General features: G+C 38.2%; 1 protein-coding gene across 2 annotated transcripts; it reads right to left on the bottom strand.

The window, feature by feature from the left end:
• Positions 1-2,641: 2,641 nt before the first annotated feature.
• Positions 2,642-40,173, bottom strand: kcnq1.1 (potassium voltage-gated channel, KQT-like subfamily, member 1.1). Of its 2 annotated transcripts, XM_026267944.1 has the most exons (18): positions 39,628-40,173; positions 33,847-33,937; positions 27,716-27,842; positions 27,551-27,629; positions 27,362-27,458; positions 25,943-26,083; positions 25,695-25,805; positions 25,513-25,608; positions 25,304-25,405; positions 21,451-21,589; positions 21,305-21,331; positions 19,982-20,035; positions 19,765-19,891; positions 8,750-8,825; positions 7,364-7,458; positions 7,134-7,180; positions 6,904-6,965; positions 2,642-4,581 (listed from the first exon to the last, which is right to left on the bottom strand). In XM_026267944.1, the coding sequence occupies exons 1-18, from the start codon at positions 39,921-39,923 to the stop codon at positions 4,366-4,368; spliced, it is 1,983 nt and encodes a 660-aa protein (XP_026123729.1). In that variant the 5' UTR covers positions 39,924-40,173; the 3' UTR covers positions 2,642-4,365. The 2 variants fall into 2 exon arrangements, with proteins under 2 accessions (XP_026123729.1, XP_026123730.1); XM_026267945.1 differs by lacking the exon at positions 21,305-21,331.
• Between the last annotated feature and the right edge of the window lie 14,776 nt (positions 40,174-54,949).

Here is a 54,949-nt window from a genome sequence, read left to right as displayed (position 1 = left end):
AATTATATTTTTGATAACCTGGTCGTATTCACGTGTGTTCCTGTGAAAGTCATGTTTACTGTTCAACTTCATAATTGTGGATCATGGGATGTGGGTAAACGGCAGGGGTGGGGTGGGGGGGGGGGTTGCCCTTCACTTTTGAGGCGTCAACATTTTGCCTGTGACAAAAAGAGTAAAGTTTGGCCTCTAAACAGGAGGGACTCAGCTGTTCCGCCCTTAGTGTTTGTGGGGAGGGATATGCGGGCAGCTGCGTGCTATAGGGAGGATTTAAATGCCATTTTCTTTCCATAATGAAGGAGGCAGGTGCCCTTGGAACCCCGCTTTGTCCACATAAGACCTTCATTTTCAGCACCCTCTCAGCTATCCCGCTAATGAAACACTTACCAAGACTTGAACAAAATGGGCTTCTTCTATTTACACGCCAACCACCTGCCTCCCCTCCCCTCCCCCTTACCTACACACTATCTGTGAATACCATTTACTACAGATACCACCACACGCCAGATCTTTATAATGTGATTGAGATAGGAGAAAAGCTAAAGGGAAACGAAAGAGAACAAAAAACAATAGGCAAAATAATGACCAAAACGAAAAATAATGGGTGAGCAAAAAAGGTAAACTGTAACCAAAATATTAAAGCTATAATTTTTTATTAGTCTGTCCAGTACTATATATATTTATGTATTTTTATTTATTTATGAACTGATTCGTTTAATTTGACCATAGGTTATTTAAAGTAGGCTATCGTGCTTCTTAACTGCATAGCTCATTGATCTCAAATGAGGAAAAAAAGCAACAACCGACGTAAAAATAAATAAATAAATAATTATACCAACATTATGAACAGCTATGTTTGTAGGATAATTAGAGTAATATTTGTAAAACTTTGATAAACTTGGAAAGGAAGGATAAAGCGCTGCCTGCACAATAGGGAAAAGGTTTAGCTTATTATTTCGATTTTACACGAAATCGAGAAATATTGGGATTTAGAAAAATCAAATAAATCTTCTGGAATATGCTCATCAACGAATTGTACACATTAACCGATTCCCCCCCCCCCCATCCCCCTTAATTTGCGTCGTTCACATTTGGTATAGCATTGGCGAAGAGTGCCAGTGTTTCTCCAGATATAGCCTTTCTCTAAAGAAGTTTCCCATTTCCATGACCATCTGGCACCAAAAAAGGCGAAATAGAACAAAGGCCGCTAAAGGCGTAAGGCGAAGCGAGTGCCATCGCATTCACCTGCAAATGAGGCTTTGTGCTCTCATAGAAGCACTCGGTGCTCACAAATCCTGTTTGCTTTTGTTTCTAGTCCGTATCTAGTCGTGTGCGAGAAAACAGAGATAGCCTACTCCAGTCCGTCATGCAGCCACTACACGCGAAGCACAATTTCAGGAAGATAGTTTGGGTAACAGTTTAAATAATCAATTTGAACGTAAACATAATCAAGTAGAATAGACTAAAATTATTACGATTTTTTTATTATTACTATTCTGAATAGTAATAATAAAAAAAATCGTAATAATTTTATTACGCAATTTGTTATACTCTATATGCAAAACTACCATGCTATAGGCCTCGAATTACTACTGATGTAATAGCTATAGTCTATAGGAACAGGTGTAATGTGAGTTTTGTAGGCCTATAAAGGTTTATGCAATAATAAGCATTATGATAAAGAAATGCAATTATTCTATTTATCTGAACTAGTTTATCTTTGGCGTGTTAAAATATTATGTTTGTGAAAGCTGCACGTAAGCGTAATACATATAGCAGACACGCAAATATTATTACACCACCGTGCTTCATAATTATTAATGAAAAACGAGGATTTTAATAAATGTTATTGTGTTACTTGTAATGTGAGAAATCCCCCAGGGTTTATCTGAACCTCATTATTTGAGCTTTTACACTAAAATCATTATGTCCAGATTGACAGGGTTTCCAATATGTTCCGTTATAGCTCAGCTGACCAGATGGATCACCTCCTCAGGCTCAAGGGACCTCGACTTTTATCAGCAAACCCCACAGAGACACATTCACCCAGCCCATGCAGTCTGTACGTCATTAAATGAAGTTAAGAGCTCAAATCGAATCCTTTTATTCTGACTAAACCATTATTTAAATCGTTCTCGTTTATTTGACTAAAAACCAATACGAAATATTGCGCAATGATTTAAAGAAAAAACTTCTGGATTCAAAATACTAGCTACAATAAGCTATATGTGCTAAACAAAAAAAAAACAAAAAAGATCCAATAATTGAAATAAGTTAAATAGTTATTGTAAATATAAATAATTTTTTACCAATTCTTATATAAAAAAAAAAATCAATTTATGTAAAGAAAACAAACAATATATATATATATATATATATATATATATATATATATATATATATATATATATATATATATATATATATATATATATATATATAACAATTCATCTGCAGTATGCAGCAAAAACCATCAAACCATTCATCTCTGTGCTGTAGCCCTTTCTATTTCAGAGCTGGTTTTCTTTCACTAATAAAACCCATAAAACTAGCGGAGGCACTGGCAAGCTGTGTCTTCAAGGCTGGATACACCTCTATGGGTTCACTAGCTTGAATTAATGGCATTTGGTCCCAAAGTTTGCTCAGCGGTCCCAGAGACAGTGACAGCAGTACGTCCTTTTAAACGAATAACAAAGGCTTATCATTTATCTGGCGGCATATGGGCCAGACCCCCTCTGTAGCATGCCTGCTCTCTGTGGTGTCTGCCAATACTGTTGTCCTGTTGATTCCTTTGTTGACATAGTTGTCTTGCCATGAGGAGGTAAAGTGTAGCAGGGACCGTTTGGGACTATTTATTCATTTATTTGGAAATTTATAAGCCAGATATGAACTGGTTTGGTTTTATTGACTTGAGATTAAGTTGGCACAAATGGTTATAGAGGAAGCTGACATCCTGGTTTGCTACTTCAGCTTTCCCAAAATGTAATCCTAAGCCTTCAAGAAAGGCGTGATAAAGACAAAATTGTCATGGTTTTCAGGAATGCGTATGTGACGGAATGTCTGATTTGTTGCACATATTACAGGTGACAATGGTCCATACGAGGAGCTGTGCCGAACAAAGGCAGAGTGGACAGCCGTGTTCCTGCCCAGGATAAGGTCAGAGGGTGTGCATGTAGTCATCCCCATAGCAACAAAACCCCTCACCCCTGAGAGCCAATGTATTGTTATAAGATCAGAGGTCACGGAGCTCCCCATATGGTCGTGTGCTGCATAAGTCACTGATCTGTCGGGATGCTCTAAAGGAATTTTGAAAGTGTCACTGAAAGACTTTTAGAAAAAAAAAAAAAAAAGACAACTGTTACCGAATGCCATAAATGCCTCCACACCAGTATAAATAGCACAATTCTGGTCAGATGGCGAAGGGAAAGAGCGGGAAGCCAGACTGCCCACACACTTGTGGCGTTTGACCTCACAGAAACATGGCAGAAATTAAAACACTGAAAACATGGGAAAAATAAAAAATCAAGATGTTTATTCAGGATAGAACTTTTGTCAATGTTGCAGTTTTGACAAAGTACTTCATAAAAATTAGTTTGGATTTTACTGGGGAATTGAATCAGTAGTGTTTCTAGGAAACAGTATTTCTTTTTTCTTTTTTTTGTACAAAAACTAGTACATTCATATTGGTGAAGGAATATACATAAAACATGATTGAGAGGACAGAGCTAAGTTTTTATGCTGCTGAAGTTAAGCAGTATTTACAAATTTGTGTGCCTCTAAAAGCTTATTAGTGATTCATAATCGAGAGCAAAGAGCACACATTTTGTTCCTGTCAACAGAAATCATTTAAAAACATTCAGAAAATCATAACCCTCCAAAAAAAGGTCACAATGTTCACATGTGTACTCCTAAAAATAAAGGTTTTTTATTGGCATCTATATCTATCCATGAAAACTTTACATGGCACAAAAACTTCTATATAGTTAAAATATTCTTCACGCTATGAAAAGGTTCCTTTGGGAACCCATTAGTTCTTGGCATCACTGCAAAAACCCATTTTAGAACCCTTATTTTTAAGAGTGTGGAGCAGAAGTAGTCAAACACTCACAAAAAGTATGGAAAACCGTTTATATATAAGAAGATAATAAGAAAATAACTGAATAAACAAAAACTCAAAATCATACTTAATGGTATTCAAAAAATATGTACACATCTTGTTGCTTCAAAAGAAATTCAACTGTCTAAAGATGAACAGGATTAGTCAAGATCAGCCTATGCTGAAGCCGAACAAAACTGATCTCTTATATGAATTCCGTCTGAAACAGACCCAGTATCAGGCGCTATGTGGTTTAGTGCTGCTTTAGCATCTCAGCTGTCCTCATGAATAACAGTTGGTGTGGACAGTTGCTCAGAGCTGGTCAGGCTGTCCTGTCTGCTCGGCATTGAGAGGGTGAAGGTGGCTGATTGGCGGTGGAAGCTGCTGCGCAGTTCCTTCCCTCTGGCCAGATCTTCCCGTCTCTCCCTTGCCAACATGAGGTTAAGAGATTCTGCGATGCTGTTCAGTGTCCTGTCCATGTGTGTGATCTGCGGGGAAAGGAGAGTGTGACCTCAACACAACTTTCAAAACTTTTTTTTTTAAATAACTGTCAGCCTGTAAATGGCATGAACAAGAGTCAAACTGTCAATACAAGCTGTAAAACACCAGCGCCTGATATAAGATCCCATCTGAATGAATAGACTAGAAAAGGCAATAAATCTATTATTTATATGTTTAAAATGGGATTACCGTTTGATCAGTTAGGTGATGATGAATAGTCGAAACATGAGTAGATTAGGTCACAGTAATTTGTTAAAAGTGAATTGAGTGGAAACTATTTATAACCAGGTCTACAGTTAAAAAAAAGAACAAAAGGAACACTGATATTTTCAAGTAGAAAGACTGAAAATAGTATTTTGTACAGTGGTATTCTTAGTTTTATTTGAAATTTCAAAAAGAATGTTTTCTAGAATGTCTATGTGCATGAAAAACATCATACATCAACACCAGTGGGGATTCTTGTTAAATATTTAAAGGGATTCATGTTTGAAAGGAAGAAAACTGTCAGGGAAATACTTGTTATTCTTTATTTTACAGTTGGGGAGCCAAATGTCATGAGGTTCTTTCCCTTGGGTAGAGGCTAAGTGATGTGTGGAGCCAGTGCTGTCTACACTCCATTAGAAATTACCAGACGAGTGTCTCCGTGCTGAACCACAGTTTACACAATGATAGTGGCACCACGGTCACATACAAACACATCCCAACATACAGAGTGCAGCAGGAGATTAGAGCATGTAAACATATACAGCCGTTCCCCTTATAGACATGAATTTTTGGACACTGCTAATCAAGCAGAGAAAAAGAAGATCTTGAGTCGAAGCTTAAAAGCAAAATTCTTCAAAAAATACAAATTCTGTCAATTATTCACACTCGCATACAAGTTAAAAGTAAAAAAAAAAGTATTATACTATAAAAAACCACTTGTAATATTTCTACCATATAAACCATAAAACTATTCTCTGTGAAATATTATTAACTTGAAATTTGATGGAAAATTTATTTTTTTTGATGGGAAAATCATATCCTTATCATCCTGAAAGAATTCCAAATCAAACTTGTCATGGTCTCCACAATAATATTAAACAGTACAGCCGCCCCTCTATAGAAATTGCGTTCCGGGGGCCTATAGACCGGACCGAAAGGGCACTTTAGCGTCGGCGATTGAAGGGGCAGGGGACCAAACACTGCCTGCTTCCTGTTTACCTCAGAATTATGGGAAGAAGAATGACACTGTAAGGGGCAGGGTATCCTGTTCACATACTCTTCAACTAATGACACATTTTCAAACAGGTCTTTAAAGAAAAAATGTTAAAGACTGTGTGTCCTGCTGGGAAATACTTAATTTGGCTACTCAATGCATCAGTCACTAGTATTGTCACAGAAATGTGCCATTGTGCCAAACATTTGCAAGCCAATGAGATCAAATCTATCCTAAAGTCACCAACTTGATTATTATTATTATTTTCATATATAAACCATTAAAAGGAAACACAACTGGAAAAAAGATGCCAAGATATGTCAGCTATGAAACCCGTAAAAAAGATCTAATTTCTCTTACAATGCTTTTCTAAACATTCTCAGTAAAGAATTTAAAACATGTCGAACAGGCTTTTTACAGGCATTTCATAAAATGAGTCAATTTGCTTCTTACTCAGACATCTACAAGAGACAATGTGGGAGAAAGAGAGTGAGTATGTGAGAGAGAGAGATCATGTGAACAAGTCTGCACGCTGTTTCGAGTTCGTGTCTGGGATGAGAGCTGTTTGTAAAAGGATTTATGGCTGGAGTGGCAAATGAACAGGAGCAGAGTGAGTGTTTGTACAGCTCCTGAATCCCCGTCATCCTGAGAGGCCAACAGACCTCTCACGTTTACACACACACACAACCCAGAAAGCTGTTCTTTTTAGAGTCTTAACTCCTTTATCAGCACACATCACTCACAGAAGATGTTTGAGAAGTATTCAAAAAGGGATGTTTGATTGAAGGCAGAGAAAGAGAGAGGTTCCTTCTGTCTCTTGGTTAAGGCTTGATGAATGAAGCTTACAGATCCTTATCAGTAGAGTCCTTGCTGAACCAATTGTGCTGTGTGCATTAATAAACTAAAGAACTGGAACATGTTATTGTTATACTAATGAGTAACCTCTTGGAAATGATTGGTTTCGGAGTTTATAGCGCAGTAAAATTCAAAAGCACATGGTATTAACTAAAAAGATGTTTCAGAAACTTGAATCCTCAATAGTAATAAAGTTTTCCCTGTGCTTTTAAAACACAAAAATGCTATGACTGTCCAGTAATATTCAAGCGCTTACCTTCTCTTCCATCCTGTTGAGTCTGGAGCCAATAGTGTTTATGCCTTTGTCTTTCATGCGCTCTAAAAGAGACAAAAATGGTGCTATAAAAAATGCTGCATAAACTTGAATGTGCACTAAGACTACAAGACAACAATAAACACCAACATTAAGAACAACAAGGGGGTCAAAACTGTAGAAAAACAATGTGTGGGGTTGAGCAATGAGAGAGGGTAATGAGTGAGCTTTACCTGAACTTGTCTGGAAGAAAGACAGCTTCCCTAAGGACTGATCCAGTCTGTCAGGGCCAAGTGTGCAGCATGGGAAATGTTGATGTACAGAAATGGCAGATGAAATGTGAGACAAGGATGGATGTACTCTTAACTTCTCAGCTTTATTTACCCAAAGGTCATGAAACAGTCATTAATTTCGCTATTATAAATGCCATCCATGTTTAGAAATGTTAAAGTCCTCATCCCACCTTCTCTGTAGCTCCTTGATGCGCACCATGAGGTTGAGATGACCCTGTGAATACTGCTCAATGACATCCCTCACATCATATGGTTTACGTGCTTGCTGCAAAAACAGCCAAAATGATAGAATATTTCAATTATAATCAAATAGTCATGTTTACGAAAAATACAGTACTATTCCAGGGTTTTGTTAACGTTACTGGAAAAAGACTACACGCATACATACACACAGACATTTGTTTCAGTATTATTTAATGAAAAGTTGAATAGTATGCTCAGTATTCACTTCAAACAGAAATCTTTATAGATGCCTTTAGTGTCAGTTTTATTTTTTTCCAGCAACTGAATGCATCCTTGCTGAATAAAAGAACAAAAATGGTATTATATAAAAGGAAAGATGTGCATAGGACCTATGTTTATATTTAACTTAAATATTTATATTTAAAATACATTTAAATTATTATTATAGTACATTAAGATTTTATGTTTTTAAGATTTTTTGAATTATTGCATCATTCTTACACTTTGAACTCATATTGAGAGAATGCAACTTCCTTATACGTTTCTACATTTTAAACATAAATTCTTGATATGGTCTTGCCTAAGGCCCTAATGGTTGGCCATGAGTGAAACTTCAGGTTAATAAAGTCTGAAGAATCAAATCATCATCAGGGTGAACTCTTTACTTCATACAACCAGCCTACAAAATCAAACCAGCCCAAAGGGGAAATATTTCCTTTTGATTGTCAACTTTGAGGAAACCGATTCTTATCTGCTGACACCAAGCTGATCAAACACTTAATCATTGCTCTCAGGGCATAATCGAGCACAGGTGATGATGCTTATAGCTATTTCAACTTATTTGAGTTCCTGACTAACACAGGGAAAATGTGTGAAGCTCCACGTTTGCTACAGAACTTAAACTCAGTTTGATTAATGTCAGTGAAATAACCAAACGTTCACACATCTCCGGAACAAATTACACACTTCAGGAGAAGCTAAATCCATTCAAAGGAGGGTAAACACCGTCATGACATCAGGCAGCAAATGTAGCCAGCAGCATTTGACAAACACTCCAAAGTGCGTGATCTGTGTCGCAAGAGTGTGTGAGAGGAGGGGAGAAGGACTTGGAGAAAATAAGGGGATTGAGAGATGACTGCTATTACCAAATGAGTCTCAACTCAAGATCTTTCCTTCTTTACGTTTCAAAAGGCAACTTATTCACTGCTTACATTGAAATTCATTAAGGAATGTTACTTGCTGGAAACGTGAATTTAAAAGTCACTGATGTTTCTTTATTATCATATATGCATAATAGCATCACATTCACGAAACATCATGCTAATTTGATTACATTTTCGTTGTTTTTGCAAGCAGAAAAATTAAAATCTTACCTGGAAATTCTTTCTGGCTACAAAGTAGAACATTCTCTGGATCACACGAATGGCAGCTCGGTGGGAATCCCGCAACCTGTGTGGTTATGTGTCATGATTAGTATGGAGAAAAGATACTTAAAGCCCATTTTAAAGGGACAGTTCACTCAAATTGAAAACTGTGTTATTGTATGACTTTCTTTTTCAACTGTGCAGTACGAATCCCCGCACATGTCATGCAGGAAAAAATAATAGGCTAAATTGTGTGCACGATTTACTAATTAATTCCCTCAATGTACTAAAACGTGCACACGATTACTATTGCGTTCCCTCAATTTACTATTTTGTTCACTCGATCGAGTGATAGATCACTTAAAAATTACAATTATTTCATTAATTACTTCTGTAAGTTCCATTACTCCTGTCATTCCAAACCTGTTAAACTTTGGTGCATCTATTCTCCTGAAAACATATTGAAGACTGACACCGAAGAGAAGAAATTGTTGAATTGTTGAAAGCTTGAACTAGTGACGTCATATTTTGACAATGTCCTTTCTATCTTTCTGGGCCTTAAACACGGCAGTTCCAATGTTGTCATTGCAGTATCAGAAAGTTCTCAGATTTCATCAAAGATATCTTAATATGTGTTCTGATCATGAACGAAGGTCTTATGGGTTTGGAACTAGGGTGAGTAATTAATGACAGAATTTTAACTTCCCTTTAAGTCTTAAGATTATTGAAGAATTTTACAGTTTTAGGAAATGAAAACTGCATTTTTTTTTTGTGGTCATAATTGTGGCATCTGACATTATGGTTGTTTATGTCACCACTAACTAACTAAGCACAATCAATGACCTTTCACATTTTCAAAACCATTTGCAAAACAATCCTATCAGCCGCCTCCAGCAGGCCCTTCAGGTGCAGCCCAAAGCCACTCCAGATGCTGTTTATGTGGTCAGGACCTTTGCAAGTGGTCATTGAGCACAAGGGTCACGACCAGGACACAGTGTCTAAGAGAAAATACAAGGCTCTCTTTGCTTTTCAAAGGTTTCAAAATCCACAGCACTGAGATTTGATGGGGGGAAGGGCGCTGACTCCCAGGAGACCCAAGGTTATCTAGGGGAACAGGACATTTGCTCAAAGAAAGCCTAAGTATGAGAGCTACACTTTCTATTACACGTCGGCTATATGCGATATGTGCCTGTATCATGTTAGCATGCTAAGGCTCGTGTCTGTTGCATGTCACTCTGACAAAAGATTGAGTGCACTCACACAAGTTTCTTTAAACTGCATTAGCAGAAGACTGGCTGCAGGCTATCAAGCCTCATTGACTTAATGGACATGGCTGGCTGACAGTTTCTGGTTTCTCCCTTGCTGCGGGCTACAGGGAAATGAGGGATATGCCGTGCTGCAGGCAACTGCCAATTTACTGCTCTTTGGCAGTGCTACTCTAGACTTCAAGCAGCATCCCTCTGGGTTATTTTGCCAGTGGTTAAATAGCAAGCCTTCATAGCTTTGAGCATTATCATACAAATGGTAATGCAACCCCTGTTAATAGAGGAGGAAAAGAGGTAATGGAAAACTTCAGAATGTAAAAACTGATACGATTTTGCATATTTAGTATAACTTAGTTTATGATCTATTTCCATGAATATATATTCTTGGAAACAGATATACATTATAATTATGATAAAATAAACAAGACTAGTATAACAAAATTGAAGCTTGGAATTCCTCTTCAGGAACTTGAGCTGTGTCGGAGAACACTTTGGGAACACCTTCACCGTGAATCATGTGTGTAATAAGACCAATGGATGTGCGAGACATCTTAGGCGGGTGATGTCAGAGACCAGAAAGTTTTAAAGCATGTGCAGCAAAACCGGCATTTAGCCTCATGTCTTTCAGCAAGTGCTCTGTGTGTGTCTGTACATATTAGTTTGTGAGTCTTATTAAGGGTTGTTATGTCCCTCCAAACATGTCAAAAACACCTCAAAAGGCTAAGCACAAACTGGGCGAGGGCAGGCAGCATTTCAAGCTGTTTGTGCGCTGTCTGCCTCGGAGCGGAGCATGCAGAGTCACAGTTGGATCTGGGGGAAGGAATGGAGATGAGCGAGTCCCTATCTTCTTCCTCACCCGCCAGATCCAGTACCCATTCTCAGGGATCCGAAGCACGCTCCGACGCTACCCCCCCCCCCCCCCCCCGCCAGGGAGAAGGCTCGATGCTTTACCTCTCTTCCTCCAAGGAGGTAGACGTGGTAGGCGTTGATGAGGATTCACCCCCCTCAGTTACCCCAGTATGAGGAGCTGCTGGAGATTGTAAGATGAACATCGATTGGCCCACGGAGAGATAGATTGAACTGCAGAATAGCAAGTTGGATAAGCACTTTCTGCAAACTAAGCCACCACCTCCACGCTGTAGCCTGCCTTTTTCCCCCAATTTGCACACCGAGGCGTGTAAATCATGGGCAAAGCCCTTCTTGTCCCACCTCTTCATTACCACTTCTGATCATTACGGCAATGTAACGGAGATGAGTGAGCGCGGCTATAAGACTGTCTCAAGGTACGTCATCGTCTTTGAAGGATCCTTCATTGCCCTCAAAGCCACTGCGTACCACCTCCGCGCTGTTGGGCCAGGGGTACTCAGCAGTGGGTGAGGCTGGTGCATGTCTGCACACCATGACAGTGTTACAGGCATACCAAAGTGACCTGCTGAAGGAACTAGTTGAGCATGAGCATGTAAAATCTGAGGATATCAAGGAACTCAGAAGTCCCCCTGATTTCTCTCCGTGCTACTAAAGAGACCGCCCGTGGCATTGGGCGATCTATGGCAGCTATGGTGGCTGCGGGGAGACTTTTGTGGCTGACTCTTTCAGATATGAGGGACAAAGATAGGGTCTGCCTTATGAATGCCCTGCTTGTGTCCTCGGGCCTGTTCGGCAACACCGTTAATTCCATTGTCAACAGGTACAAGGAGGCTCGCAAACAGGTGGCGGCATTCCATCAGTTCCTCCCTCTTCGTTCTCTAGTTCCGGAGGCTGCCGGGCGGGGGCAGCTACCGCCATGTACCAACTCCTCATACAGGGAGACACAAAAACAGATCGTCGCCTCACATGCTCCCCCCGTCTCAGGAACGTGGGTCTAAGCGGAGTTCTGGGTCGGGAAATCCTGCAGGCCCACTTCCCCGCAGAGTGGTCCCATTCCACCCTGAACGTCTACGTGGCGGCCATTGTAGCCTACCATGCCCCTCTTGGTGGCCAGTCAGTGTGCAGACACCCCCTAGTTACACGTTTCTTTCACTGTGCGCTGAGGCTGAGACCTCCGGTACGTTCTTGTGTCCCAACGTGGGACCTGGCTATGGTGTTAGAGGCTCTCTGTAGGCCTCCTGTCAAGCCTATAGAGGAGATCTCAGATCACCATCTCATTATAAAAACTGCTTTCCTGGTGGCGATATCTTCTCTTAAAGGGTTGGTTCACACAAAAATGAAAATTATGTCATTAACAACTCACCCTTATGTCCTTCCAAACCAGTAAGACCTCAATTTATCTTCGGAACACAGTTTAAGATATTTTAGATTTAGTCTGAGAGCTCTCAGTCCCTCCATTGAAACTGTGTGTACGGTATACTGTCCATGTCCAGAAAGGTAATAAAAACATCATCAAAGTAGTTTCTAATGTGCTGATTTGCAGCTGAAGAAAAATGAATGAATAGAAAGCTGAAAAGAACAGCATTTTCTTAAAGGGTTTACATGATGTGAAGTGCTGAATGACTCTTGAGCAGTAAATATCTATGGTATAATGATCAGTGTGACATGAATCTCAGAGATAGATATGGAAGGATGATCATGTTTTGGTGGAACATTATTTGAAACTACAGAAGCTAAATTGATAAGCTCAGGTTGGAATCTGCCAGCGATCTGCACAGAGTTCAGGAATCATACCTCCCTGGGTGTTTGTCATTCCAATGGAACATGCAAAGATGACAGAGAGAGAGAGAGAGAGAGAGAGAGAGAGAGGGGTGGAGGACACAAGAGATAGAACATGGGAACCACCCCATCTGTCCCTAAAGCAGTGCCACTTCCTCTCTCCAGTCATGGTTACCAGCATAGCAACGCTGGTCTCATGACCCCAGCAGGGTCACCATCTGCCTCTAGTGCTGGCACAAAGCCTGGCTAATGGTGAACACTGGTGGAGACGTACGCAAAGGGAGAAAGACTCCCACTGGGACAGAAAAAGGAAAGAAAGAAAAAGATGGAGTGACAGACAAACAGACAGATAGGGAGAGAAAGAGAAAGGGAGACAATCATATGAGGTCTTATTTCTGCCAAAGGCAGACTGCAAATCTCTCTTCCCTTCCTAATATATATATTTTTTTTCTTTTTTGAGCCTGCTTAACAAAAGCAGCCAGATGTGAAAGAAACTGCAAATCCACTGGAGGGCCATAGATGAAACTGAAACATGCAAAGAAGTTTGTCTAGAAAGCATTAACCCTGCATTATGTACCTTAATGTACTGACATTGTGATTATTACAAAATAATAATCCCACAACAAGCAAGACAAAATCAAAGGGATAGTTACCTAAACAAATGAAAATTCTGTCATCTCTTGTTAATGTCGCTTCAAACCTGTAAACATTATTTTTAAGCCTTTATGTATAATGCATTTTAAAGGTAGTCATGATATATATATATATATATATATATATATATATATATATATATATATATATATATATATATATATATATATATATATATATATATATATATATATATCTATCTATCTAGCAACATTTGGTCTGAGGAGGTGATCTCAGCTTGGCCAATTGTTTTAGGAAATGACATACACCCTTCTGTGCATCTAACCCTCATTAGTGGAGGGTGGATGAGAGAACACCTTATCCAAGGTCAGCAACCGCTCCTTAGGGCAACATGTGCAACATCTTTTGCATTGATTATTAGTGCTAAAGTGATTTAATTTTGGGGACGGAGAGGAGGAATTCAGAGGGGAAGGAGGAGGATCTTACTGTGTATAAACTGCAAGAAATAACTGAATCTGCAAAGGTGATAGAAATTCAGTGGCATTTTATTTGATTGTTTGTAAGGTAGGAAAATGAGCCTGTTATTTGACCTCCTCTGCTAATCTGAGTGTAAGTAAATGCAGATAAACAGAAAACATCACAATCACCGGGCTTCTCTCTGTTCTTATCACTGGAAAGCATCCATGTACACACACACAAACACTCTCTTTCACACCAACATGACCTCCGTGGTACTGCAAAAGACAAACCCAGTCAGACAGATTTATGACTAAATGAGAGCATGCAAAATTACAGAAGGATAATGGTAAAATTATGTCCAGCACATAAATTATGTACATAGAAAGAGATTTATGGAGATAAATTGTCACTAACTACTGGATCCATAAGCTGTTGTATAATGTTTTCATAATTATTAAACATTTTCAGAGTTGTACATTTTACTAGATTTACATTTTTGGCAAAAGCTTTTTTCCACTTATTAAAGAAATTATTTTATTCAGCAAGGATGTATTAAATTGATTCAAAAGTGAGAGTAAAGATTTTACATTGTTACAAAATAAATGCTGTTCTTTTCATCTTCTGGTAATGATTTAGTTTAGGGACCGATTCTCACTTAGCATGCCTATTATTGAAATATTGGCTGTTTATTAGGACTTATAAAGCATATATTCTGCATGACCATATGCTGCATCCCTAAACTATACCTAAACTCTACAACTACCCTATAGCCTATTTATATGCAGAAAATTAGGAGTTTATTAAGGCAAAATTTGTAGTTAATGGTTTGTTAATAGTTAGAATTGGACCTTAAAATAAAGTGTGACCCAACTTTCTATTCATTAAAGAATCTTGAAATAAATGTATCATCATTTTAACAAAAATATTACTCAGAACAACCACTTTCATATTGATAATAATAAGAAATGTATCTTGAACAGCAAATCAGCATATTAGAATGATTTCTGATGGATCATGTGACACTGAAGAACGGACGAAAGTCTGCAGAAGATCCAGCTTTACCATCACTTATTATAAATTATACATTTTTAAAAATATTAAAATAGAAAACAGTTATTTTAAATGTTAATAATAGTTCATATTACTGTTTAACTGTATTTCTGATCAAATAAATGCAGCCCTGGTCAGCATAAGAGACTTGTTTTCAAACTTTGGTATGTGTGAGTAGCCTATATATACTCCTTTTATTTGATTTGATTTTAAAAAGCAGCCAATCTGTAGGAAGAAATTTTGCCCCAGCAATTGTAAGTTTAGATATAATTTACAACTCAATCATCCCAAGTAGCGACCCACATACTCAAACCCTCCCTAATGTTTTGTTACGTCATATGATGAATCATAAACACATGTCAATTCCTACAATACCCCCCCACCCATTGAAGCCATGTGCACTCTTGTGACTCGTCTCAGCGAGTCAAAGCATGAAGACCTTTGTGTGGCGGTGTGCACCACAGGCTGTAGGATCGTGGCACTGTGACACTAAAATGCTCATGGGGGCCCTGTGTGTCTAAGAATAGCTCTGTGGATGAGGAGGGGAAGAGTGCTCCGATTAGCTGCCGTCTGAGAATCACAAGGTTTAAGAGGGCACGCCTGCGCGGTACAGGGCATTATCCCAAATATCAGCTCTGTCTTCCCCCTCAAGCTCAAATACCTCAATGACATTTTAATAAGTGGTCAGCTGAGATAAGGCCACTGAGGCAGTAATGACTGATAATAGCTGACCAGAGGCTGGATGTTGTACGCCGGGGTAAAAGCCCGTGGCGGAGTCTGGGCCGCTGGTAAGAAGCCATCACACACACACATATGTGCGCACAAAGGCGTGCGGGAGCAAGATGCTCGCACACACACTCAGCAGGGGTTCCTCTGGCTTCAGCCAAGCAAAGATCTCTTTCATCCCGAGCATCAAAGCGGCAGGCGAATATGGAGAGTATTAAATGTCCTTATGAGGAGTGACACACAGCGAAGCAGCATTCACTTTGACATTGAGTCCTCCGCTACTATACACCATGACTAAATGGCTTATGTCCTAAACTTGTGGCCTCATATGATCCTAAACATTACAGCAGCAAAGAAAATGACAGCGTTCATTTCAACGCATGTCCTTATACATCACCAGGGGCCTCCGAGCCTTTTGTCATATCGTGTTGCCAGCTAACAAAGTCACTAACTTTGCCGGGCCGTCTGAAAGAAACCCGATATGGCACATTGATATTATTTTCACAAAGTGAAACGGAAATATTAGTGCTCAGAGTTGTTAAATGTATTGTTATGGAGGCAAATGTATTGTGTGAATTTTACAATGTTGATGCAAAACCAGAAATTTTGTCATCATTTACTGTCATTTTTCGTCATTCCAAACCTGTATAACTTTTATTCTTTTGCAGAACATAATAGTATTTTAAATCATATTGGTCACACTTTATTTTAGGGTCCAATTCTCACTATTAACTAACCATTAACTATGACTATTGCCTCAATTAACTCCTTATTTGCTGCTTATCAATAGTTTATAATGTAATTGTTAAGTTTAGGGTATTATGTAGGATTATGGATGTCATGCATTATATGTACTTTATAAGCACTAATAAACAGCCAATATGTAAATAATAGACATGCTAATAAGCAATTAGTTATTGGTGTGAATTGGACCCTATACTAAAGTGTTACCATATATATATATATATATATATATATATATATATATATATATATATATATATATATATATATATATATATATATTTATATATTTATATATTTATATAAATATAAAATTAAGAATTGTTTTTGAAATATATTCTTGCATTTGTTCATTTAGAAGACACCTTTATCCAAAGTAGCGCAAAGAATTATTCATTAGGCAATTACTGATGCAAGCAATACAAGTTTCAAACACTGTCCAAAACAGTACAAGTTTAGGATATAAGAAATAGTGAAGAGAAAGCATTTAAAAATAATAATTATTTTATTTTATTTTATTTATTTATTGAAGTCAGCAGGATGCAGTAAGGTGCAATGAGTTTAAGCCATTTCTTTAATATTGTCTTGGATTCGTCTTGCAGGAGACAGGTCAGGTTTAGAACACTAGGAGAATGAGTAAATGATGACAGAATTTTTGCATCAGCTATCCATAATGTCCCAAAAAAAAAAGCTGTCAACTGCTGCTAACAGGAATTTTTCAGATTAGTTGTCAAGTTCACCATGTGCAGTGTTCTGTTACAAACTTCTACAGAGAGCCTTGCTGGGCTTTTGGTCTGACAGCAAATGAGAGAATCATCTGGGATGTGTTCTTTCTTGCTGTGCAACTCTCCCTCTCTCTCTGTCTGCCTTTCACTGCTTGGCTGACTCTCGCTCCATGTCCCTCGTTAGCTCTAACACACTGTAACGAAACACAATTACTGTTAAGGGGGGAAGAAAAGGGGCCATGACGGGCAAGATAAAGAAACTTGTGCTGGCAAGCCGCGCTGAAGAGGCATTAGTGAGCCAATGTTTCTGTCCCATTCAGCACGCCTCACACTCCAAATCACACAGGCATACTCTCATCACACACACTAGACTCGGTTCTAACAGGCAAACCCCGAGTCTGTGTGTGGGAAATATTTCATATATTTAACTGCTGAATCAAAAATACCATCATGAACATGGTGATACTCAAAAATAAATAGCTTAGTAGTATGTTCAGCTCTAAGGAAAATTTGTATATAATGCAGTCACATATAGCATTTCTGTAAAATGACCAGCATGAAGATTATTGCTCTGGAAGACAAGAGTGTTTCCAACAAAAGTCACTGTTGCACTATTTAGCTCAGAAGCCCATTACGACTAGGACCGCTTGTCAATCAGGCTATTGTTGGCGTGTGTAGAGCCGCAGACAATGGCTCTTTGTCTCTGCACCAGTGTAGACGGCCAGGCTTGGCCTCCGCCACTAGAAGTCCTTCTCTGTTTACTGAGAATAAATCAATCTTTTCAGCTCAGGTCTCCTTTGGTAAACCTCACACCACAGCCCTACAAGACTGCAACAGCAGATACGTGCGAGTACAAATGGGCACTTTCAGACACACCTGCGTTTGCTTTGATTTCATCTTTATACCGGTGTCGCTCTGGACAGGAGTTTATTTTCTTTGATCCAGGCAGCTGCGAAAGACACCTTTGTATTTGAAAAAAAAAAAAAAAAACCCATCTATGACTACTTTCTACATTCAGAACACTTTAAGAGTCTTCAAATCACAAATTCATTAGTTACCACACCTTACTGTGCCACAACCAATCCTAAATGTAATATTTAGTAGTAAGAGTGTGTATCAGTGTGTGTTTAAAGAGCGCGGCGGTCTCAGAGAGATGTTTCTGTGGCATTGTTCTTTCCCCACCCCCAACGCAGCCCAACTGTTTCAGCTGCAGGCACGAGGAGGCTTTTGTGCCTCTCCCACCTCTAGAGTTAACAGCCTGGGTCAAAGGTAGGAGCAGGACAAATGTCCTTAGGGAGAGGAGAGGAGAGAAGCAGACAGGAGCGAAGAGGAGAAGAGATTGAGTAAGAGGAGAAAAGATGAGCAGAGAGGAGAAGAGACATCATGGTTCTGGTCTGTTTGAATCCCCACCCTGCTCTGCTGGACATAAACAAATAAACATGTACTCACACCCACATTGAGCAGGAGAAGAAAGAGAGAGAGGGAGGGAGAGAACAGCCAGCTGTTGCCATTGCATCTCAGTGTGAAGGCGAATGAAAGCTCATTAAACTTCAAAGATCAAATGAAAGCGTGTAGTGACAAGGCTCCTTTGTAGAGGAGATGCAATATGTCTCTTAAGAATGTGGATTTAGAAAGGAATCCTACTTATGATACCGACCTAATTAAAATTCAAATCTCTTTTAAGTTGCTTTGGTGGAATCCACCTACATTTTTCCAGATGATTACATTAATCTCAGCGTATAAGCAACATGTAATTGTATCAATTCTGAGTCTGAGTTTAATATTCTAGCTACTTCAGCTACCGCTTCAGCTCCATCAAGGTCAATGTAAATATGCAAGAATGTGCAAAGATTGAAAACCAATCTTGGACTACAATAGCACCCTGATTTTTTCCCTCAGTTTCTTCCCACGCCACCCTGTATGATATAATACACATTTAAACCAGCAATAGTATGATTTTGCCACTGTACACTCAGAGAAACTCATGCTTTGAAGTGCCATAGAAGGCTATGGGCTACAAAACTCCACTGCCCTCTTGTGGTTTCTCAAAATAAATGGAAAAAACCCTGAACATCTTTGTATTTTCTATAATCAGGTAATAGAGGCCCTAAGGTTAGACACTCTAGAGTGGAGGATCCCATCGCAAATGGAAAGGGGCTCTCTGGATAATCTAATGGGCTGTATACCCCCAACAGAGACATGGTTCATTAGATTATTCAGAGACGGGATTGCTGCATTGCCCGTGTAAGTAAATGGTTTGCATTATACACAGGCCCTGCGCTGTTCCACACGCTGAACAGCTAATGGGCCAAAGAGATTCTGATAATGACCTCCTCTCAGGCAAAACACAGCCTGCAACATAACCACACTTCATGGGAATGCTTTGGGGCCCAGAAACATACACCGTGCACTTCTCCCAGCCACGTTTTCACTTGAGGTGGGTGGGCTTGGAAAGCTGAGATGTGTTCCAGCAGAGATGGCGCAGATGTGTTAAAAGATTTGAGCTGAGAATCCAGTGACTGCAGAGATTAGCAGGATGATTAGACCCCATTTGCATTTACAGAGGCAATATTGTGAGTGTGGACTGCAGGGGTGTGCTAACTCTGACACCATCAAGCTAACGCTTTTTTAATTGCCTATCCTCTAGATATTGCATGACATGCCATCCAGGAGAGTTCTGAAATGTTGTAAGTAGCGAAACTTTCTGAAACTTGAATAATTGACTCTCTGCTGTCTACGGTTTGGCAAATGGACTCGGTTTAAATTATGCTAAAAATGGTACGTTTTTACTCACTGAGACACATGGGTGACTGGAACGAGCGATATCTCTCGTTCCAGCTCGGATTCCATATCATCTGCAATGCTGCTGCTCCTCTGGAGCGTGGGCCGAGGCTGCACTTCCAAAATCCCAGGCTTTCTCCCTAAAGACACACAAAACACACACATCATTTCAGACTGAGATGTCTTTGCATTTCTCCATTTCAACAAGCCAATAAAGTTTTGATACCCACCTGGTGGTGTAGAGAACTGGAAAGAGGATAGAGAGTTCCAGGATGGCACCCGCTCTGTGAGGAGAGAGATCAAGCTCAATGCTTTTAAAAATGGTATGAACATGGATATGAAGCTTTACCTACAAAAAATGGCATGTGGGGAAAATATTTATTTGATCCCCTGCTGATTTTGTAAGTTTGCCCACTTACAAAGAAATGAAGGATCTGTCATTGTTATGGTAGGGTTATTTTAAACGGACAGAGACAGAATACCACCAATTTGAATTAAATTTGATCCCCAAGCAAAACATGACTTAGAACTTGGTACAGAAACCCTTGTTGGCAAGCACAGAGTTAAGACATTTTTTTGTAGTTGGTCAAAAGGTTTGCACACATCTCAGGAGGGATTTTGGTCCACTTCTCTTTACAGATCATCTCTAAACCCTCAAGGTGTCTTGGCTGTCGTTTGGTGACTCTATGTTTCAGCTCCCTACACAAATTTTATATAGGACTGAGGTCTGGAGACTGGCTAGGCCCCTCCTGACCTTAATGTGCTTCTTCTTGAGCAACTCCTTTGTTGCCTTGGAGGTATGTTTTGGGTCATTGTCATGCTGGACCCATCCATAACCCATCTTCAGTGTTCAGGCTGAGGGAAGGAGGTTATCGTCCAAGATTTTACTGTGCATGGCCCAATCCATTTGCACCTCAATGCACTTAAGCTGTCCCGTACCCTTAGCACCTACAGTTGGCTTCTTCACACCAAGCTTCTTGCTGATGTATTGTAGCCCATTCAAGCCTTGTGCAGATTTACAACCTTGTCTCTGACATCCTTTGACAGCTCTTTGGTATTGTCCATGATGGTGGAAATGGTTGGAATGGAAGATACAGATTGTGTGGACAGATGTCTTATACAACTAATGAGCTGACATCAGGAATAACTTCTTAAAGTGGCAGGACTAATCTGTGTTTCACATGGGCACATAACCAATCTGTGGGAGCCAGAATTCTTGCTGGTTGGTAGGGGATCAAATACTTATTTCACTCACTGAAATGCAAATAAATCTCTAACAATTATATATTTTTTTTTTCTGGATTTTTTGGCTGGTATTTTTGGTATTCTGTCTCTATCCATTAAAATAAACCTACCATAAAAATGACAGACCCTTAGTTTCTTTGTAATTGGGCAAACTTAAAAAAAAAAAAAAAAAAAAAAAATAGAAGGAGATCAAATACATATTTTCCTCACTGTATTTGTCTGTGGAAAAAAAAAGAAATAAAAACAGCCATAGAAGGAATGGTAGTTATCAAGTGAATACAGACACATAGACACTAACTGGAGCTCACCACATCTTCTGTGTGTGTTAGCCCCTTCTGTGAGAATGGAGAGGGGAAATCAAGGATATCAGAAGGAGAGATGCTTCAAGAGCATGAAAGGTAAAAAACAAAAGAGCGAGAGAAATGGATAGCAGTATCTTAATTGCTGGCAATACCTGACTGTTGTATACTGCACACTGTATCTGGTCCACCATCCTTCCCATCATCTAAAGAGTCATACGTTATGGAAGGTATGGTGGGAGAACTCAGTCCATCATCCCTGTCATTGCTCTTCATTTTCTTCCTCATCTTCACCTGGCCAAAGAAAAAAATGTCAAAGATTTTTTTTTTTTTTTTAATCTAAGAACTTTAGAGGTACTACTTATTCTTTGCTGGTACTCAGGTTTAAAACCAGACATAGACTATTTTATAATTATTTCATCACATATCTGGCTCTCACAAGCATAGTTAAACACACACAGTTGAAGTTGAAGTATTAAAATGGTTAAAAAAACAAACAAAAAAACCCAATAAATTATAGCTAATATTTCTTAACAAAAATACTAAAATAAACTAAAATGAAAACAAAAATAAAAATAAAAAATAAAGCCAATTCCAAAGATTAATAAATTTGACCCTGGACCACAAAACCAGTCATAAGGCTATTATATATATATATATATATATATATATATATATATATATATATATATATATATATAACACACTGCAACACACTGCAACATAAGAAAACACATGCAAATTGAAAAAAACATCAGCAAATGAGGCACCTATGTGCTAAGCAAATATGACCAGCACCTGTGTGTGTGTGTGTGTGTGTGTGTGTGTGTGTGTGTGTGTGTGTGTGTGTGTGTGTGTGTGTGTGTGTATATATATATATACAGGTGCTGGTCATATAATTAGAATGTCATCAAAAAGATGATTTATTTCATTAATTCCATTCAAAAAGTTAAACTTGTATATTATATTTATTCATTACACACAGACTGATATATTTCAAATGTTTATTTCTTTTAATTTTGATGATTATAACTGAAAACTAAGAAAAATCCAGAATTCAGTATCTTAGAAAATTAGAATATTACTTAAGACCAATACAAAGAAAGGATTTTTAGAAATCTTGGCCAACTGACAAGTATGAACATGAAAAGTATGAGCATGTACAGCACTCCATACTTAGTTGGGGCTCCTTTTGCCTGAATTACTGCACCAATTACTGCACCAATGTTGCCAATAGTGGCCTTCAGCTCTTCTGCATTCTTGGGTCTGGCATATCGCATCTTCCTCTTCACAAAATATCAGGCGAGTTTGCTGGCCAATTAAGGACAGGGATACCATGGTCCTTAAACCAGGGACTGGTAGCTTTGGCACTGTGTGCAAGTGCCAAGTCCTGTTGGATAATTAAATCTGCATCTCCAAGTTGGTCAGCAGCAGGAAGCATGAAGTGCTCTAAAACTTCCTGGTATATGGCTGTGTTGACCTTCGACCTCAGAAAACACAGTGGACCAACACCAGCAGATGACATGGCACCCCCAACCATCACTGACTGTGGAAACTTTAAACTGGACCTCAAGCAATGTGGATTGTGTGCCTCTCCTCTCTTCCTCCAGACTCTGGGACCCTGATTTCCAAAGAAAATGCTAAATTTAATTTCATCAGAGAACATAACTTTGGACAACTCAGCAACAGTCCAGTCCTTTTTGAAGTGAGACACTTCTGACGTTGTCTGTTGATCAAGAGTGGCTTGACACAAGGAATGCGACAGCTGAAACCCATGTTTTGCATATGTCTGTGTGTAGTGGTTCTTGAAGCACTGACTCCAGCTGCAGTCCACTCTTTGTGAATCTCCCCCACATTTTTGAATGGGTTTTGTTTCACAGTCCTCTCCTGGGTGCGGTTATCCCTATTGCTTGTACACTTTTTTTCTACCACATCTTTTCCTTCCCTTTTCCTTTCCCCCTCTCTATTAATGTGCTTGGACACAGAGCTCTGTGAACAGCCAGCCTCTTTTCCAATGACCTTTTGTGTCTTGCCCTCCTTGTGCAAGGTGTCAATGGTCGTCTTTTGGACAACTGTCAAGTCAGCAGTCTTCCCCGTGATTGTGTAGCCTACAGAACTAGACTGAGAGACCGTTTAAAGGCCTTTGCAGGTGTTTTGAGTTAACTAGCTGATCAGAGTGTGGCACCAGGTGTCTTCAGTATTGAACCTTTTCACAATGTTCTAATTTTCTGAGATACTGAATTTGAGATATTCCTTAGTTGCCAGTTATAATAATCAAAATTAAAAGAACTTAACATTTTAAATATATTAGTCTGTGCGTAATGAATGAATATAATATACAAGTTTCACTTTTTGAGTGGAATAAGTGAAACAAATAAACTTTTTGATGATATTCTAATTAACCAGCATCTGTATATTTCTGAATAAATAAGTTTTCCAGTGATATATGGTCTGTGGATAGGACAATATGTGGCTGAGATTTGAAAATCTGAAATCTGAGGGTGCAATAAATAAATAAATAAATCAAAATATGAATAAAATCATCTTTAAAGTTGCACTTAATGCATATTACTAATCAAAAATTTAGGTTTTATATATTTACAGTAGGAAATTTACAAATATCTTCATGGAACGATGTTTACTTAATATCCTAATGCAGTGGTTTTCAACCTGTGGTCCGCGGCCCACTATTGCAGGTGGGCCGCCAATTATTTTCTGTTCATTTCCAGTCCATTCTAGGGCTGTGCGATTAAAAGAAAACGTCCTAAAATCACGATTTGAGCGTGCGCGATTTCTAAATCGCTTTATACCACAATTTTCCCTGACCTCCCGTATCCGATCCCATCAGAATGCATTGTGCCTAGCGCGAGAACAGAGACTGGGCATATGCCTAACTCCAGGTTCACACACTGTCTGTGATGCGCCTTTTTTTTCTGAGCCAGTGTTGACGGATCAGAGCGCTCTCACTGCGGTAAAAGGATAGAAATAAAAACGTGCGATAATTCATGTCTAACACATGAGCATAGAGTGAATTTGTTAGTGAACAGGATGCAGTTTAAGTGAGAGGAGACACGTTTTAAGTGTGCACACTCTCTCCTCGCAAAGCAGTGTGTATCTGAGCAAGCACGACTGGTTTTGTGACAGAGCAAAGGAAATCTGCTGCGAACAGATAGATTCGCACTTGTGCATTATTTTAATGTGCTTTCGCGTTATATTTATGCGCTCTCACTGCTGACCGCATACACTGCAAACACCTGAGGCACCGCTACAATTAATGAGCTCTATGAAGAATGCATGGCAAAAAATAAAAAAAAGTCCCTGTATACAGGATTTTTTTTTTTGCCACATGTCTATACATTTTTTTACATCTTCACTATAGTGATAATTTTGACTTATGTCTGTTCTAGAGATGACTTTTTGATAAAGCTCTGATTGGTTTTCTTTTGGAAATATGTTTCAAATTAATCCTGAATGCATTTATGACTGTAAAAGCATATCGATGTGTGTCACAATTGCAAAATTGATAAAAAAAATCGCGATAGTTTTTTTGTTGTTGTTTGTTTGTCCATATCGCACAGCCCTAGTTTATTCAATAAATACAGTTTAAAATCTAGCTTCGGAGTACTAAGTTATTAACCCAACAATAGCGGGGTCAGTTAATTTTTTTGAAGTGGGCCGCGCAAACATATGTGTTTGGTTGTGTGGGCCGCGAGTTGAAAAAGGTTGGGAACCACTGTCCTAATGATTTCTGGCATAAAATAAAATTTTTTAGTTTTGACCCATACAAAGTATTGTTGGCTATTGCAACAAATATACCTGTGCTACTTATGACTGGTTTTGTGCTCCAGGGTCACTGTATTTTTTATTTATATAAATTATACTATAATACTAATTAGAAAAACAAGAGTAACTACTGCTCTTCTCACACAACATGCAAAGTTTTGTGTTTGTAAATTGCTGTAGTCTGCTCGATCTGTGCATGCATGCTGAAGCAGGTAGGTAGCCTACCTTTAATTTAGGGCTGGACACTGAGCTTCTCATGTTCCTTTTCACAAATAACTTATAGGTGGCAGAATCACGGTTCTCTAAGGCAAAACACCTCCAGGATGCCTTCAGCATGAGAATAGAAGAAACAGATCGACTCTGGAAAGTCTGGCCATCCTCATGACTGACAAATAATAAGCAATATTACACCTATATGCAACAGTAAGGCACACCTGTATCAGACATGCAGCTGCGGGAATTTGCCTGTTGAAATGTTTTTGTCTCTGTTTCTGCTGCACCTTCAGAGCAAAACCGGAGCCTAGGATTCCCTGTGGAGAAATACGATCATTCTTCTTGTACACTGGCCTGCTGTGCGAGGAACAATTGTTCTGGCTATTAATTCTCTGTAACTTACAGCAGGGAGGGCAAAAAAGGAGATGGCAAAGACAGAGAAACATGATGCAATGGTCTTCCCTATCCAAGTCTGGGGGACCTTGTCTCCGTAGCCAATAGTGGTTACTGTCACCTGAGCATATGTACAGAAAAGACATTGACATGCAACGCCCATTACTCAACATGATCCAGTTCATTGATGTATGCCTGATGTATTATCCATGTAATAGCCATTGTGTCTGTGAAAGGTATGGGTGGGGATCTACCTACCACACCCCACCACAGAGCATCTGCATAACTGCTAAACTGTGTGAAACCACTATCATCCACTGCATCCTTCTCTGCCAGATACACGAAGTAGGAAGAGAAGATGAGCCCAAGGAATCCGATATAAAGAGTTGTGATCAGTTCCTAGAAAGAGGAAACACTGTTACCCTCTACAATGTTAAAACTAACAATTCTTCAATTATATTTTGCAGCTTTAGTGATGGGTGGAGATTCAACTTGATTCCAAATTATTTGGGTGTGTAACACTTTCATTATAAAATGCCATCTTTGCTAATGCTGTAAATTTGAGTATAGAGGGTAATGTTTCCTGCATATTCATTCTGAATTATTTATTAAAAGTATCAGCTAAGAGAGTCATTTGTTTCCAGATTCTGCCTTCACTTATATTTTTATTCACTAAAAAATACAGTAAATAATTACCTAAAATAGCAAATTTGTTACAATACAATACACTCATTGCGTAGTAGCCCATATGTTTGTTTTTAGGCAGATCCTGCAAGGACAACTCAATAGAAAGATGTTCATTGGCATTGTTTAGTGGTACACTGTCTTTAATGTATCACATTCATATCATTCAGACTGCAAACTTACACTGACAGTAAAATATGATTCATTAAAGAGTCCCACTGCTGTTGAGAAGTGGTGCAGGAAACACTAATACTGAATTTGGTACTTTATGAAAATATTAATTTAAATCATTAACAACAACATCAACAGAATGCTGTTACATCTACAAGGGACAAATTCTTTAAAAACTATATTTTCAAGCAGCTACTGATAATTGATACAGAGTAAACAGGATTTTATGAATCAGTATTAGGACCGTTCAAATGAAGATCATTAAAATGAATATTTAACCCAGATAATCTCCAGCTGGTTTTCATTTTAAGAGCATAACATTTAACTAATTCCTAAAACACTGGCATATTAATGGACAACTCCTCAGGGTAATGTATCCTTTTTATGGACTAGGAATGCACATTTCCATGAGAATGAACACTGTGAATTGAATATAGTTCTTTTATATTATTATTATTATTATTATTTTTTTTTTATTTTTTTTTTATTATTTTATGTATAACACTGATCATAATAAATGTTAAAGAATACTCATAAAACACTTCTGTGAGGGGATAACTGTACATTTATGATCTTTTTTTCTTCTGACCATACTGCATGTCCCTATATTCCTCTCTTTGAAAAACCATTGACAATTGGATTTTATTTTTATATTTTTCCTTTGCTGTTGAAGAAAATGAGCTTTGGTCTACAGAGTACCTCTACAGAAGTTAATGACATAAAACATTCTTAAACTGACATCTATGGTTCTGTGAAGAACCTTTCACACCATTCCAAACCCAGGAATGTGAAAAACGAAACAAAACAAAATAATTGCTTCACCTGCCGATGAATGAAGACTACTGATCCAAGCAGCCGCCAGGTTCCTCCCTGTCGGTCCACATGCAGCATTCGCAGGATTTGAAGAAAGCGGACTCCTCTTTAAACAACAATGCAAAAGAGTCTGACTCTCATTAATCCTGTGTCACATGGGACAAGACCCTGGACTTGCTATTATAATATTAACCTTACCTGACAGTAGAGGTGGCAAAAACCTGACCTTTAGAGCCAAATGCCAATACAACAATGGAGGCCACTACCACAATCAGGTCTAGAGCAATAAAAACAAATGGACGGGTTGATAACAACAACTAGAAAACTCAACAGGCCATCTTGAAAATGAATTTACATACTCACCAATAACAGAAATGGGCTTTCGGGCAAAGCGAAGCCTGCCCAGAATTCCCACATATTTACTCCGACATCCAGCTGACCACAGACGTACCACATACTCCACACCAAAGAACACTACCAGTACTAATTCCTGCAGAATGAAAGAGACAGACACACTATGCTTACACAAAAGAGCACTGAATGCATATATTAATGATATTATGCACTCATGACGATGATAAATGATTGTAACTGAGACCTAATGTGAGATTTACTATAGAACATAACTATGTAAGTATAAAGAGCTAAGTGATTCGACAATGACAATGTAAAATGCTGTGCTGCAATATAACTCTGTAAGTACAGGGAGGTAATTTATCTGAGCAATGAGATTTCTGCTTTGAGAATGGGTTTAACAAAACAGCTTTATTATGAGGAAAATGTGAATGGCTGTCATTGTAGAGCTCTTTGGCGATCTAGATATTCCTCATGAGGAATAGTATTTTTTAAATATTTATGAGGTATGTCCAGAACAAAATCCTCCACTGTGTGCTGTGAACCTATTGCAACTCAATGCTGAAATCCTATGACCGAGATATAACATCAGCTCAACAGACAAAGAATCCATTGAATTAATCGCATTTGTTGTTTGTACGGGATAAAAGATAATAGCTGAATAGATAATTTGGTCACGCATCATTTGGAACTTAGTTTGCAATTCATAAAGCATATAGTACTAATATACATGGGATGCGTTTAACAGAGGCATATTAAGACTGACACAGGGCTGTGTGAAAACACAGGACGGCTGGTTCATGGTCATGGCCAACAACAGCAGTTGCTCTTGTCTCCTTCTTAAAGAAGAGAAAACAAAGGAAGGCTGAGAGTCTGCTGAGCGCAGGCCCTTTGAGAGCTGCGAGGAACCAGACACGTATGAGTTATGAGGCTGGCCGTGAAGCCCTCTGTCACATAAGCAGTCTGGAGAGCTGGATCCGGGTCTGAGAAGAGGCTAAGAAGGAGCTTGGTCAGCTGCCTAGGGATGGCTGCTGGCACAAAGCCGAGGGTTCGCTTGCCTAGCCTGTCTAAAGCTCCTCCAAAAATGAAATGAAATTGCAGGCACAGCCCTAGCCTGTGGGAACAGACAGAACATGAAGTGTGAAACAACGCACAGTAGCAGAAAAGTGAGTTGAAGCAGCTGAGGTCACAGCAGAGGAGAGCGACTGCAAGCAACTCGACTGAAAGTAGGCCAACTCACTGTTTATCAAGTCAAATGCAAGTTATACTTTTTTAGGAGCATAATAATCATTTCCCACTCCTCAATATTTATTTATTCTATTTATTTATAGAACAAACTGAAAACTGCCAATAGCTAAAATTATAGCGCTTATGTTTTAAAGTTCTAATTTTTGAAATGTTTCAGTCTTTTCTTACTCTCTAATTAGATGTCCGATTAGTAGTTCCCACTCCATGCCGCTGTTACTTGCTATCTAATTAAATCTAGGCCTGTGATCACACTGACCAGCTGGCATTCGAAAGGTCTGGGTGGATGGCCAGTGGGCGACAGAGGCCATGGGATCAGGTGGGGGGTGGGGGTGGGGTGGTTGGTGTAGGGTGAGAGGAAACAGGACCCCAGTTGCAAGGGCCTCTCTCAGTTACCATGACAATGAGTATCCCATCCAAAACGCAGCTGTAATGCGGTCGCCAGGGTGAGCAGAGGAAGGGTTCACTGTAATAACAGCAAGGGCAGCTGACCCTTGTCCTCAATCTTATAAGATTACATTAAATATTAAAAATGGACTTAATATGAGCTCGTGACTTGGCATTGAGTGACTTCTGCTCTGGTCTTTCATGCTCTAGCCAAAGTAAACACTTGAAGTCTGATCATAAATAATACCTGGGTGGCATTGAGTAACCCTTCACACTCTTGAAAAGAAAGACACAAAGTAAATAAACTACTGGTATGTGGCACTTTGTAGACTTTTGGAATTAATGAACTTTTATTGGGAGAGTTCAACCAAAAAAATTTAATTGTGCTATCATTTACTAACCCTCTTGCCATTTCAGATCTGTATGACTTTATTTCTTCCACAGAAAAAACGTGTGACAGAAGAACTTTTATGTTCCTCAAAAGAACTCAAAGTCAGACAGGTCTGGAACAGTATGAGTGTGAGTAAATGATGACACAATTTTCAATTGTGGGTGAAATATTTCACTTTAACTCCTCTGACTGGAAAGTCACACGTTAAAATGTTGTTTGAGAAGATCCACAGATTTATCTGTATTCTTCTTTACATCCTGTCGCACACAACAGAAAGGCATCTGCTACTGTGTTTGGGGAGGGTAACTGACTGGAGGCCGTGACTTATCAGTGTACATGAGATAAAGGTGATTTGTCCTAACACCTCAAACAACACCGGCATTAGAAATGAATATTTACAAACTCCAGGGGGTAGGAAGTCCTTTCACTTCGTAAGAGTGAATATCACTTTAGGCAAATAATCACACCTCATGCCTATTCTCTGTGGAACATCTTTTGGAAAGCTGAAATGCACTGGATAATGTTTATATTCTATGAGTTGAATGAATCACAAAAAGCATAAAAGCTCCTTTGACCCAGGGTTAAAACATTACCGCAAATTGCTCAAATACAGCAATAAATGCTTATTGCACATTCATGGTGATTTTAAATAGGAAACATTTCATCATTATAGGCTTTTGTTCATTTACAGTTTTATTAGCCTTTCATGGGGGGCCTCGGTTAACACAAGGCCCTCACTGACAAAGACAGACATCTGTGTTCTGTCCAATTAAGGAAGGGTTCTATCTGTAGCTGATAATTGCCTGGAAAAGGGGTTAGCAGCACCTCGTGGCAGGACTACTGTGCTCACAACACCTCGAGACAGAGCTTGATGATGTGTTATCACACTTAGCATATGGAGGAAGTCTGATGACAGCTATGACGCTTCATATGGGAAGCATGTGAGATCACAACCCTAGGGTGTGGGATTTCGCAAGGCGCGTGGTGTCAGGACAGTGTAGTGTTCTGCGTGACTTCCAGCACCTGTGTGTGGCGTAACGTCCTGTGTGAATATTGCCACCTACCGCAGTTACACAGGTAATGATCAACCTCCAGAAGAATGAGACACACAATAGTGTTTTTTTCGTCAGTTAGTAAGTGTCAGTGGCATGTGTGTGGTTGTAAGTATAGTGCTAATGTGCAGTAGCTCTCCCTGCTCACGGGGAAACAATGTCAGGATAATGTGGATTAACAGGGCCTATCAAGACTATTAGTGGCTGACACTGGAAAAAAGAATTGAACAATTGATTAATGGTTAATGATTCATCTGTGCTTAGTAAGATTTGCCTGATAAGCGTTAGCTTCATTTACATAAGCACTTACTCAAAGTAAAAAAAAGAGAGATCTGAAACATGATATCTGCTAAACTGGTAGGGTAAATCATGTGTTCTATTAATTTGTTAAAAAATATATATGAAAAATGAAATACAGTGAGCTCATAGATGAGTTTTTCTTTTCCTTTTTTCTTTTTTCATTTCTAAATTAACATTATCATTGTGGGACACTGTCCTCATATCATAATGAAGAAATGTAGAAGAAGAGGATCCTAATTACAAGAACGGTATACCTGTAAAAAATGTTATCAAACATTTTTCGTTTTCAACAAAACTGCTCCACTGCCTATTAATATACAAAATAAACTTTTGGTCACCATATGGTTCAACCTACAAGCATAAAAAGATACACAAAACAGGAAACTATATATATATATATATATATATATATATATATATATATATATATATATATATATATATATATATATATATATATATACAAATTAGCAAGACTTTTCTTAATTTTACCATCAGTTTACCCCCCCCCCAAAAAAAAAATACATATTAATATTAATTTATAAAGTAAAAAATATGCTTTATCAATGAAGTCAGTGTATATATACAAATTTCTAAATTTTTTTTTACAAATCAACATGTCCACTCATGTGTTTCACAATATGAATACAAAGACTTCATTTCAAAGAGTATTTATTTTATTTTACTTTTTGAATCATGAATACTCTTATATGTCTGTGACCCATAAACGTTTTCATGTTGTAAAGAACTTTTGATCATGGCTCAGCGAGAAGTTTGAACGTCATGAAAAGACAAGGGCCAAGTCTGCTTTTGTCCGCCTCAACAGCTGTGAGACGCAATGTAGAGGGCCGTGCCTCATTAAAATAGGGTGTGAACTGGGTGGGGGGTAGGGATGACATGGTGTTTGGGTCTAAATGAAGGTTTCAGCCCTTAAAAAAGGCTTCTACTTCCTGTGAGAACACCCTTCTCCCTCAAGTTACTGTAGTATCCACCCATGTTAAAAGTATACTATTTGATTTTTGATAGTTACCCTTCACACACAATAGACAACAGCTGTTGTAAGCTTGGTTGAGCTCAGAGCTGCTGAAGCCAGATAGCTAATCCAAAAGTGCCTTTTCTGCATCAAGCCCTAGATTGTGGATTTAACTTGTGATGCGAGGCATCAGCTAATGAACACAGCGCATAGATTTAATCCCATTAGCCGGTGGTCGGATTGACCTCTGACATGCAGTCACTAGTTATAATCTCTGTCCCTCCCTTTCTCCTTTTTCTGCCAGCCTTAGACAATTGATTGTCTTTTGTCTCTGTTCTTGGACCTGTAAACAGGCAGTGTAAGCTTGCAAACAGGCATATTGCATGCTGGGGAATATTGACTTATCTAGACATATGGCATTGAGGCTCCGGACCTTTGACACAAACGCTAGCTATTGTTTTTGAATCTGGTATTGATTATGTTCATATTTAACATAGCCTCTGTCAGGAGGAAATGCTTCGACGAGCACAATAATTACTTAACAGACTGTGATCTGAATATTGATCAAAACAAAGCCTCAGATGTGCTAACAAGGCCTGAAGCAATTATTGCTTAGCAGAAACACTGCCATGGATTATTGAACAAAGTAAACAGAATGATTTAAGAGTGCCAGCTCAAGCTGCCATTCTAGACAACAGAACACCTTCATCTTCTGTGAACTGAGCAGCTCCACGGATACTACTTTGTGGTGTCAGTTTCAGTGCTGAGAGTATTACTGGGCCTTAAATACATCAAGGCAGTGGTTCTCCAAATGAAGTTTAAGATAAATGCCCACGTTCTCAAATTGTATTCACTTTTGCACATTTAAATATGCCAAGTACCCAATTTCATATTCCCTTTCTCCTTCTAATTGTGTTGACTGGCCAGTTTTGAAGGCAGAATAAAAAATTATGAGTAAATAAATAACAACTTTTCCTCACAGCATATGACTTCAGAAGACCTGGAATATAGGGCACAGATAGTTTATTATATTTTTTTTACTTTTGGAGCTTGGCAATTGTAATCTTCCCATCTATCATTCTTGTGTTCCACAGATTAAAAAATACCAAACAAACAAACAAAAAAAAATAAGTAAATGATGACAGTTTACATTTTTAGGAGCATTTTGCTTTTAATTTTGCTCTTATGATTATTAGATGGGGGCAAAACTCGCTTTGGTTTCAAGAGGGGGGTGGCAAACAATGTAAATCTACCGCATCAAATGACATGAAAAGTGATGAACTGCTGCCCTCTGCTGGACAACGCCGCTGGAAGCAGACATTCTGGAGAACAAGCTAAACATTGAGCTGCTGCATGCAAATATTAACATAATCAATACCATATTCAAAAGCAATAGCTGCTTTTGGGTCCAAGGCCCAGATCCCAATGCCATATGTCCAGATTAGTTAATGAACCCTATACCCTAGTGTTCCTGTGGCTGAAGTGGTAGAGCATGGCGCTAGCAGCGCAAGGTTGTGGGTTTGATTCCGAGGGAACTCATGTTAGGTAAAAAATGTTAGCCTGAATGTACTGTAAGTCACTTTGGATAAAAGTGTCTGCTAAATGCATTAATTTAATTTTAATTTATGCATTATGCCTTTTTTCTATGTATGCTGCCAAATTTACAGTTCAAGAAACTGGGACATCAGTTATCCAAGGTCACCAGATATTATATATTTTATTAGGCAGCAAAATGATTTAGATTCATTGAACAATATTTAACACACTGTAAGTGTAAAGCATTGAGACTCACCACCCAAAATAGTGTTTTATTAGCCAGTGTCTGATACTCATCAATGGTGGACAGCACACTGAGGATCAGGCAAGAAAGCACAATAAGAAATCTGTAGAGAGCAAGGAAGATATGTCATTTAAAAATGTATAATAATAATAACAATAATGAAACATTTCAGATTTTTCAAAGGACACAAATGAAATGTGTTGAAAATGAAAAATGGAATGTTCCCATAAACAAGAAAATACAGTATATTGTTTAAAACATTTGAAAAATAACTGACATTTTGAATGTTCAGAGAAATGATCAAAACATTCTTAGAACATATTTTTGTCAGCTGGAATCAGCCTGAACATATCCGGAAAAATTTATCTTTTCTCATATTCAGTGACAACATTTTTGAGAGAGAGAAAAAAATAAAGGGTACAGATCGATTTCTAAGCCCCTGTAACAGTACTGTAGGTTTAACACATCAGGGCAAGGTCATTGTGTGCTCTCAGTCTAAACCAAACAAAGGCTTTGTTGTAACTCCTGAGACAAAAGAAAAAGTTCTTCTTTAGTGGAGAAAAGAGAGTTTGCTCACAGAGAACTACTGTATGTGATTATTCTGACAGAATAAATCATACAAATAACATGATTTCTCATGTGCTTTAAACTTATTGACCAGTCAGTCTAACAGCATATGAAGGAGTTTTTTGTATATAAAGATGTTATTGATTAATTGGGAACAAATGTTATATTTTAATTAAAAATGTATGTTGTATAATCTAATTTAAATCTAATTGTATAATCAAATCTAATAAGAAGCAACAGCACAATATTCAGTACATTCTTTGTTAATTTGTAAATACTATTTCTCAGTGTTTGTTTTTTGGAGTGATGCTTAACACATTAGAACAGCTCTATCAGCTCAATAATTAATCAGTCTGACTGCATTAATAATAAAAACAAAACACCAAAATGTATGAAACCCAGCTGCCACAGACAAACAGTGCCCAGCTGTTGCCTGTCATCACAAATTCAGAGGGAAGGGCCAGAAATGTAAGTAAACATACAATCATAACCTTGGGGTAAGATGGCTGCCTGACAAATATCTATCTGATTATGTAATCGTTATTGCTGAATGACCTTGAACCTGCCGCAAACAGACTGTGAGAGAAGTTAAATGTCAATAAACATGCCATAGGCTACCGTGCAATGAAACAAATAACTGATCTACCAGTCCAAATGCGATCAGTCAGGGATGATAAAAACTATTATGTTGCTAACAGCAATTAAAGGTAAAATCAACAGAAAATAATCAGAGCAATGAGAAATAGTATTTTGTCGAGTGGAGCTAAACAGAATCACTGAAGCAGAATCACAGCCACTGAAATTTGTAGTTTTTAACAGAGTGAAAAGGAAAGTCTGGGGAAATGCAACGCACAGAATCAATTGATGAACCAAAACTGGGTACATAATTGTCTGAAAACTAGTATTCATCAAATCTATCAGATTCAAATTCCAATTCAATTAGAACTGAATTTTAAATGAGGTAGAAATTTGATTCTTCAAAAAAGAAATTCATTTAATAATTTTTTACCAGAAAATTTAAACTTGCCAATACAAACTTAGAGTTTAGGCTTAATAATGCTTTCTTTGAAAGTTCTGAAATATTTTTAAAAACCTTGAAGTTTGACTGTTTGAAATATCCAGATTCACAGACAGAGAGACAGGCAAGCAAACATATGGTACATAGACAGACGGATTCCCACACAGACAGACAGACAGACAGACAGACAGACAGACAGACAGACAGACAGACAGACAGACAGACAGATAGATAGATAGATAGATAGATAGATAGATAGATAGATAGATAGATAGATAGATAGATAGATAGATAGATAGATACAAACTTAGATTTTTTTATTTATAACACCTTGTTTGAAGTTTTGATGGACGTGCAGACAGACAGACAGATAGACGAACTGGCGGTCGGACAGACAGATGGACAGAAGGACTGATGGACAGAAAGACAGATGTACAGATGGTTTGGACTGGCAGACAGACAGACATACAGAGGGACGTACTGGCAGACAGACAGATGGACGGACGGATGGACAGAAGGACTGATGGACAGACAGACAGTTTGGACTGGCAGACAGACAAACAGACAGACACACAGACAGACGGACGGACGGATGGACAGAAGAACTGATGGACAGACAGACGGACGTACAGACGAGTTGGACTGGCAGACAGACAGACGGACGGACGGATGGACAGAAGGACTGATGGACAGAAAGACGGATGTACAGATGGTTTGGACTGGCAGACAGACAGACAGACAGAGGGACATACTGGCAGACAGACAGACAGACGGACGGACGGATGGACAGAAGGACTGATGGACAGACAGACGGTTTGGACTGGCAGACAGACAGACAGGCAGATAGATAGACAGACGGATGTACTGGCAGACAGACAAAGAGACAGACACACAGACAGATGGATGGACCGACATACTGGCAGACAGACAGACGGACGGACACACAGACAGACGGACGGACACACAGATAGACGGACGGACGGATGGACAGAAGGACTGATGGACAGACAGACGGACGTACAGACGGTTTGGACTGGCAGACAGACAGACAGACAGAGGGACGTGCTGGCAGACAGACGGACATACTGGCAGACAGACAGACAGACAGACAGACAGACAGATGTACGGACGGACGGATGGACAGACGGACGGACGTACTAGCAGACAGACAGACAGACAGACAGACAGGTGGATGGAAGGACTGATGGACAGACAGATGGACGTAAGGACTGATGGACAGACAGATGGACGGAAGGACAGATGGCCAGACAGACAGACGGACAGACGTACTGGCAGACAGAGAGACAGACAGACAGACAGACAGACAGACAGACAGACGGACGAGATAAGACCACAGGAAACAGATGATTCTTCTGCACAATCTGACTTTGCTGCAGCCTGGAATTGAACTACTGGTTTCGTCTGGTTAGAGGAGAACGGGCCCCCCAACTGAGCCTGGTTTCTCCCAAGGTTTTTTTTCTCCATTCTGTCACCGATGGAGTTTTGGTTCCTTGCCGCTCTCGCCTCTGGCTTGCTTAGTTGGGGTCACTTCATTTACAGTGATATCGTTGACTTGATTGCAAATAAATGCACAGACACTATTTAAACTGAACAGAGATGACATCACTGAATTCAGTGATGAACTGCCTTTAACTGTCATTTTGCATCATTGACACACTGTTTTCCTAACGAAAGTTGTTCAGTTGCTTTGACGCAATGTATTTTGTTTAAAGGGCTATATAAATAAAGGTGACTTGACTTGACTTGACGTACTGGCAGACAGACGGACGGAAGGACAGACAGACAGACAGACAGACAGATGGACAGACTGGCAGACAGACAAGACAGACAGAAAGGTGGACGGAAGGACTGATGAACAGATAGATGGACGGAAGGACAGAAAGACAGACACACGGATGGACGTTCTGGCAGACAGACAGACAGACGGACAGACGTACTGGCAGACAAACAGACAGATGGACATACTGGCAGAAGACAGACAGAAAGAGAGACAGACAGACAGACAGACAGGCAGGCAGCAGACTGACAGATGAACGTACTGGCAGACAGACAGAGAGACAGACAGAGACTGGCAGATAGATGGATGGATGGATGGATGGATGGATGGATGGATGGATGGATGGATGGATGGATGGATGGATGGATGGATGGATGGATGGATGGATGGATGGATGGATAGATAGATAGATAGATAGATAGATAGATAGATAGATAGATAGATAGATAGATAGATAGAAAATGTCATTCTTGAAATATCACTGACATGCACATTGTATTTTGTATTTATTTAAACTGAATTCTGTATAGTGTGATTAACTCAGTTGTTTCTACCTTTCTTCTACATTTCTCTGTTGTGCTTAGTCAAGACTGCATGACATCGAGGGACATTTCAACTACATATACTGCTGGGCAGATGACAATAACAATGTACGGCACACAATTACCAGTTTTTCCAATAGCATGTGCACATGTACACAAACAGGGGTCATGCTTTGATAAGTGCCTTTCTTTCCCCCATGGCTTTGCAGGCTTTTAAGCTGTGAAAAGCTTGTGCTCATTCTTGGTTAACATAGCCAGCCTCCTACACTCACACAACCAAAGAACGCTTCCGTATTCAGGTGAGACTCTTCAATTTCCTGCTGCAGCTAACAGTGTGGTCAAGTGGTCGACTAATGCTCAAGGCCCTGGGCTAGTAATGCAACAGGTTGGGATGAATTACACACTGAGGAGCCCAGAGAGCCCAGATGTGCCCTTAAGCGATTCAATTAACCTAAATTTGTTCTATAGGGACCATCACAATATTAGTACACCATAAATCACTTTGAATAAAATGCATGTGCTACATGACAAGCCACCAGTTAATTACAGACTAACCTCCAGCCCTCGGCCTCATGTTCATCATTCTTACGAATGCATTAAAGCAAGTATCAGTCAAACGATCCACGATTAGTGAAGCTGTTAACACATGTTCTGCAGGACGATGCTGCATTTGACACCCTCACAGATTCCCATGTTCTCCTGGCATCTCTGCCAAACACAACTGAGTCACAGGGTTACCAAACCCACAGGGCCCCTGCTGAACAGAGTCACCTCTGCAGCCAAGTTTAGCCGCCCGCTATCACCTCCTCTCCTTCTAGAGATATCATGAAAGGTACAATGAGGCCAGTCAATTTGAGAAGTACAAAACAACTACATTCTGCTTTAAAGCATCCTGTTAGGTTATTCCTTATACTCTTAAGATGATCTTATATCAAGGACTAGACAATGTTAGTGATTGTAATCATTTTTGTTTACTTGCTATTCCAAACTTCTTGCAATTTACAAAATATCAAATAATGCAGCTCCAATGTTCAGTGATCTGATTTCTTTCTTTCTTTTTTTTAACACTTTCTGCTTTTACCATTTTAGTGAGTGTAGTGTAGAAACGCAAGGCTTAGCAAGATGATTGGGATAAGGACATAATATTCTCCTTCTGTGCACAGGCCACTGCACCTCAATTCTTTCTGCATTTTCTGACTTTTTTAAAATCAAACCAATAAGCATTGTAGGTTAGTTGGATTGATGCATGTTTTGAGTTTAAATAAAATGGTTTATTTCCATTTTATGTCCATTTCTTTCAAGTGTATCACGGAATACAACAGTTGTTTAATATTTAAAACCTTCACTGAAAAAAAAATATAATAAAAAAAGAAAGAAATCAATAATAGTCTTAATGACATAAATTGCATTAAATTAAATAAACATTGTTTTGGAAGATAACTTAATTTCTGTATGCTGGAAGGCTGCACTAAAGGGAATATTATTTTATGCAGAATTAAAAGTGACCTTGAACAATCATCTTGCATAACACTGTAGCGTACTCCTATGAAACATTAATAAAAGCAGTGCCTCTTGCAACAATAAGCAATTATAGATATGCCTGTGTGCGTGTGTGTGTGTGTGTGTATATATACATATATATATATATATATATATATATATATATATATATATATATATATATATATATATACATAAATACATATACATATATACATATATATATATATATACATATATACATATACATATATATACATATATACATATATACATACACACACACATATATATATAAATTTCTGAATAGGAAAACAATGTTGTAGAGTATTTCTCATTCTCTAATGCAATCACAGTTAAATACTCACACTGTAAAATGATACACAAAGCATTTCCAACCCGATGGTCTCTCCAAAAAATTATATACACGTCCTTGAAAGTAGGATCTAGAGAGAATGGGACGGGTGGCGCTGTACACGGACATGCGGGGATGGAGGTGAGATGCCGGGCGTTGAGTGATCACTGCCGGCTCCGCGGGCGCCGAGGGACTCCTGCCGAACCACACGCTGTCATTTCGCATGTGCAGACCTTCGCTCATCCCCAGTTCTGTAGGTCCAATAGTCCACGAAGACTCCGTCGCTGTACTGTGAGGTGGAGAGGTCATGCTGCTACTGAGAAGAGACTTTTACGGATGATCTCTCACCCAGTTCAAAACTACACCAACTTTTGGTGTGCCGACAACTTGGCTTATGTTGGTTTTATCCTATGCTTCGTCTGCGCTCAAAAAAGTAAAAAGCACTATTTGCATTGCTTCATTGGTGTTTCGTGATGAACAGCAGCATCTGAGAATGAAGTGCAGCTGGCAGGACAGGAGGCAGGAAGCATAACGGCATCAGTAGCGGCTCTCCACTGTGTCTGCATGAAACTACAGCCATAAATACTCATAACTCAACAGTGAGTGACGTACCAGGAAACACATAGCCACATGCCAACAAAGACAAATCATGGATTTTTCTTTCAAATAAGTAAAATATCAATATTACATTTATATAAATTGAATTCTATGAAATAAATTTTTAATATTGATAAATATATAAACATATACATTTTTAGTATTAAACAGTATTTTTTTTAAAATAAATAAATAGCAAACATAATATTCCAAAGTACAGATGAGGTCAAAAGTTTACACCCCCCTTCAGAATCTGCAAAATGATAGTTATTTTACCAAAATAAGAGGGATAATTCAAAATGCATGTTATTGTTTATTTTTTACCGACCTGAATAAGATATTTCACAAACAATATGTTTACATTAGAGAAAATAATAGTTGAATTTATAAAAATTACCCCATTCAAAAGTTTACATCCCCTCAATACTGTGTTCTTACCTGAATAATCCACAGTGTTTTTTTATTTATTATTCTTCTTCTTATTATTTTTTATGATAGTTGTTCATGAGTCCTTTGTTTATCCTAAACAGTTAAACTGCCTGTTGTTCTTCAGAAAAATCCTCCAGGTCCCACAAAATCTTTCCAACAATGACTGTATGCTTTCGAGTTCTTTTCACATTGAGGACAACTGAGAGACTCATATGCAACTGTAATAGAATGCTCCCGGATGCTCCAGAAAAAAAAAAGAAAAAAAAAAAAAAAGATTAAAAAAACGAGCTTGGGGGGTGAAACATTTTGACATCCATATTTTCACACTGAGTACAACTGAGGGACTCATATGCAACTATTATTATGATACAGATTGAGAATGATCTTTTCACACTGAGTACAACTGAGGGACCCATATGCAACTGTTATTATGATACAGATTAAGAATGATGCCACACACCAGCATGAACCAAAAAAAAGTTTAATGGATTTATGAACAATGTAAGCGAGAAAGGCGTTGACAAAAAGTATAAAACAAATGATTGACAACATTGTAAAATCACAGCAGTAGGAGAATGCATACATAAATGCAGTTATCAGCATAAAGTGAACATTTCTGATATTATTGGAATAAATAAGAGCCAGCTGAACATAAACCAAAAATGAACCTTAAAGCCTAAGTTTAAGGCTATTCGTCTAAAGAAATAAAGCGGTTAGGGAGCATTTGTTTTGGGGAAAGATGAAATTGCAGTTGCATTCAGCATGACCTTGAATTGATGTCTCACCTTGAGAACTCAGGAAGGTATTGATTCACTGAGACGCAGGTTTCAAATACTGTCATGTGGCAGTGAAGTGATGACAGATACTGTTGTCAAGTAGATATTAAGATAGGCCAGAGTGAGATGTAGGTAGAGATCATATGAACATAGTGTAGCTTATCCTCAAATACTTTCAGCACAACAGACAATGATTAGACTTCCTATAAGGTCAGATAAATGTATGAGTTTTAATTGATGCTATAGAGGAATAACTGTGTTGCTTTTTCAGAGTTACTAAAGAATGACTGCTGAGAATCATCTGTATTGGTGTTTCTTCCATGAAAAAAAGAGAGAAAACTTGTCTGAGAAACATACTTTTTGTGTATATCTGAGTCTAGTTTTAGACTTGATAGACTCGCTTTTTTGTAGTCACCAAAGCCTGAGTCTTGCACCACACAGACTGATCTCTGGAAAAACAAAACAAAGAAAACGTTTTTGTAGGATTATCTTTACATGCATTGTTTTTTTAGGTTTACCTGCATGTATTAAAAGTGATGCAAGGATTGATTTTTGGTTAATTTAGGCACATTCATGTATGCATTCCCCCTAGAGCTAATAAATAAAGATCATGAATGTTGCATAAACTTGTTTATAAAAAATTCAGCTGCAGTGTCTTACAATATACAGCAGAGAGCAGCATTTTCACTGACCTCTCCTCCCTCCCTTGTCAAAACAGCAAAATATTATCAGATCTTACAATTCATCTGATCTCCTACTCTACTGGCTTGCTCTGTTTGAGTTTACACCTAGCTGCTTAAAGTAAATCAATTATTAGTGCGGCATCACGGAAAACAGCATATGCCTGCGTAAGCCTAAAAATCTAGTAGATCAGAAATGCTATTTTCTTTATGAAAAAATACAGTCTTCCTGAAAATGCTTCCCCTGTATGGAATAGGAAGACATTCGCTTTAATAAATGGGTTAGTCAAATATTGTATGCTCTTTATATCTACAGGCTCCAGATGGTTTTATTTCTGTAAAGAAAAAATAAATTGACCTTGTGCTTTATTCCCAAAATGCTGCAAGAGTAACATGTTACTGTTCATTTTTGGAAGTGCTTATATGACTTGCATTTGACAGCACTGTGACAAATCAAGCCACATATAATGTTATTTGTCAAACTTGGTATACCCCATGCTGTGAAGAAATCGCTTCCCGAGCCTTTCCAGAACAACCTTGTTCTTAGAAGTTCTTAGCACAAATGGTCTCTATGGCTCTCAGCAGCAGGAGCTTTTTCCCTGGCTTGCTACATTCTGAACTTTTTGTAGGAACTTTTCCTCCCCTACTTTTTGATCCCAAGGACAGAACATCAGTAATAATAGCTAGAATGGTGATGCAAGTCCCTTACTTTGACTTCAACACAGGCTGTAAGCTTTAATTAGACCCATCTGCTACTTGGATCCTCCACAGAGCCCTCTAATGGAGGTAAACGGAGGTATTGGATCTAAATGGCAGAATATGGATCTGTAATGATCCATTTTGCTTGAGAGACAGGGAAGAATGACTATTTTTGTCTTTTATGTGGTTTGTTTTGATGTTTGGAGCAGATGCTAGAGCTACCTATGACTCCCTGCTGAAGAAAAGTGCTGGCTGGTGAAATGTCATGAACACTTTCTTTATATAGTGGATTTAATGCAATGCTTTTGAGCACCAACCATACAATGAACTGTATCATAAAGCACCTATTGGGGTGCCTATTGATTTAGCCCTGCAGAGCTCAAATTCATTATAGCTGGAGAGGCTTTTGATGACATTTTTTATGTATAGAAAAGTGCTTCTCTCAAACTGAGTAGACTCTGTCGATTCTCCGAAACATGAAATTAACCATTGCCAACCCTCAAGAGCAGTTACCTCGCTTCACTCCATCACACCCTGAGGGATTAAACCCCTCGCTTTGCAGGACTTTGTAAGCGTGAGTGTGTGGATGTTCTGCGGGAGTCTAAGGTAAAGCGTGGCTGCATTGAGCTCCTGCTCAGTGAAGCGAGAAGAAGAAAAAAAATCACTGGATATTTTTATCCTCAGTGTTGGATTTAAACAACTGGAATGGGCTGGGAGTGATTGTTGAGTGTCTTCATGAGATAAAGAGGTTTTGTTATAACCGGTGAATTCCCAAGAGTATCTCTGATCGAGCTGGTGGGTTACCAACAGATCTCCCGTCCTGGGAAGAACAAGTATATTTGCTTTCGAATTCAAATGGTTTCTGTCTTTTATGCCTAAAATCATTGATCTTCAATGCATTTCATGTTAAGCATGTCAGCGATTGGCCGGGATGGAGTCCCTGGGGCAGTCCGTGAAGCTGTACAAAACCTTGAACAGATACTGACTGAAAAGAGAGGATTCATTGCTGACATCAGGAATACTAATGCGGTTCAAGGTTTTTTACACCTGAGATGAATTGGAACAGAATAGCTCTTCAGCGCGCCCTTGCTTGTCTATCTCGTGGAGTGTAAGTGCTTTCACCTCTCCTTACCTCTCAAATGTTGTCGAGGCAATATACATCCAGACTAATGGCTTATAAACGCTTTTGTGCCGCCACGTCACCGTGTTGAAATAAAGTGTACGTCGGGGGAAAAAGCACAAAAGATGGTGACAAGTGAATGTCTGGAAAGAAGTTGCATGGTGTCTCAGACCATTGCAAACAATTCGATTAAATAAAACCTAATACAAATGAGTACTTTTTCTGTGAATCCATTACAGACAGTGTTTAGTACATCTAGCAGTAAAATGTTTTTTAAACGTTATAACATTTCCCAAAAAAAAGTTACACTTTAGAATAGACTACTGACAGTAGTTAATGTAATAGCCAAAAGCATGAAATAATGTAAACAGCTGCACTGATCTTGGTTAATGTAATATTTAATATTAATATGTATATCAATTTGTCTCTCTATACAGTCTATAGGCCTAAATATAATCTGGGTTAATATAAATTCATATTAATAAATTAATATGTAATAATGCATATGAAATAGTTTAAGTTGTATAAATTAAGTTCATGTATTATAAATCAATATGAATAGTTGATAAGAAAAATGAACAATACTATTATGAACAAATATTAATAATTAATATAATAATTAATATAACAATTAACAGTGCTTTTATAAAGTAGCATTAATGTAGATTAATAAATTCAGTCAATATAAAATCATTATACTAATCCGAACGAATTTAACCTAATTATACAGTGTTATCTTTAACTGTTCATATGAATAAATGAACATCTAATGGGATTCATATTGCTCTAAACCGGCTGTGCTTTTGGTGTGAGATATCACAGCATGTGTATTATTTGTGTTTCTATGCTTTGGTCCATTTTTAGCCTTGGTCTAAATGGTTTCCAGTATTTGGTTCCATTGATTTTTCTATCTCAGAGATACTATGTTTAGACTCACTGTAAAAGTATCTTCGATTACTTTATGAGTAAGTGCTCCTTTGGTGGTGTTTCACACACACACACATACGTACCAGAACACATTCATGTTGACAGGACAACGGGGGCTCTTCACCTCCCAAGAGCTAAGAAATGGAAGAGTTCACCATTTTGTGACATCACACAGTAATGGTTAAGGAGAGGAGAGGATAGGTTGGTGAGTCACTCTTTCCCTCCAAGACACTTTTTATTCCATGCTGTTAAACTAATGGGATCAGCACAGAACTACAGCGACTCTGCTGAATATGCCAGTCTCAGACAGATCAGGGGTACGGCTCTCAGCTCACGCTACTGTCACAGGCGCCGTCGTGCAATGGCACAAAGTGACTTATGGGTCGACAAATGAAACATCACGTCTCATGTGGCTGGGGACGGAATTCTTGCAGAGAGGTGATCAATCATCAGACCCATGCAAATGTAGCCTTTGTTTTGTTTATGCCTCAGGAAATTCAAAATAAGCAACATGTGATGCATAACAATTAAGAGTTACTTTGGATTCTGTCTGTTATGACAACATGAAAACTAATCTGCAAAGGAGGAAACAGATTTGCACTCCGTTTTCTTCAGGACGAACTGTGAAGAAGGTTAGATACTTTGGCCCAGACTCATGAGAGGAAGCAGTGAAGAAGAGGATGATGACAAAATTGGAGTTCGTAATGAAGAATTCTTCATACCCTCTCCACAGTCGCTATCTTGAAGCACCTTTAGCCGTCAGCTTGTGCCAGCACTCTGCTCTAAGAAGCACTACTGGGAATCCTTCATGTCTGCTACCATTAGGCTGTACAACGCTGTTTCCTCCTCACATGCTTCCCCACACATTATTCCTAGTCAGGAGTAATGACATTGAACAAGGTCACTCTTTCCTATGCAAGAACCCATTACCATTAGTGGATAACACATTCATATCTCTCACTGTACGTAATGGTATCTCACTGCATGTTCAGTTTTTTTAATTGCCATAGGGGGATATATATCATGTGAGCTTTACCCTGCTCCTAAATTTCCCACAGGGATCAATAAAGTACATCTATCCATATATGCCATAGAAGTAAACCTCATATTTTGACAAATGCGCTTGAAATCAGCAATGACACGTTGTCCAGCATTCTGTGGTCAGCTTATTTTTTCATTTTGGAGAATTTGTATGAGAGAGAAAAATAACACATTATGTATGAATTCTTGTTGTATGTAGGGAATTTAAATATTTAAACAATACCACAAGGCTGTTGTAATATTACAAGAGTGATATTCCTTATATACAACAAGACATGAATATTAATTTCAGACACATTATTTCCATTTGCTTTGTCTATTTTTGCTCTCCCAATGAAAACTGTTTAAAATAAAGCTATGGTAGAATTAAGTGTCTGAATGGATCAGTGTTGGGAACAAATTGTTAGAGTGAATGATTCAATGAGTCACTGGCTTCGTTCCTGAATGAACCACTGTATTGGAACAAAATGATACTGACTCTACATAATAACTTAGAGTACAATAATGTTTTTTTTTTCCCCCCCGAATGAACCAGTGTTTTAAATGAATTAAATGAATAAACCATGCAAAAAAAAAAAAAAAAAATCCTTTGTCGTCACCTACTGGTGTGATTGTGTAACCTGCAGGAAGAGTCACTGAAATTCTCTTTAAAATACTCAGAAAAAAATCACAAGTAAACAGATAAAATATTTGTAACTTCAATAAGACACACGATAAACCAGTTGCAGTCATTTAAAAAAAAAAAAATTATGATAAGCACAAAAACCTGCAGCAACTTAAAAAGGTTTTTTTTTTTTTTTTTTTTTTTGCTACTTCAGAGAGGGGCAAAAAGACCTGATCCTGTTTCAAGTGTGAGAGCTAAGCCATAAATGTGATGTCTAGATAAGTTGCCATCAAGGTGATCTTGTGATAAGGGCAAGAAGTGACATTTAGCACTTGACAGAGTTTGTCATGCTCATCTGCCTTCTGGAGACCTCATTTGAACAAGCCTCTGAAAGTAACTAGACACATTTAGATTGAAAACAAGCGTTTGTTCTTCCCCAGCCTAAGCCGTGTACATTATTAAGCTGCATTGTTCATAAGAGAGAATATGTGTGAGATATTTACAAAATATGATTCTGCATTATCCTGATGTAGTATTTATGCATGTCTTCAGTGTTCAATTATAAAAATAAAAAAAAAACCAGAGTGGCACACTAATGATAATGAGTGAATAGACATATTGTGCTCTGTGATGCCCTTTTGCATTCTACACCAGGAAGCCAAAGTGAGCCTGTTCTGATGAATACCAGATGAGCTTTGGCATCTTTCAGCAAGCAGGCCACTTTAATTAATGCATACAATTCTCTCTAGTGGTAAATGCTAATTATTTTTGGCAAACCAGTTGCATCACAAACTCTGTGTTTTCCTATTGTTCTGTTTATTAGAGAGCATCAATCTTGTTCCTAAAGCCATAAATGGAGGAAATGACAGATCAACGGGGAAAGGAAACCCCAGAGTAAACACAACAATGGAAACCATGATATGTGGCAGTGAAATGTCTCTAGTGTGTTGTGGGGCTCAATCTGAAAGATTCATTGTGAGATATGCCAAAGTGGAGCAGATGAGCCTGTCAACAACCCTTGGAAATCCGAAGCAGAATTGTGCAAATTTCGGTGGACAGACCCGGAGTTGTGTCAGCCTGTATAGCAACTTCCCACTGACAAAGCTGTGTCATGTCACAGATAATGAGAGGAAGATATTCATGGCACTCTGCCTGGGATCACAATCATTGCTTAGATAGGCTTAACTATTGAGAGGCATGAAATGATATAGGGTTCAGGTCTTCAAGGATTGACATGGACTAAAATAACACGGTTAGAGAGTCCGAGGCAGACAAAGACTAACAAAAGACAAGTCTCTTTGCTTAGAGGCACAAGAGAGGATTAATGTGGCTTGAAATTTAAAGTCTACTTTTAGAAGGGAAAACCTTTACCTGCGTGCCTGTGAAATTAGACCAAGAAGATTGTGCCACACTGGAAAAGAAAGTAATAAGCACCGACAAGAATGAAAATGTGCCTGTTTCATGTACGGCACTATTTTAAAGGGGCATTTGAAGTTGAAGCGTGTAATTTTTTCAATGTTAAAATAAATGTTCCTTTCCTAGCTTAAAACGCAGAGACAGCTACGCTATAACTAAGCCATCTGTAGGTTGAGTTCCCCAGAAAAGTCACCTGAAATCTATCATAAAGAATAGCTCTCTATGCACCAGCTTGAGGAACATTGCTTCAGCCAATACCTTGAGTTTGGCTCGGGGCTCTGTGTTTGGATGAACAATGGAAGACAGTGGAAGTGTTTTGGGAAGCCTGTTTGAAAGGAATCCTTATTTTTGCACTTCTATTGAGTTTAAAGCTGCATATTTTCTGTCTCTGGCAAATGGAGAGTTAGGAGCTGCATGGAGTTCTGTACATATGGTAATAATACAAATTTTGAGATATGATTTGAGTTTTGTTTGTGGTGAAAACTTTTGTGGCTTGATCACATGCAACAAATATACATATTGTAATCAAAACGATGAGGGCAAGATGAGAATTACCAACATTTCCCCACTAAAATGCTGTTCTTTAAATAGATGATTTCATCATATTAGTTTGTGTAAAACAATTACTCTATAGCTCAATAAATAAATAAATAAAAATTAAATGTTGAGTTAGTTTAATAGTTTAATATGTCAAGCAACTTCAGCCATATTTGTTTAAATGTACTTTGTAAGTGTAAGTTGAAATAACTTAAGTTTGTGTTTTTCATATCTTTCAATAACAAACCTTGAGATTTCACAGCACATAGCTATTTGTTGAGCGAAAAGAGCGGTTATGATGTGTACAGTGCATGACAAATATAATTAATATTTAATATTTGCATTTGACTTATATGGAATTAAAACGCGCAACTCAAATAATTATAATAATCCATTTGAATGAAAAACAAATAACTCTGTTTCATCGTGAACAATGTATTTGTTGAGTAATTAGAGCGAAAGGGGATTTAATAAAAATCTGCTCTTTTGACTTTCAGTCTGGACTGTGAGCCATTTCTCACCGCCATCTGCCCAGCAGTGTGAGTGATGGATATGTCTCTCTCAGCCTCTCCAGCACCAGGGGGTAGAATCACTGTCCTCCTTTTCAGCCTGTTACTTTTCACATGCCTGCTAACAACACTCATGCAATCGCACTGTAATTAAGCGCAGCTCCGAGCCCAGCTCTTTGTTCAGCATCTGTATCATAGCACAGGAGAAGGAGGTTGGCCCGTGCCTCTTTTCTGTTCAGCTGTCCCTGCGGTGACATCTGCTGCAGTGGAAAAGGCAGAGTGTCTGGTCCCCGCTCTGCTGGAGGACTCTCATTACGGACACCATACTGCCGCTATGCCTGGAGGCTGCGTGAGCTATGGAGGCCCCTGCACTCTCTTTATCCCCCTGTTCTTTGCTCCCCTTGCTCCCTCTCTCCATCCACACAGAGGGGGTTGTGTCATCCGTGATGCACCACTCAGCTCCGGTGCTTCAGGGCAGAGCCGGAAAACAATGGAAACCTGAAAATCAAGTCAAAGACCCCGCAATTGCTATTGGTTTGCGAACATAAACAAGGGACCCTCAAAACGTAGCAGTGGTAATTACATCTGTCATCTTTATGTGCACTGTTTAAAACCTCAACTAGGGTGAGCTGCTCCCCCAGGCTGACCTCTGACAAACATAGTTTGGCACCAGTAGAGAGTAATGCTCCCAGACAGCTGTTTCCTCCTTTCCAGGGTTTATGCTTTTCCTGCAGAGAATGATGCTTGACGACAGGGTACACGCATTACATGGGGTGAATTAGCTAGAAGTTGAATTTGCACTCTAACAGACTGCCTATTTAATATGAGTGCAGATGCGGAACCCAGATAAACAAACGTTTATATCAGATAGATGGGTGAATAATGGATAAGCCATTTAATATTAAATGACATCAACTGGGCTAGAAATTATTTTGCCATGGTATTGCTTTGGCAGGGACTCTGGAGTGATGCCATGATTCTCTCACTATTAACTCAGTCACAATTTTCTGTCAAAAGAAGCTGTGCAGTTTTTCAGCTATTTAGAGCCACAATAAATATCTCACAAAAGCTGCAATTATTTGAGCAAAAATACAGTAAAAATATTTTAAAATGACATTTGAATTTATTAATTTGTTATTTAATAATTTATTTGTAATTTATTCTTGGGATGGCGAAGCAAAATTTTCAGCAGCCATTACTCCAGCCTTCAGTGTCACATGATCCTTCAGAAATCATTCTAATAGACTCAAATAACATATTTAGGCCCAATTAAGATTTATGTATTTCAATTGCATATAAAATTTCCAGACATTTTGAAGACATATTTTTAACTTAAACAAACTAATAAACTTTATGTAATGCAAATTTGCCAACCTTATGTAAATGAAGCAAGTAATAAGACTATGTAATTATTATAAGATTATGTAATAGTACCAATAAATCCAATTTGTTTTAAATGCATAAGAAACACGTGTATGGATTATCAGGTAATAAATGTACTTAAAATGCATAACATTTACATACTTTTTATCATAAATCCAATGTATTGCATATATTTAATCTGTATTTATATTATATATATATTTAAACTACTACAGCAAACATCAAAAAAACAAAACAGCAATACCTCCTTTTACATTATATCAATGTATTAAGTGTATAAGAGTTCATACACTTGTGTGCAACAACAAGTGCCTTCATATTTACATGCACATTAAGGTTGGACACTATTTTTATATATATTTGCCACAATCAACCATACTGCAGAAATAATTGCTATAAAAAGAAGAAGTAAAAACTGAAAAAACAAAAAATTTAACAATTTTTAACAGAAAAAAAGTCTAAAGTCTCAGGGGTTTAGTGGCTCTGCACCAGCACACTTTCCATGCATATTTAATTACATGAGTACGAAAGGAACATTCTACATCTACATTTAAAACTTTTAACACTTAAATAGACTCGAGTACAAAAATATGAGAGTTCTTTGGTGACAGCTTGGTTGTATCAAGGATTTTCTTCAAACGTGTTCTTGAGCTCCATTGCGTAGCTTCAGTTAAGAATATAAACCAGTCCAAAAAGCTTCAAACACCCAAGAGTGACACTGCAGAACTTCCACACCAACATCTGCAGGTTTGTCTCCAGGACCAACACCAGCACCCTCTGAATGAAAGATGTACATGTCCACTGTTGTCTGTACAATTCCAGACTCAGACTGTGCACTTTCACAGTCCTGCAGGATAAACAAAGAGAATGAGATGTGCTCCAATGCCAGTCACAGTGACATATTCAGAAACACTGCTTACAAACTCTGACATTTTGGATATGTAGACTCATTCAAATGTACATTGCCTGGTCAACAACAACAACAACAAAAAAGTCAGCATTCGGATTTAAATAAGCAAATGCTGAAGAATCTAGATTTGTGTGATTATTACAGTGATTTTGATGTTTCCTTCTTGTATTTTGGCAATAGTTATTTTAACCCAAACTGATGCAATGTGTAGCTTTTCATCTCTTGAACAACCACATCGAAGGACATACCAATATACACATTCGAGCAAGACAATAATAAAATTGATCAGGCTCAATTTGTGAACCAGTGGTTCAGTGAGCACAAGGACTCATTTTCATGTATGAATTGATCACCAGTCCTGAGTTTAACTCTACTGAGTGTCTTGAGGATGTGCTGGAGTAGACTTTACAGAGTGGCTAGACTCCCCCATTGTCAATACAAGATGCAGGCCAAAATTAAATGCAACTCTTGATGGAAATAAATGTTGTGATGTTGTATAAAGTTGTTTAAACAATGCCACAACAAAGCACAATGTTATGAAAGTGATAGGTGGTACATTGAAATATTAGAGTGTGCAACTCTTTTTTTGGACAGACTATGTAAAGTCGACTCCAACACATCCTTAAGACTTTGAATAGGGATTAGGTCAGGACAGTGGACAGTATTTCACAGTTTGAGCCTGTTATCCTGGAATAAAAAGACATGGGTATGACTTCTGACCTAATTGTTTGAGAAATAAAAGGCTACACACTGCATCAGTTAGGCCTAAAAGAATTATTGCCAACCACACAACATGCCAGAAACATTAATCACTTCAAGAAATGAGTAAATCCAAGTATTTAAATCCAGACAGCCACCTTTTTTGGACTAGCAGTATTAAATAATAATTAAATGTATAGCTAGTTATTCTGAACCATAAGGAGAAGAAAATTCTGATGGAACACAGCCACGATTAAAATGAGCTAACTTGCTGCATATATGAGCAAAGTGCCAATAAGAGAATTAACCTAACTATCAATGTATATATATCCAGAAGACATTTATAATGTAAAAAGAGCAGGGTAACATACACTTACCACATATTCTTTAATGAGTGTCTCCATGTCTTCATTGAGGGGGATACTTGGGCTCCTTGGGGTGTAATTGCAGTTGATTTTAATCTTCATTCTCAAAGATGCAGAACAACAAGATCCCAAAAACATGACATTAGTCATTGATTTACTCAGATATAAAGTTAAAGCGGAGTTAAAAATCTTGCTTACTAATGCTGCCACTATACAATTAACCCTGTCAATTGATACATTAGTATATTACACTGATTTGTAAAGAAACTTTTAAATTGCATGGAAGGCTGTTTTTATATTATTATTATTATTTTTTTTTTTTTACATTATATTTCTAATTATATTATTTTTCTTCTCCAGTTTAAACAGTGGCTTTCATTATTTAATTACATTAAATATTGAAGAACAGGTTAAGTAAAAAATTAAATTAATGTCAATTAGCAAAATTATCCTGTTTGTAAAATGTTTCTATTTTAAGTTTAGAGTTTATACTCACTCAATGGATTTCTGTGACATTGTTTACAAGCCGCTTCTTTGAAAAGTGAAAGTCATGACATTTGCCAAGTACTGTAGCCCATCCTCAGAAATTGGTGCTCTGCATTTAACCCATCCAAGTGCACACACACAGAAGTGAGAAGTGAACACACACCTGGAGCAGTGGGCAACTATAGATCCATCGCCCAGGGAGTTCAGTGCCTTGCTCAAGGGCACTTCAGTCATGGGTATTGAGGGTGGAAGAGAACGCTGTTCATTCACTCCCCCCCCCCACCTACAACTCCTGCCAGCACTGAGACGCAAACCAGCGACCTTCTGTTAACTAGTCTGGCTCTCTAACCGTTAGGCCACAGCTCTTTGATGTCTTGACACTCTGACTGAGTGATTACATGAGATGTGATTCTGTTTCGTTCAACACCTTCTGATGATGGTTCGTGTTTATTTGCTGTGGTAACTAGAAGTAAAGAGGAAAAGATGTTCTGCACTGCTGCTTGTACTTAGGCTCTAAAATTATCTTTCACCTTACACTTATCACCAAAACTGTATTTATTGTAACTTTAGTGATACAACTGACATAATCTGATATCTGACATTTTGTTTCATATCACAAGTAACAAAACTTACTGCGATTAATTGTGTTTCATCAAGCTTTGTTCACACATCAAGTGAAAACAGCATCTATCGATTCTTAGGATTTACAATGAGATCACAATGAGAAACAATTAAAAAAGAAAAACAGGTTTCAACCCTCAACGTTCAAAAGAAAAGCATTTATTTCAAACAGAAATGTATATCAATGAATAAAAGTAGCTATTTTATTTCCTTTTAAACATTTTTTTAATGAAATGCTGTGTTAATAATGTTATGCCCCCACGTTTATTATTTTTTAGATATTTATTTTTTAAAACCAAAGATTTATTTCTTATTATGGTGGATTTTAGAGCTTTTAGGCATATGTGTAAAATAATAATAATAATAAAACATAATATTTCTACACTGCAGTTTTTACAATAATGCCCTTACCCAGCTGGCCTTGCTTTAATTATTAAGAGTATTAAATGGTGTGCCCAAGGGGACAGTGCTTGATTCATTATTATGCTAGCCACATTGTATTATTTGGCACTGTTTGACTTTTGACTCTTTCACTCTTTGACTGCAGTAACATTTCTTTTCTCCTTTTCCCGTTTCTGAAAGTACAGATATATTTGCAGGCCTGCGAGTGGCTACTTGTTTACGTACCACCCACCAAGAACCAGATGTTTCACCTTGTCAAATCTGAGCTTTCCCTAATGCTGGATGTCACCTTTGAAATTGAACATTTGGACTTAGTGGCCACGTTTTCAATTGAACTTACACTAGATTAATTGCATGGACGGTCCCTATGGAGCAACTTAGCTATAAGTGCTTTTCTCAAGGACATATTGACGGCAGAGATGGATTGTGATGTCAGTAACCCTCCAGTTGCTGGCTCCCTCCCATTACCCAGCAGGGGAGCCAGCCCAGATCTGTAATTTCTGTGCTATGACCATCTCTATCATTCCCTTTATTAATGAAACCTGAAAGTAGAGTTCTTTATATCCATATACCTGAGCATGTGCACATGTGAATGATGATACTCATGCAAATCAGCGGCACCTGCCAAATCTCTTGTGAAAACATGGGGAAAAAAACTGATCCACCATGACAAACAACTCTAGTCAGTTCTTGGCTGTTTCCTTGAACTGTTGGAACTCCCACACTGCAGGCCAATCATTATCTATGACTTGACTTATGAAACACATCTAGGACACTGCTATATATTTGGACTTCAGCCCTTCAACCCAAATGAAATCCATTCTCCTAAGTATTACTTAAAACATGCATTAACAGAATTGTGTACTAATCATAACAGTCTAACTTTTGCTTTTTCCTGAGTGTTCCAGACAAACTGTCAGTGGTAACACTTTACTTGAATCTTTTATATAATGCATTGTAAAAGTAGTTTTAATTAAATAATTAATTAATGCACCTTGTAATGCATCTTATAATTGTGATCCCATGAATAATTGCAAAGGTATAATACACTAAAATACTTTTCTATTCGTTGTTACAACTTTGGAAAGTATAATGCATTAAATCAAAACCTTCAAATATTATAATACATTTTAA

Source organism: Carassius auratus, chromosome 7, assembly GCF_003368295.1.
Source record: "Carassius auratus strain Wakin chromosome 7, ASM336829v1, whole genome shotgun sequence".
NCBI lineage: Eukaryota > Metazoa > Chordata > Actinopteri > Cypriniformes > Cyprinidae > Carassius > Carassius auratus.
Note: the sequence above shows the minus strand (reverse complement) of the source record. Positions and strands in the feature narration are given on the sequence as shown.

Bases quoted from the DNA above. Each gene is read 5' to 3' on its own strand.
- kcnq1.1 (XM_026267944.1), bottom strand. From the start codon at position 39,923: ATGACCTCTCCACCTCACAGTACAGCGACGGAGTCTTCGTGGACTATT. The intron at 33,938-39,627 runs GTGAGTATTTAA...TGCTCTCTACAG, and splicing joins TTTGTGTATCATTTTACAGT to ATTTCTTATTGTGCTTTCTT. The intron at 8,826-19,764 runs GTGAGTAAAAAC...ATAACCACACAG, and splicing joins CCAGTCACCCATGTGTCTCA to GTTGCGGGATTCCCACCGAG.